The following is a 72089-nucleotide window of genomic DNA, read 5'->3' on the forward strand; positions in this document are numbered from 1 at the left end:
GTTTGGAGGATTTAAAGACAGATTTAAAATGAGAAATGAAGGCTGATTCAATGCTACTAGGATCAGTATGGAAGATTCCATTATAGTTTAGAGATATGATCCTATTTCGGGTTCTTCTTTTCATGGTTGTGTGTAAAAATACATCGTATTTCTATCTCCAGATTGGAGCCATTGAACTCTAGATTTTTGAAACTATTTCTGATCAATTTGATTGAGAGTCAATCAAAGTGCTGCCAACAATTTGTTTTCAGTACATTCCCAATGTAAATCTCTAAGATGAGAAGGACATTTTATAAGGAGATCAATGTCCATTCTAATTTGAGATTCTATTTTATGTAGGTCTCCAATATGAGAGCAATTCCACTTTTTAAGATGCTGTTGGAGGTGGATAAGCTTTGAATGAAGAATATGAGATGGAGACCCCTTGAAATCCACTTTCCAGTGCTCAGAAATGACATTTAAGAATGTAGGTTCAAGGGTCCAAAATTTTTCAAATCTGAAAGGTTTTTTGTTTTTGAGAATTGGAGGATCAACATGAAGAATCAGAGCAGCATGGTCTGATTTTGTGACCGTAAGGTGTTGAGTGTAGGCTTCAGGAAACAAACTAATCCAAGAAGGGTTAGCCATGAATCTATCAAGGATGCCTTCAACTCTGCTTTTCCCTTTTTGTTTGTTGCACCAAGTGTATTTGGGACCATGGGCTTGGAGAGTACAAAGATTTGCTTCAAAAGTTAAAATTTTTGAAAATCAGTAGTTCTATGATTTTTTAAAGTCAAACCTCCCAGCTTATCTTCACTAAATAGATAAGAGTTCCAGTCTCCCCCAAGAATCCATGCATGCTCTACAAATTGTGCTAAATTATGAAGAGTTAGCCATTGATATTTCCTAATGTTAGCATAGGCACTCAAGTAAAGGAAAGTCATGGTCCATTGAATGGAATTATAAGTAGCAACAGTGTAAATACACCACTCAAATGACCACAAAACATCAACATTGATATGAGTAGACCAGCAAAGTAAAAGACCCCCATCACCATGATGAGGTGGGACAGCAAGATGAGAATCAAAACCTAACTTCCTACAAAAGGTTCTAATGCAAACAGAAGAACTTTTAATTTCAGAAAGAAAAGCAAGCGATGGCCTCACATTTCTGATGTTGATTTGATTTCCTTTTGTGTCGAGGATAGGCCAAGTCCTCGACAATTCAAATAATTGCAATCATTGCTTCTTGGATGGCTGTTGTCGGTCTGCCATCACCACCTCATAATCAGATTGCAGAATTTTCTGTTTTTTCAGATCCAAACTAGTAATCTCAAAGCTTTCACCAATCTCTTTGATAGTGCATTTCTTTTGTAGGGAATGAGAGTGTTGTAGCTTTGAATCTGTGTGGAATCAGTATTCAAACATTGAGTGAGCATGTATGCTAGTATTTCTGTTGGTAACAGACTTTGAATCTAGAGCAGTAACTGAAAGATTATGTTGTTGAACCTGTTGGAGCATACAATGAAAGTGCTGAATGATTGGAGTAATATCTGGGGAAGAAGGATTGAGTGGAGTATTAGCTTGATTAGCAGATGGGGGGGGGGGGCTAATGTAAGATTGGTTTGTGGCTGAGTATATGTAGTGGGTCGTGAAATAGAAAACTCCATCTCCTCGAATTCAGGGGTGTTATGAGTGATAGGCTGCTCTTGTGATTTGAAAGGCCGAATGATGTTGATTGGAATTGGATCATTCAAAGTGTGATAATGAGGGATTTCAAGGTTAAAGGTGTGGGTCATCCATAAAAAAGTCTTCAGAATACACAGTTGTCTTTCCTTGGTGTAAGAAGCTTCTATGGGTGGATTAGGAATGCCTTCAAGATCAGTGGGATTGAAAGGGATAGATCCAAGGAAAAGGTCATCATAGATTTTTTGGATTTCTCCCAATAAACTTGATCTTCTAGCAGGAATAGTAGGGTTAGGTAAAAGAAGCCTAAGGTTGTTTGCTTCCCTATTAGAAGAGATGGACTGAATCAACCTATCGGAAGTTTTAAAGGGACAATCACAAGCTTTGTGGCCAATTCTAATGTAGTTTTGGCAAATGTTTGAAGGAAGATACTCGAAGCTGAAGTAAATCACCTGATGCTTGTTTGGAGTAATCTCAAAAATCATTGATTTGACAAGATCAAGGTTCAGTGGGATGGCAATTCTATCTGCTGGAAGATTGTTAGAAGCAACAGGACCATTGGGGTTTTCAATTTCAAAGACATGTCCAACTGTGGAGAATAGATCATGAAGGATCTCATTCTTATGTAAACTCTAGTGCAGGTTTGTGATTTGTACCCACATGATACCGAAAGGAAAGGGGGAAATGTTGGCTGGAATGGATTGATCCCAAGGTTGCCTGAAAACTACATGGTTCTTGTAATACCAAGGTTGAGAAAACAAAACCACATTCATATCTATAGCAGGAGCAAATTTGATGATGAATCTATCAAGGGCTCCTTCAATGAGATGGAAACCATCGACTTTAACAAATTTAGATTTCCATCCTCCATGGACCATTTTCTGCAACTCAGAATAAGTAATGTGAATACCATAAGGAACCCACCCAATGATAGTAATTGAGGTCTTGCTGCACTTCATTGAGTTGTTGTGACGAAAGAGAGACTTTGTGAATATGGTGAACAGGAAGGTCTAATTTCGTAACAAAGTCAGCTGCTAATCTCTCAGCTGAAGGGTCATTTGGGAGAAAATAGGAGAGAATCAAAGTGGAGGCGGGAGGAGGATTGAGCAGGGGATGGGTTTGCCATACTAGCCTTAGCCACAGAGTACTTAAACACAGTTTTACTAACACTAATCGTGTCGAACACCTAATGTAGGTTTCCTAAGGGATAAGGTAAACAAAACCATCTCCGAAGATATATAGACAAAGAGTAGGAGCAATAGCCAATGAATCTGGACGGGAAAAGAATCCATGGAGAGATTAGAAGATGAGAATTGCAGGAAAGTAGACCTAATGAAAGCCTATCGCCGCCAAGGGAAGGTAGAGAGCAGCAAGTAGAGGGGAAGACGAAGAGTTTCCAGGAAGAAAATGAGATAAGGCTAACAGAAGAGGGAGGGTTTCTAGGGTGAATCATGCTCAAACATCATATCGAACTCCGCAAGCAAAAACATGCACAAATCGTCGCAAATAAATCAAGTTTCAAGAAAACATTTTGCATGCAACAAGTAAAAATGATTTGAAATAAATGCAGAAATAAACACAAGTGAAAAGCAGCAACCAACGATCAAAATAATGAAGAGAAATTATGCTGTTAAAATTGGGGAAAACCAGAGGAAAGGAGAGAGAAGCACTAACCTCGAACAAAGTGGATCCATAGCCAGTGGGGAAAAGGTAACAAGATCCCTACCTAGCAGAAGAGTTTCAGGTGAAGAGAAATGTTCTCGATCCGAAAGAGATCAAGGCAAGTCATAACAGAGAGCACTGGAAATGAACAAAAAGGTCTCGATCATAGCTGAAATTGCTACCAGGAGGGAAATCCAACCACCTCAATTAGCCAACTCGCCGACTGCGAAATCCAGATTTTCGAGCTCAGGAAAAGAGGAAAGACATAAGAACATGCAGAATCATACCCATAAAGACCAAAAGATATCTCAAACGATCTCCATGAAGAAGAAAAACATGAACCCAACTCTACGAAACCCTATTTTTCCCTCTCGTTTCCTCCGCTACTATCAACCCATGCATAATCAATGTCATCTATTTGAAAGAAGTTTAGTTCCCAAAAAAAAAAAAAATCATAGTGTGAAGAGTAATATTGTGTTTCCCATAATAGGTTTGTCATTAGATAAAATTCAAACTTGTTGAGCAATTAATTATTTAATGGGCCGGTTATGTGGGTTGATATCCATTACAATTTTAAGAATTATAATCATGGGTTTGAGCTAGTCCATTATCCAATTTGTATGGGCCTACATTAACTGGTATTTATTAGTAAATTTCTATAACTAGTACTTAATGGCTAAGCTACAAAACCTTGGTTTCTTAAATGTATAAGAGTTTTTTTTTTTTTTTTTTTTTTGGGGGGGGGGGGGGGGGGTTGTGTAATCTTAGAGTCCAAATCCTTTGCAACTAGGCAGAGTCTTCGTCTATGTGTCTGCTCACTGGATGCGCTGCCGATGATACCAACCATGGTTGCTTGGTACTACAGCTAGGGCATCCAGCGGGTGGATGCACGGACCCACGCTTTGCCTGGACATAGAGGATTTGTGTTAGTAATGTTGATTGGTGCATCTGGTTTTTTGGACTAGCTAAAAAAATGAATAACATAGAAATATGTAAACCAAAGCTAATGATGCTCTAATTATATGTTAAAAACAAGTCATTTTTGACTTCACAACAAGGAAATTTACTTTGTTGTAATCCGAAGCTCTTTTTTAGGGTTGGAAGTTTGGTCATGATGTAACATTTCCCCTTTTTAGCAATGAAGGGTTAACCTGGGAACCGGTGGGGTCTGACAAGTCAAGAGCGACCTTTAAGTTTAGAATCCATTCCAGGAATAGATCAGGCTTAGAGACCTAGTAAAAGGGAGGAAGGAAACCATGGAATATGGGGGAGAGAGTATTAAATATGATTAGGGTAACAGTAGCCACCAAAGGCCCAGTATGAGATTGTTGGACCAGCCAATTGATGTACTGACCGCCGGACCCAGCTAGTCGATGATAAAATGGTAAAATGAAATTGTAAATTTGAGGCCGTCTACCCTAGAAATAACCCTAATGCAAAGGGAAGTCTTCATTTCATGAAAAAACCCTGTCAAACAGTAGCTTGAGGGAGAAGGGAAAGAAGAGCTATAAGACCAAGGGTTGGCGAGACTTATCGAAGGTTGAAGCTTGTGTATTCTATTGAGAAAACACTAGTACAAGGTGAATCTCATTGTCCCCTACCTATCTATGTAAGTTTCGTGACATTTGGTTAAGTATGGGTTATTTGGTGGAACCACCAATGCAAGGGAATGGGAAAAACAAAGGGGTTTTTCCTATTAATAGTTTATGCATGTTCCAAGGCCTTAGAGTAAACTATAGAAATGGATAAAATGGTGATTTAGTTAGGATGGTGAAAGATTGGGTTTGAAACCCCAAAGTTGGGTGAAATGGAACCCAAGTTGAGGAATAGAATAGGGGGCTAATTTACCAGGAAATTAAAATTAAAAAAAAGGGTCTTTGGGTGAGGGACATTTGCTGGAAGCTTACTAGAACTGGGGGGAGAAGAAGACCCAAATTTCGGTCTGGTTTTCCTCCTGGAGACCCTCCAATCAATACAACAATTGTCCGCTGAGGATGTTGTATTTACCATGGTGTTGACAAGGGGTGGCTTGAGGCTAAATATTAGGAGAAGTTTGGGAGATGGATATTCCTACACAGACACTAACATGTGTATGTCGGAATATAACAACCCAACTAGGAACCACAAATGGATTGAATCGGAAATCCATAAAAGGTGAGGAGAAAATGGATGTTAGACTTAGGATGCTATTTATATAATTGATTGCCATGATTGTTATGTATGATGTGATATGAATGTGTTACTATGTATGACATAATTGCATAAATCCATAATATAACATGTGGGTCCTACACACAAACACACACACTATGCTTGTCTATTAATGTTTTACTTATCCTTATCTTAATGCTATATATCAATGTAGATGATCAAGGGTAAATGGGGAACTGTATCCTTATATATGACGAGGGTGGTGGCTATGGCCATTGCCTCCGAACACTCATGCATACTTGCATATACATCTATGACCCTATAGTTGCACTGGGTTAAGACTCATCCTAGCGTGCAAGCAACCTATCAACAGGGGTATTGAGGTTGGCAAACCCTGGTATGGAGTAGTGATACTTGTGGTCGCCCAATAGACAAGCCATAAGGAGACATTGGGTACCCTAGTATGCCATTCATGTCACTACCAAGATAGCAGGGCTTTAAGTGGTGGCCTAGGTGTTGGGGTGTATGTCCAAGATAGCAGGTTGCTTGAGGATATGCATTCCTAGAATGGTGAGGGGAGCCAGGCCAAGATAGCAGGTTGCTTGAGGGTGGTTTTCCTAAACCATGGAGTGCACCCAGATAAGAGACCTTGTATTTGGCTAGGTAAGTCTCCACATGCGCTAGTCTATGCCATTGTTGTGACGAGTGGATGGTGAGGATAATGAGAGATTGTGAGCCTAGTGTGGACCTAATATCCCTTAATCCCGATCATGGTACTAAACATGGCCCTTACCCTATATCCTCGATCGTGCACTTTCTTTATGGATTGAGAGACCGTCCCTGAGGATTGGTATCCATAAAGTGTGTTACTAAAGTTAGAGATCTGCATTATAAGATGTATGGGAGCATCACATGCATATGATTGTGCTTGTTTTTTCTCCTCACGAGTACACCTCTTGGGGATTTCTTCTTTGAAATGGAACCACAAGTTCGGGACAGCAACAACTAGGGAGATAGGGAGTAGACTAAGGCACAACCAAGCTAAATATTTCGCTTATGTAATTTCAGTAGTACAACTGGACAATTGTAAAATTGAGCATGTTAAAGACAAGGAAATGATGTATCTTCTCTTTCCAAATTTAATAGATTCTACTTGTTATATTTGTTGTGGACAATGTGGACATAAGCTACTTATGCTACCGCATCGACAGATCTAATGGGCCATGTGCAGGAATCCCGTACCATTGAGCTAATCCAAATAGCCTCTAGGTCAGGATGTTACACATGATCTACATTTGGCCTGGTATGATTTGGGCTCAAAATTCTGACCTAGTGGGTGAGTCCAATGGTGCTAGATTAGGGTTAGGACAAGGTCCAGAGTGAGTGTTCAACCATGGATGGGGCCCTACAACCTTATATGATATTTTTGTTGAAAGTAGAGTAATAATATACAATTATGAATTGTTTTATTTTTTTGTAGTTAAGATCTAGGTGTCGGTCTAAGTTGGCTCAACCTGGCATTATTTCTCTTAAAAGACCAGGGTTAGGGTTCTAGTTAGGGATAGGCTAGCATATCCAACGTAAATATTTGAGTTTAAAAGGCGAAGCTCAATCTAACAACCCCCTCCCCTTGCCGATTCCCAAATACGAGCCCATAAATAAATATATAAATCACCTCATGCTGGTGAATGGTGATCACCATTCTTTCTTTTAGTCATTATCAAACCTGCCAAGGAATGGGAAAAGGCGCATGACTTCCTTGATCTTAATGTTTCGATATAGAAGTGTTAGAAGCACATCCACCTAATGATCACCAATTTCCAAGCAATCTACCATGAATTAATTTATGTGGTTACAACCTAGAAGCCGGCTTACAATAGGTTTGAAGCCCAATCATACTAACCAATTATAAACCAAATCAATTTCTGTTCGACCTAAAGCTTGGCATAAGGATGTCAATGAATAACCAGTAGCCAAACTGAATTCCCAAATTCAAAACAAATTGAGACCCTTACAAATCCTTAGGCTTGGAAAAGTAGATGCTTTTTACAAATGCACTTGCTGTGCAATATGGAACAAGATGTGAGTTAATTTCTTTCATTTCATTATCTATGTAATCATTAACAACAACAACAATTCCTTTTGGGAATCATTCTGGTCCACCATTCTCCACTTTTGAGAATGAAGCAACGGAAGACTGGTCATAGGACTTTTCCCAGTTTCTACAATCATAATTCCTGATCTCAATGTGATCCAGCGTACCTGGATCGACACATGTGATAATCACAGAAATCCCATCGGGATTTGATCTTGGTATATAAAAGGAGGTTATACCACAAACCTTGCAGAATGTGTGCTTCGCCGTATGCGTGTCAAAGGTGTATGTTGTGAGAAACTCCTTGGAATCTCCTAACAGTTCAAAAAAGGTGGCAGGAACTACGAAGCTGGTGATGCCTCTCATGCTGCAGTCAGAACAGTTGCACTTCCAAGCAACAACACTTCTTGGTGCTACCACTTTCCATCTCACATGTTTGCAGTGACATCCTCCATTGTGAACCACTTTCTCAAAATCCATTGCTGAACAGTCCCACAGTCCACGTAGAAGCGATGTATGTTTAGTAGCTATAATCAGAGTGAAAGTTCAAACAAAGCTATAAATAAGCATGGGCAAAAACAATTACATAGTTTAAGAATCCATCAGGGGGCTAATTTGAAGATGGGTTTGGTAGTTGATTCATCAGTAGGGTATGTAAATGGTGCTAGTTGTAACATATTGATTCTTTTCATGTCTTTTGGTTTGTTGGGAATTTTCCAAGGTACTAAGAGGTTGTATTTTTGCGGACCTAACTCTTTTCCTCTATCAATGAAACAACAGAATACCATTCACCTTTCTAAGAACACCAAATATGAAATCTCCAACCAGAGTCAAAAGAATATGTGTATGGCTCAAAAAACAAAGGAAGGGAAGTCATGAAAGCTAAATAGCAGTTTTCAGATAGTTTCAGCCTTTCTGGTTAAAAGGAAAATCTTCAAAATAAAACCATTTATGAGCTTTCACCAATTTAATAGATATACACATCCAAATGAGAAATCAAAACGAATGAGATTCAATATTTAAAGATTGAAATTTTGGTGCAAATTAATCCAACTTTCTAGTAGATCAACTTACATCACGGAAGTGGGCTGTTGGATCTTCTCGTACCACTCTGCCGCTCCCCAAGTTGCTTTGCAAGCGATCAGAACCCAGAAGCAGAGTATAAAATCAAGTGTACAACGAACAACTCACAAAAAAGGTGAAGATAAAAGAAATAAAGAGACGTGGTAGGATCATCCAATCAAAACGAAGCGAGCTCATGCAGGGGCATTGTGTAATCTTTCTTAATCAGTTATGATGGAAACCCTATTCCACCGAATGCAATTAATCATTGTTCGCTTGGGAGTGGTGGAGATGCGGGGTATCGAACCCCGTACCTCTCGCATGCAAAGCGAGCGCTCTACCATGTGAGCTACATCCCCATTGATGGTGTTTGTTTCCCTATCCCTACTAATACTCATGTTATGCAAGAAAAAGAACGTATAGAAATAGTTAAACATCCCATAACGAAAGCAAAAATTCCATGCAAAGCAAAATTGCTATTGGTGAATTTCCATTAAGAAATTAAAAGTCATTCCACGTTGTAGAAAACCCACCACCCACTCTATAGAAATCAAGAATCCAAATAGTAAGTAATAACGTAGAGACTACAAGTTCATTCATCAAGCTACACCGGATGGTACACCATACAAATTCTCAAACCAAAAACCCTTTTAAATTACATTTTGTACTATGATTCATTGCCTTAAAATTGGGTTCTTATACCATGAAATTGTAGATTTTTTTTTTCTTCCTTTTATGCAACCGTCTCTTTTTTTGATTGGTGTTTAGTTTGATATGGAAAAGAAATACCTCTGAATTGTTAAGTATTTATCAATTTAAACAAACTTAATACATTCAATTAGACATTCATATGTAATTATTTTGTAGAGAGAGCAATTTTGTAGCTCACTCTCTATCTAGGGAAGGTCTTTTGCCGAAAAGCACGACAAGTTGGCCATCTTCCCACCCCTGGTTGATTTCTCATTGTAATCAACTTGTGCGCTCTTTGCCTTCTTTAAAATAAAGTCCTATTTACAAAGAAAAAAAAAAAGAGAGGAGGTTGAAAGTTGAAACTCTCTCATTCTTAGAGGTTACATTGGATACAAACTCCTCTTTGCTATAATACTACTGCAAAGTCAATTTAAACATTTAAGTTTTATTAATTAATTAAATTGAAATCGATTTTCGCTAAAATGCAAAAGGAAAGAAAACACGTCAGTAGGACAGAATAATGCAACCTCCACAATTCATGCATTTGGATCTGCCATCGAGAGGTTCTTTCTATTACAATAGTATTTTCAGTAATCAATTGATGATCTAAAGAAGACCATCTGAGTGAATTTATAGAATAGAGATTTCATCTTAATAGACACGTGTCTTTACATTTTAACAAAACAGAGTATACATGTATCTTATTTATCTCTAATACCCTCCCTCAAAGTCAAGGGGCCTTCAAGAAGCTTGAGTTTGGAGCGGAGAAGAAGAAACCGAGGAGCGGATAGAGACTTGGTGAGAAGATCAGCCAATTGATCAATAGTGAAAATATATCGAACCAACAAAACCTTCTTTGCCACTTTATCTCTAACAAAATGAAAAACAACTTTGATATGTTTAGTCTAAGCATGAAAGACCGGGTTGGCCGAGAGATAGGTGGCCCCAATATTATCACACCATAATGTAGGAGGCTTTGTTTGAGGAATGCCTAACTCAGCAAGAAGAGACTGAATCCATGTAATTTCTATGGTGGCAAGAGCAAGAGCACGATATTCATTCTCCATACTCGATCGCGCAATAGTAGACTGTTTTCGGGATTGCCAAGAGATTAAATTGGAACCCAAGAATATAAGATACCTTCCCTGAGACTTACGATCATCTGGGCATCCTGCCCAATCAGCCTCAATATAAGCCGTGATAGAAGAGAAGGAGGATGGTGAAATATGTAATCCAAATAGAATAGTTCTTTTGAGATATCTAAGAAGACGCTTGAGCAATCCAATGATCTTCTGTTGGTGCACATAAAAATTGCATTATTTGCTGACCGAAAATGAAAGATTCGGTCTAGTAATTGTAACATATTGTAGACCACCCATAAGACTTCGATACATAGTTGTATCAGTCAAGAGTTTACCACCATCTTTCGATAAATGAATAGAAGATGACATGGGTGTGGTAATAGGCTTGGCATCTTGTAAGGCAGCTATACAAAGCAACCCAGAGATATATTTATGTTGTGAGAGGAGAATTCCTGATGACAGAGGAATCATTTCAACATTAAGAAAGAATCTACCGAGACCCAAATTTTTGAGAGCAAATTTAGAAGACAACAACTTAAGAAGGTCATCAATGGCGAGAGAAGAGGGTCTGGTGATCAAAATATCATCAACATAAACCAATACAAACAGAGAATCGGTGGGATGACGCCGAATAAAGAGAGAAGAATCTGTCTTTGACCCTTCAAAGCCAAGAGTAATCAAGTAAGAACTTAATCGTTGAAACCAGGCACGGGGTGCTTGTTTGAGTCCATACAATGATCTTTGCAATTTGCATACATAAGTTGAAAAGTGTGAATCAACATAGCCCAGCGGTTGGTTCATGTAGACATCCTCAAAAATAGTGCCATTTAAAAAGGCATTATTTACATCTAATTGATGAACCTTCCAAGTTTGGGAAACTGCCAAAGAAAGAATATTAATATGTATGGTAGTTGACTAAACGTTTCTTTGTAATCTAAACCATACTCTTGAGTATAGCCCTTTGCAACGAGATGGGCTTTATGCCTTTCAATTGACCCATCGGATTTTCTTTTAATTCTAAAAAGCCATTTACACCCAATTATCTTTCTATCAGCGGGTGGAGGAGAGAATCCAAGTATTGTTGGCTATTAAAGCATTAAATTCGTTGTCCATGGCTTGTCGCCAAACAACAAATTTAGAAGCTTGAATGTAACTTGAAGGTTCCAAATTAGAAAGTCCATTAGCCATTAGAGCAAGAGGTAGTGGATACTTTGTAGCATAAAAGCTTTTTGGAACTTTAATGATACAGGTTCCATCTTGGGAGGGTGTGACCATTGGATGATGACGAGCAACAAAAAAATTAGTAGAAGACACTGGAACAGCTTCGATCTCAGTACTAGGTGACCCAACAATCTGTGAAGTATTTGTAGCACTTGTTGACACACGTGAGGAGCCATTTTCATTTCCATTATCAGAAAATCCAACATTAAGTGTACGTGGAGGCCCATTACCATCAATACAAGCTGACCAAAATTAGGTATAGTTGCCTCAGTGTGTTGATTATTGACATTCCCATTGGAAAGAGAACAGGGCAGTGGCTCATTAGCAATAGGTAATGCATTTGTATTTGACAAATTAACAACCTCTGTTCTAATATGTGTAGGAGCAACAGCAGGGACAGCATTCCCATTAGAAAGAGAACAGGGTAGTGGCTCATTAGCAACAGGCAATGCATTTATATGTAACAAATTAACAACCTTTGTTCTAATATGTGTAGGAGCAACAACAGGGACAGCATTTTGTGGCTGATCATTAAGTAAAAATCCAGTAGAGTGTAATCCAGGTTTGTCATGAAAAGAACCATTAAGCTGTAACCTAGAGTCATGTATAACATGCCGTCCAGATTCACCATTATTAAGAACAACATAGGAAGGAAGTAGTAAAGGAAATGAGGGGGAGACTGAAGGAGTAGAAAATAAAGAAGTGTGAGACTGAGAAGGAAACAATGATTCATCAAAGGCAACATGCCTAGAAACAAAAATTTTACCAGTAGCTAGATGAAAACACTTATAGCCATGATGTTTGGGGCTATAGCCAATAAAAACACATGAAGCAGATCTATAGTCCAGTTTATGCTTGTTAAAGGGTCTTAAGAATGGGTAGCAACAACAACGAAAAACACGAAGAAAGGGGTAATCTTGGATTCTATGAAACAAACGAAAGAATGGAGAGTCAAAGTGTAATGCAGCAGAGGGCAATCTATTTAAAATAAAAATTGCAAGAGAAAAGGTATCAACCCAAAATTTCATAGGTAAACCTGACAGAGCAAGTAAAGATAGTCCTATTTCTACAATTTTCTATGCTTACGCTCAACTCTACCATTTTGTTCTGAGGTATATGGACATGATAGACGATGTTGAATACCACATTGAACAAGAAACTTGGAAAAACTTTGAAATTCCCCACCCCAGTCAGATGGAAAAGCTTTAATAGTTGCAAAGAACTGTTTTTCAGCAAGAAGTTTAAAGACTTGAAACACATTAAATGCTTCAGACTTATGAGATATTGTATATAACCAGGTAAAGCGAGTAAAATCATCAACAAAACTCACATAAAATCTGTGTCCATCTCTAGAGGCCTCATGAGCAAGACCCCACAAGTCCGAATACACAAGTTGAAGTGGTGTTGTAGTATGTGTAATACAAGAATGAAAAGGTAGCTTGTGGGATTTACCAAGCTGACAAGAACTACACAAATTTAAAGAACGAGCACCAGAACATGGAAGATCAAATTGAGAAACAACCCTATAAACAGTAGCATAACTTGCATGTCCTAAACGTAAGTGCCATACATTAGTAGAAGCTCTTACAGCTGAAAAAGCAACAATGGAATTAGAAGAAAACTGCTCCACAGGAAGATGATAAACTCCATCTTTAAGAGGCCCTGTTACCAGGATACAACCCGAGAAGCTATCCTTTAATATGGAAGGAAGAATCATGAAATTCAAAGAAAACAAAATTATCAAAGGTAAACTTGCTAATAGACAAAAGATTATGAGAAGCTGATGGAACATGAAAACAGAATTATCATTGTCAATTTCTTCATCACCTAAAAGCTGCCTCCCAAATTGAGTCGAACTTATGTGTGCCTGATCCCAAAGGTGAAAATCCTTGAATTGCCTGAACACTTCAGACCAATTAGTCTTGGAGGAGTGATCATCAAGGCCATTGGAAAGATTATGGTAGAAAGATTAAAGTTGGCTCTTTCAGGTATTATCTCACCTACCCAAGCTACTTTTGTGCCTGAAAGATTGATATCTGATAATATATTTATTTCTCATGAAATCTTCCATTATGTGAGGCATATTAAAAAGGCAAAATGAAATTTGTAACCCTTAAGTTAGATATGCAGAAGGCCTATGATAGACTTAATTGGTCTTTCATTAGAGCTACTCTCTTAAAGATGGGTTTTTGTACTACTTGGATTGATTTGGTGATGGAAAGTATTACATCAGTGTCTTACACACTCTTGTTGAATGGGGTGGAGAAAGATTAGTTTTTCCCTTCTAGGGGTATCCGACAAGGGGACGTCTTTCGCCCTTTATTTCATTTTGTGTGCTCAGGTTCTCAGCAAAATCTTTGAAGTGGCTGAACATGGAAAGCAGGTGAAAGGTATTAAGGTAAGGGGTAGGGCCCCTCCTATATCCCAACTCCTCTTTGCAGATGACTACTTAGTTTTCTCAGAAATGAAGCTTCAAGAGGTGACCAGTTTGAAAAATTATATGGACCTGTTTTGTGCAACCAGTGGACAAGCAATGAATCTAAAGAAGTCATCCATTACATTTAGTCCAAATACCCCTCAAAGATTTTGTAGATGGTTCTCCAGAATCCTGGGGAACAAACAAGGGGAGGGACCCTCAAAATACTTAGGTCTCCCTACCGAATTTGGGGTTTCAAAAAAGGATATATTTATGGAGTTGTCTTTGAGAACAAGGGCTAAGATTCAAGGGTGGAAGAACATGTATTTATCTCATGCAAGTCGAGAAGTGTTAATCAAATCAGTGGCTTCATCTATGGCCACCTACACAGGTTTTCACTTTTCTATCCCAACCTTAGTCCATGATGCTATAAGGAAAGACATTTGTAATTTCTATTGGGGGCACAAGGAGGGTGAGAAAAAGGTTCACTGGATTTCATGGACTAGGCTATGTAAGTCTAAGGATGGAGGTTTCAGCTTTCGGGAACCCCTACTTCATAATCGTGCTTTGTTGGGAAAGGTAGCATGGAGGCTGATACAAAACCCTGGGTCCTTATGGGCAAGATTTATGAAGGCAATTTACTTCCCATCAATGGATTTTAAGCAAGCAAAATCCGGAAATAGACCCTCTTGGGCATGGAAGAGTATTCTAGTGGGTCGAGAAGTACTTGAGGCTGGTCTTTTATGGGAGGTGGGCGATGGACAGAAGATTAATATTTTGGACAACAAGTGGCTTCCTTCACATGAGGATTATAGGGTGACAACAGTGAAACCAGTTGACTGTCAAGTTAATTTGGTGGCTGACTTGATACATGAAAACAATAGAGAGTGGGATTTCTAGAAAACCAGTCAAATATTGAATGAGAGAGATCGGACTGCTTTGAGAAAAATCAAGTTGAGCATAAACCACAGGGAAGACAAGTTAATTTTAGGACCTTCGAGAAATGGGTTTTATTCAACTAAATCTGCATACCATATGTTAGTTAACAATAGAGACAAAGCTCAAGCTATGGGAGCTTCCTCCTCTAGAGTACATAAGTGGGATGCAATTCCCAAATGTGTGTGGAAGTTAATTTGGAGTGCGGCTTCAGTCCCAAAAATGAAATCCTTTTTATGGAGATTATGTGCGGAAGGTACGGCAACGTGTGAAAATCTATTGAAGAGGCAAGTCCAAATTGACCCTTCTTGTAGAGAGTGTGGAGCAACCATAGAAACCTCATACCATATCATATTGGGCTGCAACTTTGACTTTCATTTTCTTTCTCTTGCCACCATCAAACCCTTGTCAAGTGATATACAACGAACAACTCACAAATCACTTCAATCAATCTAGGGAAACCTGCTTGCGCCATTAGATTTGAGAAATCGATTATTGTTCTTACCGTTCAATCTCTTTGAAACTTGTTATGCACAGAAAATGTGAAAATGAAAGAAATAAAGAGACGTGGTAGGATCATCCACCTCCCTGAGCCAATTTTGCGCGATAATAGTAAAAGTCCAAAGCGATGGAAACCCAGTCCACCGAATGCAATTAATCATTGCTCGCTTGGGAGTGGTGGAGATGCGGGGTATCGAACCCCGTACCTCTCGCATGCAAAGCGAGCGCTCTACCATGTGAGCTACATCCCCATTGTTGGTGTTTGTTTCCCTATCCCTACTAATACTCATGGTATGCAAGAAAAAGAACATATAGAAATAGTTAAACATCCTATAACGAAAGCAAAAATTCCATGCAAAGCAAAATTGCTATTTTTCAATTTCCATTAAGAAATTAAAAGTCATTCCACGTTGTAGAAAACCCACCCACCCACTCTATAGAAATCAAGAACCCAAATAGTAAATAATAACATAGAGACTACAAGCTCAACCGGATGCTAAACCATAAACAAATTCTCAAACTAAAAACCCTTTCAAATTACATCTTGTACTATGATTCATTGCGTTATACTTGGGTTCCTATACTATGAAATTGTAGATTTTTTTTTCCCCTTTTATGAAACCCTCTCTTTTTCTGGTTGGTGTTTAGTTTGGTATGGAAAAGAAATACCTCTGAAATTAATATGTATTTATCTATTTAAACAAACTTAATACATTCAATTAAACATTCATATGTAATTATTTTGTAGAGAGAGCAATTTTCTAGCTCACTCTCTAGCTAGGGAAAGTCTTTTGTTGAAAGGCACGACAAGTTGGCCTTCTTCCCACCCCTGGTTGATTTCTCTTTGTAATCAAGTTGTGCGCTCTTTGCCTTCTTTAAAATTGTTAAAGAAATGGAAAAAGGATCACATTATTTGAGCTGGAACTTCTAGGCGCGTTACAACGTCGCTTTCCTTAAGACGTAATTCGCCCTCACATCAAGGTGCTATGAGGTATTGCAAACCGTCTCCCAGGATACAAAGAAGCCCAACTTCGAGTTGAATCTCTTGAGTTTTGCTAAGCACTCGCAAAACTCAAGAACAGAGAAGACTTCGGGATTTTCTCTCTTGTACTGCTGTTGTGAAGCTAGACGTATATATAGGCATTGAGGTGCCTCTACTGAACAGTTCATGACTCTGTTAGTATGGGTGCACCTCTCTATAGGGATACGAATGCTGACGTTCAGATATAAGCCGTCGGATCGTTCGGCCGCACGATCTAACGGTCCATATTGAACCATCAAAACAATAATTATGGATCTACTTCCATCGCCCTAGATCTACCATTGATCATAACACATGATTTAGATCTGATCTCGCTCGAAGCGATGCAAGCGTATCAAAATAATCTATGCCCTCCTTTTGTGTGAAACCTTTTGCCACTAACCTTGCCTTAAATTTATCAATGGTTCCATCAACCCTTAATTTCCTTTTGAAAATCCACTTACACCCTATTGTTTTAGATCCAGGGGGTAAATCAACTAGTTTCCAAGTATTATTTCCTATGATGGAGTCCATTTCATCATTTATGGCATCTTTCCAGAAAGCAGTATCCTGTGACTTCATAGCTTCCTCATATGTTTTAGGATCTATCTCTACATTTAAAGACAATAAGGTTTGATTACTCTGAGTTTCTCTAGTACCTTCAACTAGATACATAAAGAAATCTGGGCCAAAAGATTTTTCAGTCCTTTGCCTTTTGCTTCTCCTTGGTTCTACACTAGGTGTTTGAGACTCTTCATTTATATCTCTCACAGTTAAAGAACTAGTGGTCCTAGGGATAGAAGAGAATCTGGTTTCATCAAAAATGGCATCTCTTGACTCAATAGAGTTGAAGACTCAATAATAGTGTTCAACTCTATTGAGTCATTAGGTTCAATAACCATGAACCTATATGCTTTGCTATGCAAAGCATATCCTAAGAAAATGCACTCAACACCTCTTTCACCTAGTTTCTTCCTTTTTGGTTATGGTATTTTCACAATAGCTCTACAGCCCCAAATCCTAAGGTACACCAAATTTGGTTTTCGCTTCTTCCAAAGTTCATATGGGGTCTTTGGGCTCTTCTTGAAAGGAACTCTGTTTAGTATATGACAGGCTGTTAATAATGCTTCACCCCAGAAACCACTATTTAAACCAGAATAGGACATCATAGAATTCACCATTTCCATTAAAGTCCTATTTTTCCTTTTTGCCACGCCATTTTGCTGAGGAGAATAAGGTGCTGTAATCTCATGTACTATGCCCACAGTTTCAAAGTATACAAGGTCATAGTATTCCCCACCCCTATCACTTCTAAGACATTTGATTGTTGTCTTACAAAAATTCTCAGACTCACTTTTAAATATTTTAAAATATTTCAAAACTTCATCTTTGGTATTCAAGAGATATACATAACAGAACTTGGAACAATCATCAATAAATGTTACAAAATATTTCTTTCCTCCTCGAGTAGGGTACTGTGAAGATCACAAACGTCACTATGTACCAAATCTAGAATGTTAGAATCTCTATTCACATTAGGAAAAGGCTTCCTAGTAATCTTAGTCAGCATGCACGTTTTGCAATTATCTGAATCATGAATAACTTTAGGAAGCAAGTCTAGTTTAACCATATCATTCATTTTACGAAAATTCACATGTCCTAAACGACCATGCCATAAAGAAAACGAACCAAGCATGTAAGCAGAATTATTCACTTTATTCATTGAAATAGGAACAACATTTAACTTAAACATACCCTCATACATATATCCTTTCCCCACAAAGAAACCACCCTTGGTCAGAATAAATTTATCTGACTCAAATACAAGTTTGAACCCAAATTTACTTAAAAGACTTGCAGACACAAGATTCTTCCTAACTTCTGGGACATGATAAACATCTGTCAGAGTGAGGGTTTTTCCAGAAGTGAACTCAAGTTTCACTTTCCCTTTTCCTTTCACTGTAGTAGTGAATGCGTTTCCCATGTAGAGAATACTCCCATCTTCTTCTAACTTATACTCAGAAAAGAAACTTCTGTCATTACAGACATGTCTGGTAGCACCAGAGTCGACCCACCAGGAAGTATCAACACCAAGAACATTGGCTTCAGAAATCATAGCCACTAGGTTCTCCTTATGGTTGTTCTTGTCATCTGATTTATCTGACTTCTTTTTCAGAAGCCAACATTCCTTCTTGATATGACCCATTTTGCCACAGTGATAATAGGGACCCTTTTTCTTTGGATCAAACTTCTACTTCTTGTTGGAATTAGAACTTGAGCTCCCCTTCCTCTTCATTTTACCTTTGTCAGAATCTTTCTTCTCTTTAGGGTCTTTGCCTTCCTCCACTACAAGAACTTTAGAGGTATCAGTTCCATCACGGATTCTGTCCTCTTCTTCAATTTGCATATCACTCTCTAGTTCTGCAAGAGTGACATCTTCCTTCTTGTGCTTCAGACTTTTCCTATAGTCTTTCCAGGCGGGAGGCAGCTTGTCTAAAATGGCTGAGACAACAATGCTTTCATCCATTTTCATACCATGTTGGGAAAATTGATTGAGGATTTGTTTTATTTCAAAAAATTGTTCCATCACTTTTCTATTATCTACCACAGTGTATCGAAAGAACTTACTTGCAAGGAACTTCTTGCTTGTTGCATCTTCCACTAGATAGGTGTTCTGCAAAGCATCCCATATTTCTTTTGCAGACTGCTTCTCATGGTGCATGTCGAATAGAGTGTCAGACAGTGAATTGCAAATATGACCTTTGCAACAGTAGTCATCAGTCTCCCACTTCTGCCTGTTTCGCGTCTCTGCGACCGTTTCATTCTCCTTCTCTTCTGGTTTGGGTGTCGTCAGTACATACACCACACTTAATTGACTCAATAGGAAATGCATCTTCTTCTGCCAGCACTTGAAGTTAGTTCCATCAAAACGATCCAACTTGATGATATCCATCGCAAGTTGCTTCAGTGACTGTGCCATCTCAAAAAAGGAATTACGTCTTAAGATTGTTAAAGAAATGGAAAAAGGATCATAGTATTTAAGCTGGAACATCTAGGCGCATTACAACGTCGCTTTCCTTAAGACGTAATTCGCCCTCACATCAAGGTGCTATGAGGTATTGCGAACCGTCTCCAAGGATACAAAGAAGCCCAACTTCGAGTTGAATCTCTTGAGTTTTGCTAAGCACTCGCAAAACTCAAGAACAGAGAAGACTTCGGGATTTTCTCTCTTGTATTGCTATTGTGAAGCTAGATGTATATATAGGCATTGAGGTGCCTCTACTGAAAAGTTCATGACTCTGTTCGTATCGGTGCACCTCTCTGTAGGGATATGAATGCTGACGTTCATATATGAGCCGTTGGATCGTTCGGCCGCACGATCTAACGGTCCATATTGAACCATGAAAACAATATTTATGGATCTACTTCCATCGCCCTAGATCTACCGTTGATCATAACACATGGTTTAGATCTGATCTCGCTCAAAGCGATGCAAGCGTGCTAAGTGCGTGCGCCACAAACGCCCACAGCCCACGCCGCGCGTGCGCTCGGACGGTATACCGTCCTCACTCATACACTGCACACACACTGGCGTATCTCATTATTATAAGTTAGAGTTAATAGGTGGTACCTATTAATTAAACTGGATTCCGACACCTCGGTTTCCAATGTGGGACTATATAATAATACACTTTCCTAAAATAAATAAAGGAAAGTTTTCCGCACTTACAGATCCAATAAAATGAAACATATTTTATTATATTAGAAATAATACAACAAAAACAAAGTCCTATTTACAAAGAGAAAAAAAAAAAAGAGAGGAGGTTGAAACTCTCTCGTTCTTAGAGGTTACATTGGATACAAACTCCTCTTTGCTATAATACTATTGCAAAGTCAATTTATACATTTAATAGATAAGTGTTATTAATTAATTGAACTGAATTGGATATTCGGTAAAATGCAAAAGGAAAGAAAACATGTCAGTAGGACAGAATAATGCAACCTCCACAATTCATGCATTTGGATCTGCCATCGAGAGGTTCTTTCTATTACAATAGTATTTTCAGTAATCAATTGATGATCTAAAGAAGACCATTTGATGTGAATTTATAGAATAGAGATTTCAACTTAATAGACACGTGTCTTTACATTTTAACAAAACAGAATATACATGTATCTTATTTATCTCTAATACCCTCCCTCAAAGTCAAGCGGCCTTCAAGAAGCTTGAGTTTGGAGCGGAGAAGAAGAAACCGAGGAGCGGATAGAGACTTGGTGAGAAGATCAGCCAATTGATCAATAGTGAAAATATATCGAACCAACAAAACCTTCTTTGCCACTTATCTCTAACAAAATGAAAATCAACTTAGATATGTTTAGTTCGAGCATGAAAGACCGGGTTGGCGGAGAGATAGGTGGCCCCAATATTATCACACCATAATGTAAGAGGCTTTGTTTGAAGAATGCCTAACTCATCAAGAAGAGACTGAATTCATGTAATTTCTGTGGTGGCAAGAGCAAGAGCACGATATTCACTCTCCGTACTCGATTGTGCAATAGTAGATTGTTTTCGGGATTGCCAAGAGATTAAATTGGAACCCAAGAATATAAGATACCCTCCCTGAGACTTACGATCATCTGGGCATCCTGCCCAATCAGCATCAGTAAAAGCCATGATAGAAGAGGAGGATGGTGAAATATGTAATCCAAATAGAATAGTTCCTTTGAGATATCTAAGAAGACGCTTGAGAGCAATCCAATGATCTTCAGTTGGTGCAGATAAAAATTGGCATAATTTGCTGACCAAAAATGCAAGATCTGGTCTAGTAATTGTAACATATTGTAGACCACCCATAAGACTTCGATACATAGTTGGATCAGTCAAGAGCATACCACCATCTTTCGATAAATGAATAGAAGATGACATGGGTGTGGTAATAGGCTTGGCATCTTGTAAGGCAGCTCCACAAAGCAACCCAGAGATACATTTATGTTGTGAGGACAATTCCTGATGATGGAGGAATCATTTCAACATTAAGAAAGAATCTACCAAGACCCAAATCTTTGAGAGCAAATTCAGAAGACAGCAGCTTAAGAAGGTCATCAATGGCGAGAGAAGAGGGTTCGGTGATCAAAATATCATCAACATAAACCAATACAAACAGAGAATCGGTGGGATGATGCCGAATAAAGAGAGAAGAATCTGTCTTGGACCCTTCAAAGCCAAGAGTAATCAAGTAATAACTTAATCGTTGAAACCAAGCACAGGGTGCTTGTTTGAGTCCATACAATGATCTTTGCAATTTGCATACATAAGTTGGAAAGTGTGAATCAACATAGCCCGGCAGTTGCTTCATGTAGACATCCTCAGAATAGTGCCATTTAAAAAGGCATTATTTACATCTAATTGACGAACCTTCCAAGTTTGGGAAACAACCAAAGAAAGAATATTAATCCGAATGGTAGTTGGTTTTACGACAGGACTAAACGTTTCTTTGTAATCTAAACATACTCTTGAGTATAGCCCTTTGCAACGAGACGGGCTTTATGCCTTTCAATTGACCCATCGGATTTCCTTTTAATTCTAAAAAACCATTTACACCCAATTATCTTTCTATCAGTGGGTGGAGGAGCGAGAATCCAAGTATTGTTGGCTATTAAAGCATTAAATTCGTTGTCCATGGCTTGTCGCCAAACAGCAGATTTAGAAGCTTGAATGTAACTTGAAGGTTCCAAATTAGAAGTCCATTAGCCATTAGAGAAAGAGGTAGTGGATACTTTGTAGCATAAAATCTTTTTGGAACTTTAATGATACAGGTCCCATCTTGGGAGCGTGTGACCATTGGATGATGACAAGCAACAGAAAAATTCGTAGAAGACACTGGAACAGCTTCGATCTCAATACTAGGGGACCCAACAATCTGTGAAGTATTTGTAGCACTTGTTGACACATGTGAGGATCCATTTTCATTTCCATTATCAGAAAATCCAACATTAAGTGTACGTGGAGGCCCATTACCATCAATACAAGCTGACCCAAAATTAGGTATAGTTGCCTCAGTGTGTTGATTAATGACATTCCCATTGGAAAGAGAACAGGGCAGTGGCTCATTAGCAATAGGTAATGCATTTGTATGTGATAGATTAACAACCTCTGTTCTAATATGTGTAGGAGCAACAGCAGGGACAGCATTCCCATTAGAAAGAGAACAGGGTAGTGGCTCATTAGCAACAGGCAATGCATTTGTATGTGACAAATTAACAACCTCTGGTTCTAATATGTGTAGGAGCAACAACAGGGACAGCATTTTGTGGCTGATCATGAAGTAAAAATCCAGTAGAGTGTAATCCAGGTTTGTCATGAAAAGAACCATTAAGTTGTAACCCAGGGTCATGTATAACATGCTGTCCAGATTCACCACTATTAAGAACAACAGAGGAAGGAAATAATATAGGAAATGAGGGGGAGACTGAAGGAGTAGAAAATGAAGAAGTGTGAGACTGAAAAGGAAACAATGATTCATCAAAGGCAACATGCCTAGAAACAAAAATTTTACCAGTAGCAAGATGAAAACTCTAATAGCCATGATGTTTTGGGCTATAGCCAATAAAAACACATGAAGCAGATCTATAGTCCAGATTATGCTTGTGAAAGGGTCTTAAGAATGGGTAGCAACAACAACTAAAAACACGAAGAAAAGTGTAATTTGGGATTCTATGAAACAAACGAAAGAATGGAGAGTCAAAGTGTAATGAAATAGAGGGCAATCTATTTAAAATAAAAACTGCAGAAGAAAAGGTATCAGCCCAAAATTTCATAGGTAAACCTGACTAAGCAAATAAAAATAGTCCTATTTCTACAATTTGTCTATGCTTACGCTCAACTCTACCATTTTGTTCCGAGGTATATGGACATGATAGACGATGTTGAATACCACATTGAACAAGAAACTTGGAAAAACATTGAAATTCCCCACCTTAGTCAGATTGAAAAGCTTTAATAGTTGTAGAGAACTGTTTTTCAGCAAGATGTTTAAAGACTTGAAACACATTAAATGCTTCAGACTTATTAGATATTGTATATAACCAGGTAAAGCGAGTAAAATCATCAACAAAACTCACATAAATCTGTTTTCATCTCTAGAGGCCTCATGAGCAGGACCCCACAAGTTCGAATACACAAGTTGAAGAGGTGTTGTAGTATGTATAATACAAGAATGAAAAGGTAGCTTGTGGGATTTACGAAGCTGTCCCAGAGATATATTTATGTTGTGAGAGGAGAATTCCTGATGATAGAGGAATCATTTCAACATTAAGAAAGAATCTACTAAGACCCAAATCTTTGAGAGCAAATTCAGAAGACAGCAGCTTAAGAAGGTCATCAATGGCGAGAGAAGAGCGTCAGGTGATCAAAATATCATCAACATAAACCAATACAAACAGAGAATCGGTGGGATGACACCGAATAGAGAGAGAAGAATCCGTCTTGGACCCTTCAAAGCCAAGAGTAATCAAGTAAGAACTTAATCGTTGAAACCAGGCACGGGGTGCTTGTTTGAGTCCATACAATGATCTTTGCAATTTGCGCACATAAGTTGAAGAGTGTGAATCAACATAGCCTGGCGGTTGCTTCATGTAGACATCCTCAGAAATAATGCCATTTAAAAAGGCATTATTTACATCTAATTGACGAACCTTCCAAGTTTGGGAAACAACCAAAGAAAGAATATTAATCCGTATGGTAGTTGGTTTTACGACAGGACTAAATGTTTCTTTGTAATCTAAACCATACTCTTGAGTATAGCCCTTTGCAATGAGACGGGCTTTATGCATTTCAATTGACCCATCGGATTTCCTTTTAATTCTAAAAAGCCCATTTACACCCAATTATCTTTCTATCAACAGGTGGAGGAGCGAGAATCCAAGTATTGTTGGCTATTAAAGCATTAAATTCGTTGTCCATGGCTTGCCGCCAAACAACAGATTTAGAAGCTTGAATGTAACTTGAAGGTTCCAAATTAGAAGTCCATTAGCCATTAGAGGAAGAGGTAGTGGATACTTTGTAGCATAAAAGCTTTTTGGAACTTTAATGATACGGGTCCCATCTTGGGAGCGTGTGACCATTGGATGATGATGAGCAACAGAAAAATTAGTAGAAGACACTGGAACAGCTTCGATCTCAGTACTAGGTGACCCAACAATCTGTGAAGTATTTGTAGCACTTGTTGACACACGTCAGGATCCATTTTCATTTCCATTATCAGAAAATCCAACATTAAGTGTACATGGAGGCCCATTACCATCAATACAAGCTGACCCAAAATTAGGTATAGTTGCCTCAGTGTGTTGATTAATGACATTCCCATTGGAAAGAGAATAGGGCAGTGGCTCATTAGCTACAGGTAATGCATTTGTATGTGACAAATTAACAACCTCTGTTCTAATATGTGTAGGAGCAACAGTAGGGACAGCATTCCCATTAGAAAGAGAACAGGGTAGTGGCTCATTAGCAACAGGCAATGCATTTGTATGTGACAAATTAACAACCTCTGTTCTAATATTTGTAGGAGCAACAACAAGGACAACATTTCGTGGCTGATCATTAAGTAAAAATTCAGTAGAGTGTAATCCAGGTTTGTCATGAAAAAGAACCATTAAGCTGTAACCCAGAGTCATGTATAACATGCTGTCCAGATTCACTATTATTAAGAACAACAGAGGAAGGAAGTAATAAAGGAAATGAGGGGGAGACGGAAGGAGTAGAAAATGAAGAAGAAGCGTGAGACTGAAAAGGAAACAATGATTCATCAAAGGCAACATGCCTAGAAACAAATTTTACCAGTAGCTAGATGAAAACACTTATAGCCATGAAGTTTTGGGCTATAGCCAATAAAAACACATGAAGCAGATCTATAGTCCAGTTTATGCTTGTTAAAGGGTCTTAAGAATGGGTAGCAATAGCAACCAAAAACACGAAGAAAAGTGTAATCTGGGATTCTATGAAACAAACGAAAGAACGGAGAGTCAAAGTGTAATGCAGCAGAGGGCAATCTATTTAAAATAAAAACTGCAGAAGAAAAGGCATCAGCCAAAAATTTCATAGGTAAACCTGACTGAGCAAGTAAAGATAGTCTCATTTCAACAATTTGTCTATGCTTACGCTCAACTCTACCATTTTGTTCCGAGGTATATGGACATGATAGACGATGTTGAATAACACATTGAACAAGAAACTTGGAAAAAATTTGAAATTCCCAACCCCAGTCAGATTGAAAAGCTTAATAGTTGCAGAGAACTGTTTTTCAGCAAGAAGTTTAAAGACTTGAAACACATTAAATGCTTCAGACTTATGAGATATTGTATATAACCAGGTAAAGCAAGTAAAATCATCAACAAAACTCACATAAAATCTCTGTCCATCTCTAGAGGCCTCATGAGCAGGACCCCACAAGTCTGAATACACAAGTTGATGAGGTGTTGTAGTATGTGTAATACAAGAATGAAAAGGCAGCTTGTGGGATTTACTTAGCTGATAAGAACTACACAAATTTAAAGATCGATCACCAGAACATGGAAGATCAAATTGAGAAACAACCCTATTAACAGTAGCATAACTGGCATGTCCTAAACGTAAGTGCCATACATCAGTAGAAGCTCTTACAGCTGAGAAAGCAACAATGGAATTAGAAGAAAACTGCTCCACAGGAAGATCATAAACTCCATCTTTAAGAGGCCCTGTTACCAGGATACGACCTGAGAAGCTATCCTTAATATGGAAGCAAGAATCATGAAATTCAAAGAATACAGAATTATTAGAGGTAAACTTGCTAATAGACAAAAGATTATAAGAAGTTGATGGAACATGAAGAATCTAAGATAATTGAAAAGATTTTCCAGAACAGATATGTTTGAATTACCAACATGCTTTATAGACAAACCTGTGCCATCACCGATATGAACAGAGTCATGCCAAAGATACTCTGAAGGTGAACTAATGGAAGATAAATCAGCTATTATGTGATGAGAAGCACCCGAATCTGGAAGCCATGATGTTACACCTTTCGAGCTCAAATTTTCCAGATTAACTTGCGGTGTTGAGGAAACAGCATAGTGTGCCTGAGGCAGAGAATTACCCAAAATTTTTTGAAAACAATTCTTAGTTGTATGCCCTTGTCGATCACAGAGTTGACACGAAACGAGAGGACGATAATTCCTTCCAGTTGCCCTACCAAAACCCCGACCAGGAGCTCTTCCATGAAATCGTTGAGGATAATATTGGCAAAAATTTGCAGGGGATCGTGAATTTACTGATGTCCGAGAATCAGAGGCTTGAACTACCTGAACAGTAACAGTGTTGGTCAAATCTTGAAGGACAGAAGCATGTATGATTTCTTCACAATACAAAAGACCCTGTAAATCTTGAAAACCAATTGAATTTTCCCGAGTGGTCACAGACGTTACAAAAAATTGGTACTTAGAACCTAATCCTCCAAGAACAAATAAGACCAATTCAGAATCTGATACAGGAACAGACACCAGAGCAAGAGCATCAACTAATTTCTTGATTTTGAGAAGGTAATCGGCCATGGAATTCCCGCCTTTCTTGATACTATGCAACTGTAGACGAAGTTGCATCAAATGAGCTTGAGACGATGAAGCAAAGATGGTGGCTAACGCCGCCCAAACAGCCGCAGAGGTCTCCAAACCAACAACATGAGAATGCACCGGAGTTGGAGAAGATGATCTTGTTTATACCAAAGAAAAAACGATGGATTTGCAACCGGAGTTGGAGAAGAAGAATCAAGAAATGGCACCGGTCGTGGATGCGTTCCATCAACAAAACTCATCAAACCTGAAGTATTTAGTAGAGGTAGGAACTGCGATCTCCATACCAGATAGTTATCACCAGTGAGCTTGATGGAGAGATAATGGAGGATATTCGCAAAAGAGAGAGAGGGAGATGATTATTGAGATTGCATATCTGAGGGCGATGAAGTTGACGGCATCGAGAAACAGAGAAACAAAAACCCTAACAGAAGAAACAGAGACGCGATGGAGAAGAAGCCTTTCAAGAACTAAACAGAACAGAAATTTACTAGATCTGAAAACACAGTTTTGAGGAAGATAACTATTTAAAAAAATGAATTGAATTTAGGATCGAACGAGAAACCTGATACCATATTACAATAGTATTTTCGGTAATCATTTGATGATTTAAAGAAGACCATCTGATGTGATTTATAGAATAGAGATTACATCTTAATAGACACGTGTCTTTACATTTTAATAAAACAGAATATACACCTATCTTATTTATCTCGAATACTTTCAACAGCTTTGTGCCTTCACCACCGCCATTTTCTTGATCCTCAATAGTTCAAAACATATATTGAATTGCAAGCGGTACAAACAAGAACACATCTAGTTCAATTTGAACCAATCTTTCTCCATTATATCATCGACTTTACACGTAGCTCTTCACTAATCATTGTCAAGACTTCCAAAAAAAAAATGGGGTGGTTTGCATACTGCACAGATGGTTTTTAGCAAAATGACTGAGAGCATGTAGTTAAGTGGTGCTTGGTGTTTTTGGTTGTCATTTTTCATTCTATGGACAATGTACAAAAGGTGTTTGATAAAATGACTGAGAGAAGGTAGTTTTGCGATGTTAAAGTTATATGTATGGCTCTCTATTTGATATAGAATACGGTTTATAGTAATGTTTGTAGGTTTATTCATTTCAACTTTCAGCTTTCAACCATCCCCTACCTCAAAAGCCATTGTACCAATTGACATAAAAGATAATTTTGCCATAATTTATATTTATTCTATGGTGTCAACCCGTGCATAATCCATGTCATCTATTTGAAAAAAGTTTAATTCCAAAAAAATAAATAAAAAATCATAGTGTGAAGAGTAATATTGTGTTTCCCATAATAGGTTTGTCATTAGATAAAATTCAAACTTGTTAAGCAATTAATTATTTAATGGGCCGGTTATGTGGGTTGATATCTATTACAATTTTAAGAATTAGAATCATGGGTTTGGGCTAGTCCATTATCCAATTTCTATGGGCCTACATTAACCGGTATGTATTAGTAAATTTCTGTAACTAGTACTTATGGGCTAATCTCAAAGCCTTGGTTGCAAAAATGTATAAGAGTTAGGGGGGGGGGTGTAATCTTAGAGTCCAAATCCTTTGTGACCAGGTAGAGTCTTTGTCCGTGTGTCTGCCCGTTGGATGCTCTGCCGGTGATACCAACATGGTTGCTTGATACTACGGCCAGGGCATCCAGCGGGTGGATGCACGGACCCACGCCTTGCCCGAACATAAGGGATCTATGTTAGTGATCTTGATTGATGCATCATATTTTTTGGACTAGCTAAAAGCATGAATAACATAAAAATATGTAAACCCAAGCTAACAATCCTCTAATTATATGTTAAAAACAAGTCATATTTTACTTCACAAGAAGGAAATTTACTTTGTTGTAATCCGAAGCTGTTTTTTAGGGTTGGAAGTTTGGTCATCATGTAACATTTCCCCCTTTTAACGATGAAGGGTTAACTTGGGAACCGGTGGGGACTGACAAATCAAGAGGGACCTTTAAGTTTTGAAATCCTTTCCAGGAATAGTGTCAGACTTAAAGATCTAGTAAAAGGGAGGAAGGAAACCATGGAATATGGGGGAGAGAGTATTAAATATGATTAGGGTAGCAGTGGAGCCACCAGAGGCCCAAGATGAGATTGTTGGACTAGCCGATTGATGTATCGACCGCCGGACCTAGTTGGTCGATGATAAAATGGTAAAATGAAATCGTAAATTTGAGGTTGTCTACCCTAGAAATAACTCTAATGCGAAGCGAAGTCATCATTTCATGAAAAACCCTATCAAACAGTAGCTTGAGGGAGAAGGGAAAGGAGAGCTCAAGGCCAAGGGTTGGCGAGACTTATCGAAGGTTGAAGCTTTTGTATTATGCTGAGAAAACACTAGTAAAAGGTGAATCTCACAGTCCCCTACCTATCTATATAAGTTTCGTAACATTTGGTTAAGTACGAATTATTTGGTGGAACCACCAAAGTAAGGGAATGGGGAAAACAAAGGGCTTTTTCCTTTTATAATTTTTGCATGTTCCAAGGCCTTAGAGTAGACTACTGAAATGGATAAAATGGTGATTTGGTTAGGATGGTGAAAGGTTGGGTTTGAAACCCCAAAGTTGGGTGAAATGGAACCCAAGTTGAGGAATAGAATAGGGGGCTAATTTACCAAGAAATTATAACAGAAAAAGGGTCTTTGGGCGAGGAACATATTCTGGAAAGCTTAGAATTGGGGGAGAAGAAGTCCCAAATTTCAGTGTGGTTTTCCCCTTGGAGTCCCTTCGGTCAATACAACAATTGTCTGCTGAGGATGTGGTATTTACCATGGTGTTGACAGGGGGTGGTTTGGGGCTAAATAGAAGGAGAACTTTGGGAGATGGATATTCCTACACAAGCACTAACATGTGTATGTCAAAATATAACAACCCAACTCGGAACCGCAAATGGATTGAATCGGAAACCATACAAGGTGAGGAGGAAATGGATGTTAGACTTAGGATGTTATTCATATAATTGAAATGTGTTACTATGTATGACATAATTGCATAAATCTATAATATAACGTGTGGGTCCTACACACAACACACACTATGCTTATCTATTAATGTTTTTACTTACATTATCTTAATGCTATATGTCAATGTAGATGATCAAGGGTAAATGGGGAGCCATATCCTTATAAATGACGAGGGTGGTGGCTATGGCCATTGCCTCCGAACACTCATGCATACTTGCATATACATCTATGACCATATAGTTGCATTGGGTTAAGACTCATCCTAGCATGCAACCAACCTATCAACAGGGGTATTGAGGTTGGCAACCCTTGATATGAAGTAGTGATACTAGTGGTCGCCCAATAGACCGAATGAGAGCCATGAGGAGACACTGGGTACCCTAGTATGCCATTCATGTCGCTACCAAGATAGTAGGGCTTTAGGTGGTGGCTTAGGTGTTGGGGTGTATGTCCAAGATAGCAGGTTGCTTGAGGATATGCATTCCTAGAATGGTGAGGGGAGCCAGGCCAAGATAGCGGGTTGTTCATGGAGTGCACCCAGATAAGAGACCATGTATTTGGCTAGGTAAGTCTCCACATGCGCTAGTCTATGCCAATTGTTGTGATGAGTGGATGGAGTGGATGGTGAGGGATTGTGAGCCTAGTGTGGACCTAATATCCCTTAATCCCGGTCGTGGTACGGAATGCGACCCTTACCCTATACCCTCGATCATGCACTTTCTTTTATGGACTAAGAGACCGTTCCTGAGGACTGGTATCTATAAAGCATGTTACTAAAGTTAAAGATCTGCATTATGAGATGTAGGGGAGCATCACATGCATATGATTGTGCTTGTTTTCTCCTCACAAGTACACCTCTTGGGGATTTCTTCTTTGAGATGGAACCACAAGTTGGAGATAGCAACAACTAGGGAGATAGGGAGTAGACTAAGGCATACCCAAGCTAAATATTTCGCTTATGTAATTTCAGTAGTATAACTGGACAATTGTAAAATTGAGCACCTTAAAGACAAGGAAACGATGTGTCTTCTCTTTCCAAATTTTATAGTTTCTACTTGTTATCTTTGTTGTGGACAATGTGGACATATGCTACTTATGGTACCTCATTGAAAAATCTAAGGGGGGCATGTGCAGGAATCCCGTACCAATGAGCTAATTCAAAAAGCCTCTAGGTCAGAATGTTACACATAATCTACATTTGGCCTTGTATGATTTGGGCTCAAAATTCCGACCAACTGGGTGATCAGATGGTGCTAGATTAGTGTAAGGACAAGGTCAAGAGTGAGTGTTTAACCTTGGATGGGCCAAGCCCAACAACCTTATATGATATTTTTGGTGAAAGTAGAGTAATAATATAGAATTATGAATTGTTTATTCTCTTGTAGTTTTTTTTTTTAATAACCTTATTCTTTTGTAGTAAATATCAAGGTATCTGTCTAAGTTGGCTCAACATGGCACTATTTAGCTTATAAGGCCAGGGTCATGGTTCTAGTTAGGGTTAGGCTGGCATATCCATCATAAATATCTAAGTTTAAAAGGCGAAGCCCAACTTGACAATCCCCTCCCCCTGCCAATCCCCAAATAAAAGCCCATAAATAAATAAATAAATAAATCACCTCATGCTGGTGATCACCATTCTTTCATTTAGTCATCATCAAACCAGTCAAGGAATGCGAAAAGGCAGGGGCGATTGGGGGAGAAGGTGTGAATGAACAAATATTCAAATCCATGATTTCCTTGATCTTAATGTCTCGATATAGAAGGCTAACCCACTTTGCTAAAAACACATCCACCGGATGATCACCATTCTCCAAGCAATCTACCATGAATTAATTTCTATGGTTACAACCTAGAAGCCGACTTACAATAGGTTTGAAGCCCAATCATGCTAACCAATTATAAACCAAATCAATTTCTGTTCGACCTAAAGCTTGGCATAAGGATGTCAATGAATAACCAGTAGCCAAACTGAATTCCCAAATTCAAAACAAATTGACACCCTTACAAATCCTTATGCTTGAAAAAGTAGATGCTTTTTACAAATGCACTTGTTGTGCAATATGGAACAAGATGTGAGTTTCTTTCATTTCATTATGAATGTAATCATTAACAACAACAACAATAACAACAATAACAACAACAATTCCTTTTGGGAATCATTTTGGTCCACCACTCTCCACTTTTGAGAATGAAGAAATGGAATAAAGGTCTTAGGATCTTTCCCAGTTTCTACCATCATAGTTCCTGATCTCAATGTGATCCAGCGTACCTGGATCAACACACGCGATAGACACAGAAATCCCGTCGGGATTTGATCTTGGTATATAAAAGGAGGTTATGTCACAAACCTTGCAGAAGGTGTGCTTCGCGGTATGCGTGCCAAAGGTGTATGTTGTGAGAAACTCCTTGGAATCTCTTAACAGTTCAACAAAGGTGGCAGGAACTACGAAGCTGGTGAAGCCTCTCATGCTGCAGTCAGAACAGTTGCACTTCCAAGCAACAACACTTCTTAGTGCTACCACTTTCCATCTCAAACTAAAACCAGTTATGAGCTTTCACCAATTCAATAGATAATCACATCCAGATGAGAAATCAAAAAGAATGAGATTCAAGGTTTAAAGATTGAAATTTTGCTGCAAATTAATCCATCTTCCAAGTAGATCAACTTACATCTCGGAAGTGGGCTGTTGGATCTTATCGTACCACTCTGCCGCTCCCCAAGTTGCTTTGCAAGCGATCAGAACCCAGAAGCAGAGTATAAAATCAATATCTTGATTAATAAATTAAACAGTCAAAAAAGAAAGAAAAATAGTCAAAAGTATCTCCCACGTGTTTCCAAATTCAAATCTCAGAAATGAACTTCTTATATCTTAATTGGCTCTCATTTTCTTCTTCTTGCCTCCATCAAACCCTTTTCAAGTGTACAACGAACAACTCACAAAGCAAGGGAAACCTGCTTGCGCCATTAGATTTGAGAAATCGATTATTGTTCTTACCGTTCAATCTCTTTGAAACTTGTTATGCACAGAAAATGTGAAAATGAAAGAAATAAAGAGACGTGGTAGGAACATCCACCTCCCTGAGCCAATTTTGCGCGATAATAGTAAAAGTCCAAAACGAAGCAAGCTCATACAGGGGCATTGTGTCATCTTTCTTAGTCAGATATGATGGAAACCCTATTCCACCGAATGCAATTAATCATTGCTCGCTTGGGAGTGGTGGAGATGCGGGGTATCGAACCCCGTACCTCTCGCATGCAAAGCGAGCGCTCTACCATGTGAGCTACATCCCCATTGATGGTGTTTGTTTCCCTATCCCTACTAATACTTATGGTATGCAAGAAAAAGAACATATAGAAATAGTTAAACATCCTATAAGGAAAGCAAAAATTCTATGCAAAGCAAAATTGCTACTGGTCAATTTACATTAAGAAATTAAAAGTCATTCCACGTTGTAGAAAACCCACCCACCCACTCTATAGAAATCAAGAACCCAAATAGTAAGTAATAACATAGAGACTACAAGCTCATTCATCAAGCTCCACCGGATGGTAAACCATAAACAAATTCTGAAACCAAAAACACTTTTAAATTAAATCTTGTACTATGATTCATTGCCTTAAAATTGTGTTCTTATACTATGAAATTGTAGATTTTTTTTTTCTTCCCTTTTATGAAAACCGTCTCTTTTTTTGGTTGGTGTTTAGTTTGATATGGAAAAGAAATACCTCTGAATTGATAAGTATTTATCAATTTAAACAAACTTATACATTCAATTAGACATTCATATGTAATTATTTTGTAGAGAGAGCAATTTTGTAGCTCACTCTCTAGCTAGGGAAGGTCTTTTGTCGAAAGGAACGACAAGTTGGCCATCTTCCCACCCCTGGTTGATTTCTCTTTGTAATCAAGCTGTGTGCTCTTTGCCTTATTTAAAATAAAGTCCTATTTACAAAGAAGAAAAAAAAGAGAGGAGGTTGAAACTCTCTCGTTCTTAGAGGTTACATTGGATACAAACTCCTCTTTGCTATAATACTACTACAAAGTCAATTTAAACATTTAATAGATAAGTTTTATTAATTAATTGAATTGAAATCGATTTTCGCTAAAACGCAAAAGGAAAGAAAACACGTCAGTAGGACAGAATAATGCAACCTCCACAATTCATGCATTTGGATCTGCCATCGAGAGGTTCTTTCAACAGCTTTGTGCCTTCACCACCACCATTTTCTTGATCCTCAATAGTTCAAAACATATATTGAATTGCAGGCGGTACAAACAAGAACACATCTAGTTCAATTTGAACCAATCTTTCTCCATCATATCATTGACTTTACACGCAGCTCTTCACTCATCATTTGTCAATACTTCCAAGAAAATGGGGTGGTTTGCAGACTGCACAGAAAGTTTTTAGTGAAATGACTGAGAGCATGTAGTTGAGTGGTGCTTGGTGTTTTTGGTTGTCATTTTTCATTCTATGGACAATGTACAAAAGGTGTTTGATAAAATGACTGAGAGGAAGGTAGTTTCACGATGTTAAAGTTATATGTACGACTCTGTATTTGATATAGAATACGGTTTGTAGTAATGTTTGTAGGGTTATTCATTTCAACTTCCAGCTTTCAACCATCCCCTACCTCAAAAGCCATTGTACCAACTGACATAAAAGATAATTTTGCCATAATTTATATTTATTCTATGGTGTCAACCCATGCATAATCTCTCTCTCTCTCTCTCTCTCTCTCTCTCTCTTTTTTTTTTTTTTTTATTTTTTGTGCCAAAAGACATTTATTTGAAAGAAAAACCCCTAGGGAAGTTACAACCTGCATAGTCAAAATACAAAAGCCAATGTATCAAGGGGGGGGAACAAAAGACAATAAAGAGAACTGTGATTTGGCAACAAAGGAAGCCAGCCGATCAGCTACATTGTTTCCTTCTCTAAGGGTATGTACAAAAGCTATGGATTCAAATTGATTCTTCAATATAAGGATGTCTTCAATGATATGTGAGATACTCCATGGCTTTGGGGATTCTTGTTGATTAATGATATTGATAATAACTTCATTATCACCCTCAAGGATCACTCTCTTCAAATTTCTGGAAAGAGCCACTAGTAAAGCCGTCTTTAAGGCTTCAACTTGAAGAGCTTTGAGGCAGCCTTTCGGGAATGCGAAACTGAGAATGAAATGCCCAAGATGATTTCCGGCAACTCCACCAATACCAGCTGCAAAGAGATTGCCCGCAAGTCTAATGGATGATCCATCAATATTGAATTTAATGTGATCCTTGGGAGGAGCAGTCCACTAAATATTCATGGTTTTGGATCTAACTGCCTTAAAATGGTAGTTATGAAGGTACTCAGCATGTAGAGATTGAGCAAGCCACCATACTTGCCTTGGACTTTTGAAGGAATCACCATAACTTGCTTTGTTGAAAGAAGACCAGATAATCCACAGAGTAGTAATATGTAGTGTAACAGCAATCCAGTTGATTAGCTGATCAACGATGTTAGTTGAATGATTCCACCAGCAGATTCTAAATTGTTTCCATATCTATCTTGCATATTGACATTTCAATAAAATATGATCCATATCAGCCATATCAAATGAGCATAGGTAACAAATATTTGGAATATCACATCCTCTATTCTTGAGCAAGTTTGGTGTGGGAAGTTTCTGATGGAGTAACTTTCAGGTAAAGTGAATGATTCTTGGGGCTAAGGGGAGATGCTGCAACTTTAACCAAGGAATGGACTTCTGGTGGGTATTACTGTTGCAAAATACTTTATAAGCTGAGGCAATCGTGAAGTTACCAGATGAGGTTTGATCCCAAATAATGCTGTCTTGCTTCTTAGAAAGTGGGAGATGTATGTTGAATATTAGCTTGGCTATCTCTGGGCTCCACCAAATCAAGAACTAAATCATGTTTCCAGGTATTTGAATCATGATCAATGAAAGAAGATACCTTACTAGGAGCATTCTACGAGAGAGGATGAAGTTGTTGTAGCATAAGAGATGGATGTATCTATCTATTAACCCATGGATCAATGTCATTGCCATTACCCACTTGATGAAAGATGTAACCCTTCAATAAATCTCTCACTTTAATGAGAGATTCCAGCTCCAGGAAGAGGATTGGTTGGCAGTTGGTTGAAGAAAACTGTAGTTATGGAAATACTTCCCTTTCATAACTTTGAACCATAGAGAATCCTTACCTGAAATGAGGTCCCAAATTTTCTTAGCAAAAAGTGCAAGATTAAATGCTTCCAGATTTTTGATGTTGAGACCTCCAACTCTTTTAGGTTGACAGATGGTATTCCATCCAATGGTATGCATGTGTTTGATCTCACCACTAGACCAGAAAAAGTTTTTGTTGGCTGATTCGAGAGAGGTGATTACATTGTTAGGAAGGATGAAGCATGACATGTAATGGCTTGGCATGGCTTGAGTAACTTATTGGATCGAACTGATTTTCCAAAGATAGCTTAGAAGCTTTGCCTTCCATCCTTGTAGTCTCTTATTGACTCTCTCTATAACCCCAAACAGTATTGTTGCTTGAGCTTACCACTGAATAACGAGATACCCAAGTATAGATCAAGTTCAGAAGTGGGAGTCATATTGAACTTTTCAACTAATTATTTTTTGATTATGTTGGGAGTGCTCTTGTTGTAGTGTGCTCTTGTTTTTTGTGCATTGAGAACTTGACCTGAAGCCATACAATACTTCTTGATGATCTTTTGGAAGTTTGGTACTTCCCTATAATTAGCTTGGCCAAACAAGATGAGTTCATTAGCAAAAGCCAGGTGAGATAAACTTTCTCCCCCCTTACAAAGTTTAATTCCTTTTATTTTATTTTTTAATCTAGCTTCTTCCAAATGACTGGATAGCACTTCAGCACATAAAACAAACACATAAGAAGATAGAGGGTCCCCCTGCCTTAGACCCCTTTCGGGCTTGAAGAAATCAGATGGATTTCCATTGATAAGGATCGAGAATTGTGGAGTAGTAATGCAACACATAATCCATTGATCCAGTTTGATGGAAAACCATAAGCTTGAAGGACTTGTTCAATGAAAATCCACTCAAGCCTATTATATGCCTTACTCACATCAAGTTTGACAGCCATTATGCCTCTTTTCCCTTTCTTTCTTTGATTGATCTTATGCATGACTTCATGACCAATCTGGATGTTATCCTGAATATGTCTCCCCTTGATGAATCCATTTTGATTGAAAGATATGATTTTTGGAAGGATATGTTTGATCCTATTGACCATAATCTTGGTGATGACCTTATAGCTTACATTGCATAAGCTAATAGGTCTATAATCATTCATCGAGGAAGGGACATCAACTTTGGAGATAAGAGATATGAAAGTTTGATTGATAGTAGATGTGAAGGTGGCTGTACTAAAGAAGTTCTTGACATGATCAATGATATCTTTTTTGTAGATGTTCCAAGTAGCATGATAGAAACCACTAGAAAATCCATCAGGTCCTGGAGCTTTTTGACTTGGAATACTGAATATGGTGGATTGAATTTATTCATCAGTGACATGGGAATTAAGAAAGCTGATGTGTTCTTTAGAGATCCTTCCTCTAATAGGGTCAAGATAAGATTCAACAAAGGTGGGTTTGGAGGATTTAAAGACAGATTTAAAATGAGAAATGAAGGCTGATTCAATGCTATTAGGATCAGTATGGCAGATTCCATTATAGTTTAGAGATATGATCCTATTTCGGGTTCTTCTTTTCATGGTTGTGTGTAAAAATACATCGTATTTTTATCTCCAGATTGGAGCCATTGAACTCTAGATTTTTGAAACCATTTCTGATCAATTTGATTGAGAGTCAATCTAAGTGCTGCCAACAATTTGTTTTCAGTACATTCCCAATGTAAATCTCTAAGATGAAAAGGACATTTCATAAGGAGATCAATGTCCATTCTAATTTGAGATTCTCTTTTATGTAGGTCTCCAATATGAGAGCAATTCCACTTTTTAAGATGCTGTTGGAGGTGGATAAGCTTTGAATGAAGAATATGAGATGGAGACCCCTTGAAATCAACTTTCCAGTGCTCAGAAATGACATTTAAGAATGTTGGTTCAAGGGTCCAAAATTTTTCAAATCTGAAAGGTTTTTTGTTTTTGAGAATTGGAGGATCAACATGAAGAATCAGAGCAGCATGGTCTGATTTTGTGACCGTAAGGTGTTGAGTGTAGGCTTCAGGAAACAAACTAATCCAAGAAGGGTTAGCCATGAATCTATCAAGGATGCCTTCAACTCTGCTTTTCCCTTTTTGTTTGTTGCACCAAGTGTATTTGGGACCATGGGCTTGGAGAGTACAAAGATTTGCTTCAAAAGAAATTTTTTGAAAATCAGTAGTTCTATGATTTTTTAAAGTCAAACCTCCCAGCTTATCTTCACTAAATAGATAAGAGTTCCAGTCTCCCCCAAGAATCCATGCATGCTCCACAAATTGTGCTAAATTATGAAGAGTTAGCCATTGATATTTCCTAATGTTAGCATAGGCACTCAAGTAAAGGAAAGTCATGGTCCATTGAATGGAATTATAAGTAGCAACAGTGTGAATACACCACTCAAATGACCACAAAACATCAACATTGATATTAGTAGACCAGCAAAGTAAAAGACCCCCATCACCATGATGAGGTGGGACAGCAAGATGAGAATCAAAACCTAACTTCCTACAAAAGGTTCTAATGCAAACAGAAGAACTTTTAATTCCAGAAAGAAAAGCAAGTGATGGCCTCACATTTTTTATGTTGATTTTGATTTCCTTTTGTGTCGAGGATAGGCCAAATCCTCGACAATTCAAATAAATGCAATCATTGCTTCTTGGATGGCAGTTGTCGGTCTGCCATCACCACCTCAGAATCAGATTGCAGAATTTTCTATTTTTTCAGATCCAAACCAGTAATCTCAGAGCTTTCACCAATCTCTTTGATAGTGCATTTCTTTTGTTGGGAATGAGAGTGTTGTAGCTTTGAATCTGTGTGGAATCAGTATTCAAACATTGAGCCTATATGCTAGTATTTCTGTTGGTAACGGAGTTTGAATCTAGTGTACTAACTGAAAGATTATGTTGTTGAACCTGTTGGAGCATCTAATGAAAGTGCTGAATGGTTGGAGTAATATTTGGGGAAGAAGGATTGAGTGGAGTATTAGCTTGATTAGCAGATGGGGGGGGGGGGGGCTAATGTAAGATTGGTTTGTGGCTGAGTATATGCAATGGGTTGTGAAATAGAAAACTCCATCGCCTCGAATTCAGGGTTGTTATGAGTGATAGGTTGCTCTTGTGATTTGAAAGGCCAAATGATGTTGATTGGAATTGGATCATTCAAAGTGTGATAACGAGGGATTTCAAGGTTAACGGTGTGGGTCATCCATAAGAAAGTCTTCAGAATACACAGTTGCCTTTCCTTGGTGTAAGAAGCTTTTATGGGTGGATTAGGATTGCCTTCAAGATCAGTGGGATTGAAAGGGATAGATCCAAGGAAAAGGTCATCATAGATTTTATGAATTTCTCCCAATAAACTTGATCTTCTAGCACGAATAGCAGGTTCAGGTAAAAGAAGCCTAAGGTTATCTGCTTCCCTATTAGAAGAGATGGACTGAATCAACCTATCGAAAGTTTTAAAGGGACAATCACAAGCTTTGTGACCAATTCTAATGTAGTTTTGGCAAATGTTTGAAGGAAGATACTCGAAGCTAAAGTAAATTACCTGATGCTTGTTTGGAGTAATCTCAAAAATCACTGGTGTGACAAGATCATGGTTCAGTGGGATGGCAATTCTAGCTGCTGGAAGATTGTTAGAAGCAACAGGACCATTTGGGTTTTCAGTTTCAAAGACATGTCCAACTGTGGATAATAGATCATGAAGGATCTCATTCTTATGTAAACTCCAGTGTAGGTTTGTGATTTGTACCCACATGATACCGAAAGGAAAGGGCGAAATGTTGGCTGGAATGGATTGATCCCAAGGTTGCATGAAAACTACATGGTTCTTGTAATACCAAGGTTGAGAAAACAAAACCACTTTCATATCTCTGGCATGAGCAAATTTGATGATGAATCTATCAAGGGCTCCTTCAATGAGATGGAAACCATCGACTTTAACAGATTTAGAAGATGGTGCATTCCGTAATTGATAGACTAAGGGATCCATAAAGCTACATTCACCAATCTGTTGTCTATGACACAACTTAAAGAAAACCAAAACTTCTCAAAAAATGTTCGCGCCATAATAGACACCACCAAAGGTTGTTTCCAAAAGATATATCTTTTCCCTTAAGACATGTCTGGCAGCTATCAAACTAGCCTTCCAAATTTTTATTTTATTTTATTTTTGAATCCAATACAACTATGAAAATTACAACAGTTCATGGCCATTATGTGTTGTCTTCATCGGGCCACGCAGCTTGGCTGTGCCAAACTTGATTAACTCGGATTCTCAACGGGCAATTCAAACTATTCAGGGTATTTATCAGCTTTAATGGGGGATTTTACATCTCTTTGAGGAGATCCTTACCTTGAGGAGGCTCTTTGAGGAGTACATCTTTCACCATGGGGTTAGGGAGACTAGCAAAACTGCAGATTTTCTTGCTGGATTGATTATTGTTGATCAGAGAGGTTGCTTTGGATTCTCGTCTTTACTAGATCAGCTCTCTCAATTTATTGTGAAGGAGCCATTGGGTCATATATAGGTTATTTAGAACCTAATTTTGTATTATGTATATTTTATCCTTTCCTTAATATTAAAGTCTCCCTTGCTGCAAAAAAAAAAAAAAATCAAGGTTAAATATGTTAATATGTTAGGGTTAATTAGGGCCTTAAGTATCTAAATATACTTCCATAAATCTCACATTCCTAAATATACTAGGGTTAATCAGTGGGCTGGGTTGGCTCAGGCCCCATCATGGTCGGGTTACACTTAGGGATTTTTAAACCTTAATACGGTTGGTTAAGGCTTGAGAATCAATTTCAATCTCTAAGATAGAGTTAGGGTTCAAGGTTGGCCCGACCCAACTGTTCTGTTGACACCCTTAACTAGGATATATGAGAAGGTGACTTATTTTTTGGTAGAATGAGAAGGTGAATTGGGTTTTAATATGACAAATCTTTGTAAAATATATATATATATAAATATAAAATTGGTGTGTATATACATATAGTATGTTATCTAAAATTATATATTTTCAAATATTTCACTTAATGTCATCTTAAGATTGAACAGTTGGAGTTGATATTACAATTCGAGTGAATCCCATATCAGATTCTTTCACCTTACCTTTCTTGAGTTGTAATTTATGGTTCTAGATTTTCACACTTAAATGTTTACCAAAAATAAGATTTTCAAACTTAAATGACTAGCTTGCTCCTTACACCTATAAGAAGGGAACATGAAACAAATACTCCACATGAGCATTCCACCAGGATCTATATTGTTTCTATAATAATTAAAGCATAGTTATGAATATAATCACGGAAGTGTAGAAATAAATACATGTAGTGTGTTCTTGTTATAAATCCTCATTTTGCTCTCCTTGAATCTTCTGTAGCCTTTCACTCTTTGGAATCTTTCGTTTGAATGCATGTGGAAACAACCTCAAACCCAAATATATTGTGTGACAACTACAAGGACCCAAGAAGTTATTTATAATATAAAACCCTAACCTTTAACCACTCCCACAATAGTAAAGGTCAATAATACCCCTGAATGAATATGGGCCCAGATAAAGGGACTAGTGTTAGTTAAGCCCACAAAACCCAACAATCTCTCACTTGGGCTACACTAACACAAGTACCTTTACCTAAATATTTGGCCATAATGCCCATAATCCTTCATCACTCAGAAAACTTGATTCAACTAACAAACAATTAATGTGAACGACAGTAGCAGATGCTCCTCAATATACGGAACACAACTATCTGTCATTAGAGTCATTAACAACTTGTTGATATGAATCCTTGGGGTGCATACAAGAGGTAAAGAATGCAAAACCTTATGTGATCACAAAAGCATTCCCTTTTGTGGGTCATTTCGATCAATGATCGCCTCCTGAATTCCTCATTGGTAGTCTCGTATTTTTTGGCACCGCCATTGATCGATCTAACATTAATATCTGACTTTAGCAAAAACCACCCATTGGCATAACCGCCTGTGGCAAAACCGCCTATTGGCAAAACCGCTTGTGGCAAAATTGCTTACCAGGATTTAGGCTAAATACTGCCATAAATCAGAACCTTGGCTAAATACCGCCATTGTCATTAGAACATCAAATGTAGAAAATATAAATCTACATTAGTTACCTTAATCATTAACACAAGATGAAAACGAAAGAACTATCTTATTAATGAATAAATTTCATAATGAAGTCAAAGAATGTTGAATAAAAATAAACAACAACTCCCACTATAATGAAAGTATCAAAAGATTCTAAGACACCCATACTAAAAACATGATTCTTAAAAACTCCCACTGAAAGAGCCTTAGTAAGTGGATTTGCCAGCATCTTATCAATAGTGATATGTTGAATATCAATTTCCTCAGCAATGACCTTTTCTCTCACAAGTAAATATTTGATATCAATGTGCTTGGAGTTCCCAGACCTCTTATTATTCTTTGAGAAGAACACAGTAGAATTGTTGTCACACCACTTTTTTAAAGGCTTTGAAATCGAATCAACTACCTTGAGTTCAATAATCAAATTTCTGAGCCACATAGCCTGTTTGGTTGCCTTATAAAGTGCCACAAACTCTGCTTGCATGGTGGAAGATGCTAGTATAGTTTGTTTTGCACTCCTCCATGAAACAGCTCCACCTTCTATCATAAAAATATATCCTGAAGTGGACCACCAAAATCTGAGTCAAAAAATCTTGTTATCTCTAGATTTTCACTAGCACTATAAATAAGGTTGAAGTCTTTCGTTCGCTGTAAATATCGCATAACCTTTTTTGTTGCAGTCCAGTGAGCCTCACCAGTATTTGACTGAAACCTTCCAAGTACGCTAACTACAAAAGCAATATCTAGATGAGTACATACTTGTGCATACATCAAGCTCCCTATAGCAGAAGCATATGGTTTATCATTCATCTGTGTTTGTTCCAAGTCATTCTTTGGACATTGATCCTTGTTTAGTTTATCCACTTTGCTAATGGGTGCATCACCTCCTGAGCACTTCGACATACTAAACCTCTTAAGAGCTCTGTCAATATAAGCCTGTTGAGACAATCCAAGAAGTCCTCGACTCCTAACCCGACTGATCTCAATACCAAGGACATACTTTGCTTCACCCATGTCTTTCATTTCAAAATTCTCTAAGAGAAATTTCTTGGTTTCATAAAGTAAGTTTGTGCTATTACTTGCCAAAAGGATATCATCCACATATAGCACCAAAATAATGAAACTACTCCTATTGATTTTTAGGTAGATATCTATGGGGTTCTCTATGAAACCAAAGAAGTAATTACTTGATCAAACTTTAGATACCAATGTCTAGAAGCTTGTTTTAAGCCATAGAGAGACTTCCTCAACTTGTAGATTAGATGTTCTTTACCCTTCTCCTTAAAACCTACTGATTGCTTCATAAAAACTTGTTCTGTAAGGTCACCATTCAAAAAAACTGTTTTCACATCCATTTGGTGCAACTCCAAATTGTAATGGGCGATAATGGCCATAATGACTCTAAATGAATCTTTTGAAGAGACTGGTGAAAAAGTTTCATTGTAGTCAACTCCTTCTCGCTGTGTAAAACCTTTAGCAACTAACCTCGCCTTGTAACACTCCACCCTGCCTTGTGAGTCTGACTTGGTCTTAAACACCCATTTGCATACAATAGCTTTATAATTTTGAGGTAGTTCTACAAGATCCCATACACCATTATGACTAATGGACTTTAGTTCCTCTTTCATTGCTTCCAACCATTTGTCTGCTTTACAGTGATTAATTGCCTGTTGAAAATTGATTGGGTCCTCTTCTCCACCTATATCATATATTCGCATTCATTCAGATAGACTAGATAATCTGAACTCAATGGAGTTTTGCGAGTCCTAGAGGACCTTCTAAGTGGTTGAGCTGTAGGAACTTCTGCATTCACTTCCACTTCTTTAGTAGGAACTTTTGTATCAAGAGGATTATCTTCCATGGTTGAAGGGGATTCACTAGGTATGTCTTCAAGAGGTGGTGGTCTGTAGGCAGTTGGGGTTGAAGCAAGGGCGATGACATGCTCATCAAACACGAGGTTCCGAGGATTAGAAGAATCTCCACAAGACTCGAAAAATTCAGCATGGATGGTTTCAATAATATTCCTTCCAGAACCAGGGCAATAGAATCTGTAAACTTTCGATCTTTCCGGGTACCCTACAAAATGGCAGCTCACTGTCCTTGGATCCTAGACCTTCTGATGAGCATTATAAATTTTGGCTTCAGCTTGATAGCCCCAAATTCGCAAGTGTCGAAGGCTTGGCTTTCTTCCAACCCAAAGTTCATATGGAGTCTTGCATACTGTTTTACTTGGCACCCTATTCAAAACATAAGTAGCAGTCTTGAGTGCCTCACCCCATAATGAGTCTGGTAGAGCAGAGTTGCTCATCATAGATCTAACCATGTCCTTCAGAGTTCTATTTCTCCTTTCTACAACACCATTTTGTTGAGGAAAGCCTGGCATAGAATATTGACAAATTATTCCATGTTCTTGAAGGAAAAGGGCAAAAGGTCCTAGTTGTTGTTCAGTGTCTCCACTCCTTCCATAATATTCTCCACCCCTATCAGATCTGATAGTTTATATTTTCTTCAAATGGAAGAGCTCAACCTCAGCCTTGAAAATTTTAAAGCAGTCCAAAACAGTAGACTTTTCATAAATGAGGTAAATGAATCAATATCCCGACCAATCATCTATAAAAGTTAAGAAGTATCGATTGCCACTTAGAGTGGGTACAGGAAAAGGACCACAAATGTCAGTATGGATTAAATCCAACATTGATGTGCTACGAGTGGCTTCTTTCTTTCTACTAATGGTCATTTTGCCCTTGGTGCAGTCAATACGGGTTCCCAATTCTTGTCAGGAATTTCTAGTATCCCTTGTTTCACTAATTTGTCAATCCTCTTCTTTGCAATGGGGCCTAACCTTCTATGCCAAATAGTTGTTGAATTCCCATTGTCAAGCCTTCTCTTTATCCCAACATTTACCCAAGACTCTTCGCAGTTAAGTCTATACATATTATCAATTATATGGCCAGAACCATAGACTACTGAATCTTTCAAAATAGAAAAACCATTGCCATTAAAATTGATGGAAAAACCATCTTGGGCCAACTTGGCTACAGAAATAAGATTTCTTCTCATGGTGGGAATGCAAACTACATTTTTCAATATAATAGAAGTTTAAAAATTCAAAACTAGCCTAATATCTCCAATGGTTTTTACTGCTACCTGTTCTCCATTTCCCATGAACACGTTCACTTCATCCTTGCTGGGTCTCTATTTTCTTAGCAACCCCTGCAAGGAATGAGTGATGTGAATTGAAGAACCGAAATCCAACCACCATGAGTTTATGGGAACATCTATTAAACAAGATTCAAAACAGACTAGTGAAAAATCCATACAAGATTTCCCCTTCTCTAGAAAAGCCTTCCTTTTGTAACATTCTTTCTTGAAATGGCTTGGTTTCTTACACCAGTGATAGATGAACTCAATATCCTTGTTCTGGAAATTTTCTCCTTTGAAATCCTTCCCTTTATTGAAATCATTTCCTTTCTTGAAATCCTTTTTTTGTGGGTTGATGAACTTCTTGTTGGACTTAGAGGAGAGACCCTCTTATAAACAAGATTGGCAGTCTCTACCTTGTTTCTTTTAAGGTTATTTTGCTCTTGAGTTACTATAGGAACTACTTGATCCAAGCTCCATTTTTTATCAAACAAGACATTATAGGTGGACTTCAGATGACTATAAGGTTGAGGGAGTGAATCCAAGATAATGTTTACCAAAAAATCATCATCAAAATTTATACCTAGGCCATTGATCTGATTTCCCAAAAGTATCAAACTTAGTATATCGTCTCTAACATTACCTTCCCCAGTGAACTTGGTAGTGGTAAGAGTAGAAATCAAATTTCCCAACTGAATTTTCTTAAAAGAGCCAAACTTGGCCTTGATGGCATCTAGGTATTCTTTTATAGTTTCCTTTTGCCCTACACTATTCCTAGTGCTTTATGGGATAGCTGACTTCATTACTACTAGGGCCTTTTTGTTTGTCTTATTCCAAAGGATCAGTTCGTTTTTCTGTGCAGGAGTGGGATTTGTAGTTTCAACTGGCTTAGGTTCTGTGAGGCATATGTCCCATTCTCTTAAACACAAGTAGACTTCTAAATCTTCTTCCCACCTTTTGAAATTATCTCCGGTGAGTTTTGGAATATCCTAGAAAATGGAAAACATCTTGATGGAACTGTAGATGACATATATAATTATCAAAAATCAATTTTAGGCATGCATTTAATAATAATGACAAAATATACATTGTCAAATAGAAAAAATTACCATCATACTAGTAAAAGTTACTAATTGTTACTACATTTCAACCTTTGGGTTGAGAATACATTAGTCCCCTTACAACTTGCAATTACTATGAAATATTCGACTTTGAAGGTGCCATCACCTTTGGGTTAATGATACTTCTACATCATCATATTCCTTTAAAACATGTGCATAATCATACTTTGATGATGACACCTTTGGGTGAACATCATCAATCTACTACAATAATTATATATACCTTGGATCACAAAATATCATGATAAAAACTATATTTTACCACTTTGGTGGGTTTTATATAATTTATCATAACATTATGTAATCCCATTTGCAGTAATTTATAATGGGATTCTTTCAAAGAAAAAAAAAATGCACATCCAATGTAAATTGTTTCCATATTCTAGAAACTCTTTTATAACAAAAAAGATAAATAGAAATATTTGGCATTTTTTTTTTAATGCCAAAGGGGGTTGGGCCGGTGGCTTCAAGCACCCGCCCACATGCCCGGTAGGTCTCTGGGAATCAGAGATCTGCCAAAACATAATTTTATTTATTTATTTTTTTTTTGTGAAGAAACCTTTCTGCGCGCACTGGTGCAGCCGTCTGCACGCGCACGCTTGCTGCGTTCGTGCTCCACGCGCAGTGCGCCCACATAGCTTCAAAAATCGCTTTTTTTTTTTTTTCTTTCTTTCCTCTTGCCCTCTCTCAACAAAAACTATATCATTATGATCCTTTTATTTTTTAATCCCAAAAATAAAATCAAATTAACAAATGATCTAAGGTTTCAATTAAACCTGGATTTCCCATTAGATCCAATCCAAAATAAAATCAAATTAACAGATGATCTAGGGTTTCAATTAAACCCTGGATTTCCCATTGGATCCTATTCAAACTAAAATCAACATAACACCCATCTAATCGCACAATAGAAATCAAGAATTCATAACCTCTATAATTATTATAGAAAATAGCTCTAATACCAATTGTTGGATCTATATTGTTCCTATAATAATTAAAGCATAGTTATTATTATGAATATAATCATGGAAGCGTAAAAATAAATACATGTAGTGAGTTCTTGTTATAGATCTTCCTTTTGCTCTCCTTGAATCTTCCGTAGTCTTTCACTCATTGGAATCATTCGTTTGAGTGTATCTGGAAACAACCTCAAACCCAAATATATCATGTGATAGCTATGGGGACTTAAGAAGTTATTTATAATATAAAACTCTAACATTTAACCACTCCCACAATAGTAAAGATCAATAATACCCTGAATGAATATGGGCCCAGATAAAGGGACTAGTGTTAGTTAAGCCCACAAAACCCAACAGATATTATAATTGGAGTGAATCCCATATCAGATTCTTTCACCTTACCTTTCTTGAGTTGAAATTTATGGTTCTAGATTTTCACACTTAAATGTTTACCAAAAATTAGATTTTCAAACTTAAATGATTAGCTTGCTCCTTACACCTATAAGAAGGGAACATGAAACAAATACTCCACATGAGCATTCCAAGATTTGCTAGTTGGCTATCATATTTTTGACAAGCTAGTTGTTGAAGGTTCAGTAATGGAGAAGGTTTCTTTCATCTCCTTTGTAATCATTGCTATCTTTGTCTTCTCAGGTTTGTTCTATGATTTTATTAGTTTTCGAATTTGTCTCTGTGGTTTTGCAATTGTAGAGTGACGTTTCAATTCATTTTATTTGGATGTTGTTGTTTTGTTACAGATCCATCGATGATAATGATGACAGATGCGCAATGCCCAAAAATTCCATTGGACCCTTCGAATTGCAACCTCGCAAAATGTCGAGCAGATTGCGAAAAGCAATTTCCGGGTAGTTTTGGAGTTTGTGTGGTGGATGGAGGAAATTATCTTCAACCCAAATATAAATGTCAGTGCAACTGCTAAGACTTTTATTGTAGGTTGCAAGTCAACCATAAAATCAGTAAATAAATTGTTCATTTTACGAACAAATAAATAAAGTATTTGGGAACAAGATTTTAGTACAAATTATGTGCCAAATTTGCCCAATTCGGCATAGAAGCATAAAAAATGCATTCTATGCCGAATTGGAAAATTTACATAAAACCCCTTATGCTCTCTCATTCCTGTTTTCATTTTTTTTTTTTCAATTTTTTCTCAAAAATCTTGAGTATGATATTTTTTTTTCAATTTTTTCTCAAAAATCTTGAGTATGATGGTTTTCCTAGGGATGTAAATGGATCGAATTTGGCAATATCCGAATTTGAATCTGATTTTTTTTTTTTTTAATTTTTGGATCTGAGGTTCATCGAGCTAGCCACGATTACATCCTCAAGGTAGCTTTTTATATTAATGCAGAAATTAAATGTTTACTTATATATGCCGCCGAGCGGGTCTTTTATAGCTAGACTAATCCCTCATTGGCATTATTTGAATTTTTGAATCCGATATCCGTTGGATGGGTAAATTTATGTTCAAATTCAAATTTGTTTAGTTCATTAGATTTTTGAATAATATCCGATCCGAATTCAAAGTAGTTTGATGCATAAAAATATCGGAATCCGAATAGGGTTTTAAACTCATTCTTGAGTGTGGGGTCTAATTAATGTAATGCTTTATTGGTAGTTACATGTAATTAGTTTATATTAATGAATATTAATGAAGAGTATCCATTGGATACAGATATCGGATATTGATAGTATTTGTCAAATATATAATAAAATTGGATAATATCTGACTTAAAATTGTCATGTTTGAATTAGAATATGATTATTAATCAGATCATCAAATTCGAATCCAAATTAGAAAAAAATCAAATTCGGATGCTCTTAAACGAATTCTAATTAAATTCGTATTTTTGACTCTCCGTTTACATCCCTAAGTTTTCCCTTATAAGTAGAGATTTAGAAGGAAAATTTTCCCAAAAGTCCAAGAATTTATTTGGTTGAACTAATTAACCAATATATTTGTGTTCCTATAAACTCTAGTTTTATGCTGCTTTTGAAACACTGTAGTATTTCATTAGATGGATTTTGGAGCTAGCAATAATGAAAGAGAAAAAGGGAGAACAATCAAAAGACTCTTAGACTAGTTTCTTACTCTAATTTTATGCCGCTTTTGAAACACTTTGTAGTGTTTCATAAGATGGATTTTGGAGCTAGCAATAATGAAAGAAAAAGGGACAACAATCAAAGACTCTTAGACTAGTTACATATATATATATATATATATATATATCCATGCTATTATATAAAAGCATGTACTCTTCTTTCGTGTTAAAGCATTTCTAGGTAATTTTCATATGGACCCCCTAAGGTTTTACCTATATCATTTTTAATACAAATAAATAAACACTTTGCATCTGCCTCCCATGAGGTATCCAATAAGACCAATTAAGGACAAATTGTGATTTTAATGACCAAAAGACCCTTACATCTATTCTACCGTAATATTTGCATCATGTCTTCTCAATTAAATCCAACGGTGAAAATCAAAAGAGTGGGGTATTTTCATAGGGTTTTAATTTGCGGTAGTGGCTGCCGCCAACCACCGAGTGTTGGATTTTTGCCACATCATCTATATTGGATTGGACGGTTGAGATTTCAAAATGATGGGGTTAAATGTAAATATACTTATTTTTTAAGTTTCTAAATTTACAAAATTGTACCCTCTGAATCACAAACTCATGAAGTCCGCCATTGGAACTAGACAACCAAAACTTTGATTTAAGGATTCCTTTATTAGGATTTGCAATTATTATAATCTACATTAATTATGACCTACGTTAACCCAGGAATCACAACCATCAATTTAATGCTCTTTACATCTGAATCTTCTTTACATGGAGAGAGAAGGTAGCGAAACTGAGGAGATTCATGCCCTTTCTGTTTCAGTTTTCATTGGGTTTCTGGCGTAAATTTTAAGCAATAAGAGCCAAGAGAGTGAAGAAGGGTAGAACGGAGATGGAATCTGGTGTTCATCAACTCAAAGCAAGGAACCTTGACATGGACGACGATGGGAAGCTCACAAGAACAGGTATGTTTGCTTGTTCCTCATCTTGGCTTACTTCCTTAATTTCTCTTTTCTACATATCGTTCGACCAAATGAGTTCGAATCAATTTAAAAACTTTAAAATAAGTTTTGTAAAATAAAAATTTTATATTTACATTTAATCCCATCGTTTTGAAATCTCAACCGTCCAATCCATATAGATGATGTGGCAAAAATCCAACACTCGGTGGTTGGCGGCAGCCACTGCCGCAAATTAAAATCCTATGAAAATACCCTACTCTTTTGATTTTCACCGTTGGATTTAATTGAGAAGACATGATGCAAATCTTACGGTAGAATAGATGTAAGGGTCTTTTGATCATTAAAATCACAATTTGTCCTTAATTGGTCTTATTGGATACCTCAGGGGAGGCAGATGCAAAATGTCTATTTATTTAGACTAAAAATGACATAGGTCATACCTTAGGGGATCCATATGAAAATTATACTTTTCTATTGTCAATTTTTTTTTACCTTTTTTTTTTTTTTTTGATAACCCTTTTTTTTTATTATATTTTTTGAAAATTATATTATTTTTTACCTATTTTATATTGGATATTTTTGACATTTTGACTACTAATAACAAAACATAGTCTTAAAAGGAAAATCTTCTCCTAAATTCTTATCCTCTCTCAACGAATTTTATTTCCATTTTTCCCATTAGAATCTAATCATCTCCCAAAAATTTTCCCATCGTTTGCCAAAAATCTTCATTTCTTATATTATATTTTATTAAGTAACAATGGAATTTGGTGTGAGATAAAGGAAAGCTTTTGTAGATTTCTTAAATTATGAGACAAAATTCATAGGTTTCTTTAAAAAAAAGTGCACTCTTCTGCGAAAGTTTTTTTCTCGACTATTTTATTTATTTAGTTTTTGGAATAGAATCTTTCTATATAAGGGGATGAAAATGAGAATATTAATGCCAACAAATGAGTGCAAACCCAAGACCTTCTTGTACTAACCCACCATTGGCATTTTTTTCTTGATTATTGAATTCTTATTTATATTTAAATGCCATATCATCGACTTTACACGCAGCTCTTCACTCAACATTTGTCAATACTTCCAAAAAAATAGGGTGGTTTGCAAACTGCACAGAAAGTTTTTAGTGAAATGACTGAGAGCCATGTAGTTGAGTGGTGCTTGGTGTTTTTGGTTGTCATTTTTCATTCTATGGACAATGTACAAAAGGTGTTTGATAAAATGACTGAGAGGAAGGTAGTTTTGCGATGTTGAAGTTATATGTACAACTCTGTATTTGATATAGAATACGTTTATAAGTAATGTTTGTAGGGTTATTCATTTCAACTTTCAGCTTTCAACCATCCCCTACCTCAACATTGTACCAACTGACATAAAAGATAATTTTGCCATAATTTATATTTATTCTATGGTGTCAACCCATGCATAATCTTCTTCTTTTCTTTTCTTTTCTTTCTTTCTTTCTTTCTTTCTCTTTTTTTTTTTTTTTTTTTTTTTTTTTTTTTTTTTTTTTTGCCAAAAGACATTTATTTGAAAGAAAAACCCCTAGGGAAGTTACAACATGCATAGTCAAAATACAAAGGCCAATGTATCAAGGGGAGGGGGGGGGGAAGAAAAGACAATAAAGAGGAATGTGAATTGGCAGCAAAGGAAGCCAGCCGATCAGCTACATTGTTTCCTTCTCTAAGGGTATGTACAAAAGCTATGGATTCAAACTGATTCTTCAATATAAGGATGTCTTCAATGATATGTGAGATACTCCATGGCTTTGGGGATTCTTGTTGATTAATGTTATTGATAATAACTTCATTATCACCCTCAAAGATCACTATCTTCAAATTTCTGGAAAGAGCCACTAGTAAAGCCGTCTTTAAGGCTTCAGCTTCAGCTTGAAGAGCTTTGAGGCAGCCTTTCGATAAATGTGAAATTAAGAATGAAATGCCCAAGATGATTTCTGGCAACTCCACCAATACCAGCTGCAAAGAGATTGTCTGCAAGTCTGATATATGATCCATCAATATTGAATTTAATGTGATCCTTGGGAGGAGCAGTCCATTGAATATTCATTGTTTTGGATCTAACTACCTTAAAATGGTAGTTATGAAGGTACTCAGCATGTAGAGATTGAGCAAGCCACCATACTTGCCTTGGACTTTTGAAGGAATCACCATGACTTTCTTTGTTGAAAGAAGACCAGATAATCCACATAGTAGTAATATGTAGTGTAAGAGCAATACCTGATGGAGAATTTGATTTAGTAGCCGCAATCCAGTTGATTAGCTGATCAACGATGTTAGTTGAATGATTCCACCAGCAAATTCTAAATTGTTTCCATATCTGTCTTGCATATTGATATTTCAAGAAAATATGATCCATATCAGCCATATCGAATGAGCATAGGTAACAAATATTTGGAATATCACATCCTCTGTTCTTGAGCAAGTTTGGTGTGGGAAGTTTCTGATGGAGTAACTTCCAGGTAAAGTGAATGATTCTTGGGGCTAAGGGGAGATGCCACAACTTTAACCAAGGAATGGACTTCTATTGGATATTACTGTGAAATGCAACCCAAACCTAGCCCGGGGCACCGTATTTGTTTTGGGTGAAGAAAGGCTTGTTTGATGTTAGACCCTGAAGTTGGACCTTGATTTCAGTGTTATTACCTTGAGAGCCTTAGGAAATCATGTCCGATCTTTCCCTTAGTGTAGATCCATGTCCCGAAATGATGGAAGTTGTCCTTGTGGATCCTTTTGATTAATGATTTTGTGTCGGAGCCCAAGCCCTTGGACATTGTTGATGATGCCCCTCACTTGAGAGCATTGTCAGTGTTAGTTTTGAATCTGCAGCCTAAAGAAGGTGAGATTATTTAGTAGACCTAATGAACTCCCGTGCTCGATCCGAAGGTATTTCCCAAAACTAGACTTCTTGATGGACTTGTAGAAGGAAACCCCACTCAATTTGACCTTGTATAGCCTTCCGAATCCCTATCCGAAGTTGCTGAACTATGTCTGGCCAATCCTGTCTGTGCATCAAAGAAGATTAAATTAGTTGAAGCACCTAATGAACTCTCGTGCTCAATCCGAAAGTATTTCTGGAAACTAGACTTCTTGATTGACTTGTAGGTGAAAATCCCACTAAATTTGACCCAGTTTAGCCCTCCGAATACTTGTCCGAAGTTTCTGTTCATGTCTTGGTCGACTGGCCAGTCAACCGGCCAATCGACCAACAGTAATGGAATTCGAAAAGCACAAAAATCTTTACCATTTTGACCCTACCTTTTTGGAACTCGTGAATGAGGGTCTACCTTGATCATTGGCACTCCAAAGACCGAAAAGTGACACTCTCTTGGGCTCCCCTTGGTGTTTGTGTAGATCCTTGACTCCAATCATTAGTTTTCCACCTCAATCTTCGACTCAAGGTATGATTCCTCTAATTCTTCTTCTAATCTACTCAATCTTCTATTAATTACTACTCTTGGGACTATGGCTGAAGTGCTGCAACCTTGCAAACACTTGGCCATGAGCTTCCCCTTTCATTTCCATCAATCTCACTTCATTCTTGCTATGATATACTTCCATTATGATTACTTACATTGCAATTCCATGATTCCTTTCATTTCAATCTATTCTTTGACTCAAAACTGATGTGTAGATGTATGCTAGGTCTGATTTACTATGAATTCATGATTCTAAATTAGTTCTTATCACTCCCTTAATTGATTCCCCATCATTCCTTGCAAATACAATCAATTCCAATTCAATTCTTGATATTTAACATATAGAACATAGGGTTTCAAATTGGGGTTTTTCAATTGGACCTTTGGATCGTCATGAAATTTGGTGTGTAGTGTCCTCATATTGTTCTAATCATGCTCTCCAAATTTCATGTCGATCAGAGCACCGGAAGGTTAGTTTCGGACCAAATCTTCAATTCTGCCCATTGTTAACAAGTCTTGGTCGACTACCTTGGTCGACTAACCCAGTCAACCAAGAGATGGTAACATCCCTGTACTTGGTCGAATTGCTTCGTTTGACCTCCGATTCGATTGTTTTCTTCTCTGATGTTACTTGTATGTTGTCAAGGGTACTAACACTGACTTTTGGGCTATTCTAAGTGATCTTTGGGATTAGTTTTGACTCGATTAAGGTAAGGATGGTTATCTCCATAAACACATAGGCTATGAACTTATTTTTTTGTGTTTATACTTAGTGAACATGGTCTCTTTATTACTTTTGAACATCATAGGACTGTTATACATGTTTTAGAACAGTAGTATTGTGATTTCATATATTCTTGTTATAATGATTAATTGTTGTCACTTATACTTATGATGAATCATTTCAATATTATGACTGAACTTTTGTTATGATGATGTATCAAATGTATGTGAGATGTTGGACTTGAGTATGTGGTTGCTTAGGTATAACTTGGGATTGGGGAGTGTTCTATTGACACTTCTGTCCTTGGGCATCGGAGGGAATAGTATGGGATGTTCTCCGAAGGTGCCCATCGACACTTTCCTGGGTTATTGGATGACATACATAGGATTGTCTAGGTGTATGGCTAGGACTAATCCTTGTTGTATCATACCTGAATTGGAAGGGTATTGAGACCGAATGACCCGTGGTAGAGTATGGTTGATGGGCGCTCAAGACTGGTAACCACTTCGTGAGAGGACTTAAACCATACTGGATACCCGAAAGGGGCCATTTATTGGTAGGGTTGCAAATGGATAGACCTGAGCTCACGGGTGCTCAAGACCGGTAACCAACCTGTGAGAGGACGTGAGAGCTTCCCGTTTACCATTTGTGGATGACCAATAGGGTTGATAAGTTCGTGGTCCGAGTTGGTCGATGCCATAGGATACACTGACTTTAGTGTGAAGGATACGGAACCGAGTTGGTCAGTGCCATAGGGAAAGTATCCGGATCTGACATGATACGACTGAGTAGATGACTTGCATTGGGCTAGGCTTTGCCGTGACATGCGCCAATACTTATATCAATGGTGATGTGAGAGAGTGGTGACTTAATCCCCAACCATGGTTTGATGAGGACTTTACCCAATTGCCTCGACAGACCCAAGATATCTTGTATGATTGAGGGGGAGTGACAAACGACCCAAAGAAGTATGGGCTATGGCTTAAAGCATGTTTACCTTAGAGACCAGCATTCGTAGAGTTAGAACCATACTTGCATCATGTGTTTCATATCATATTGCATCATGTTATGGTTTGTATCATATGGCTTGTGTTTTATGGAATGACTACCTTGCTGAGTTCTTTTGAACTCACTCCTTTTTGCAACATATTTTGTTAGACTTTTCTGCAGGTACTACTACTGTTGACTGTGACAGTCAATACTCTGAAGACCAAGTTCGTGACTCGTACCACACTGGTGGTGGTGAATACGTTGATAAAGATTAGCAATTTGAGACTGATATTTGTCAGGAGCAGATGCGGCCTAGCCTAGTTTCTTATAATTTTGTTATTTAGAAAATATTGTATTAGTTAGAAGAAACTGTAATTTAGTTGTTTACCTTTCCTTTCCCTTCTTTTAAGAACTGGTTGTAACCTGCACCTTATCTTGATCTACCTTCCGTTGTTATTGTAGAATGGGTTTCCACGTCATTTCACATTTTGATTAATTATTTTATTAGTATCTTTCCGCACTTTGATGCTCTTTGTGATTCTTCTGAGATTCTTCCTTGACTTTTATTATTAAGTTATTTGAAAATTTTGATTTGTTCCTGCTTTTGATTAAATTATTGTGCTAAATGGATATGATTGTTCCTAAACTTGATCTTTTGGGCTGTGGATCACTCCACCGGGTAATCCAGATAGGGTACCCTTAGGGTGGATGTGACAATTATTGTTGCAAAATACTTTATAAGCTGAAGCAACCGTGAAGTTACCAGATGAGGTTTGATCCCAAATAATGCTGTCTTGCTTCTTAGAAAGTGGGAGATGTATGTTGAATATTAGCTTGGCTATCTCCGGGCTCCACCAAATCAAGAACTAAATCATGTTTCTAGGTATTTGAATCATGATCAATGAAAGAAGATACCTTACTAGGAGCATTCTACGAGAGAGGATGAAGTTGATGTAGCATAAGCGATGGATGTATCGATCTATTAACCCATGGATCAATGTCATTGCCATCACCCACTTGATGAAAGATGTAACCCTTCAATAAATCTCTCACTTTAATGAGAGATTTCCAGCTCTAGGAAGAGGATTGGTTGGCAGTTGCTTGAAGAAAATCGTAGTTATGGAAATACTTCCCCTTCATAACTCTAAACCATGGAGAATCCTTACCTAAAATGAGGTCCCAAACTTTCTTAGCAATAAGTGCAAGATTAAATGCTTCCATATTTTTGATGTTGAGACCTCCAACTCTTTTAGGCTAACAGATGGTATTCCATCCAATGGTATGCATGTGTTTGATCTCACCACTAGACCAGAAAAAGTTTCTGTTGGCTGATTCGAGAGAGGTGATTACTTTCTTAGGAAGGATGAAGCATGACATGTAATGGCTTAGCATGGCTTGAGTAACTGATTGGATCAAAACTGATTTTCCAGCAGAGCTTAGAAGCTTTGCCTTCCATCCGTGTATTCTCTTATTGACTCTCTCTATAAGCCCCAAACAGTATTGTTGCTTGAGCTTACCATTGAATAATGGGATACCCAAGTATAGATCAAGTTCAAAATTGGGAGTCATATTGAACTTTTCAGCTATTTGTTTTTTGATTATGTTGGGAGTGCTCTTGCTGTAGTGTGCTCTTGTTTTTTGTATATTGAGAACTTGACCTGAAGCCATACAATACTTCTTGATGATCTTTTGGAAGTTTGATACTTCCCCATAATTAGCTTGGCCAAACAAGATGAGGTCATCAGCAAAAGCTAGGTGAGATAGACTTTCTCCCCCCTTACAAAGTTTAATTCCTTTAATTTTCTTTCTTAATCTAGCTTCTTCCAAATGACTGGATAGCACTTCAGCACATAATACAAACACATATATAAGAAGATAGAGGGTCCCCCTGCCTTAGACCCCTTTCGGGCTTGAAGAAATCAAATGGATTTCCATTGATAAGGATCAAAAATTGTGGAGTAGTAATGCAAAACATAATCCATTGATCCAGTTTGATGGAAAACCATAACTTGAAGGACTTGTTCGATGAAAATCCACTCAAGCCTATCATATGCCTTACTCATATCAAGTTTGACAGCCATTATGCCTCTTTTCCCTTTCTTTCTTTGATTGATCTTATGCATGACTTCATGACCAATCAGGATGTTATCCTGAATATGTCTCCCCTTGATGAATCCATTTTGATTGAAGTATATTATTTTTGGAAGGATATGTTTGATCCTATTGACCATGATCTTGGTGATGACCTTATAGCTTACATTGCATAAGCTAATAGGTCTTTAATCATTCACCGAGGAAGGGACATCAACTTTGGGGATAAGAGATATGAAAGTTTGATTGATAGTAGATGTGAAGGTGGCTGTACTAAAAAAGTTCTTGACATGATCAATGATCATTTTTTTTTTGCAGATGTTCCAAGTAGCATGATAGAAACCAGTAGAAAATCCATTAGGTCTTGGAGCTTTTTGACTTGGAATACTGAATATGGTGTATTGAATTTCTCCATCAGTGACAGGGGAATTAAGAAAGTTGATGTGTTCTTTAGAGATCCTTCCTCTAATAGGGTCAAGATAAGAATCAACAACGGTGGGTTTGGAGGATTTAAAGACAGATTTAAAATAAGAAATGAAGGCTGATTCAATGCTACTAGGATCAATATGGAAGATTCCATTATAGTTTAGAGATATGATCCTATTTCGGGTTCTTCTTTTCATGGTTGTGTGTAAAAATACATCGTATTTCTATCTCCAGATTGGAGCCATTGAACTCTAGATTTTTGAAACCATTTCTGATCAATTTGATTGAGAGTCAATCTAAGTGCTGCCAACAATTTGTTTTCAGTACATTCCCAATGTAAATCTCTAAGATGAGAAGGACATTTTATAAGGAGATCAATGTCCATTCTAATTTGAGATTCTATTTTATGTAGGTCTCCAATATGAGAGCAATTCCACTTTTTAAGATGCTATTGGAGGTGGATAAGCTTTGAATGAAGAATATGAGATGGAGACCCCTTGAAATCAACTTTCCAGTGCTTAGAAATGACATTTAAGAATGTAGGTTCAAGGGTCCAAAATTTTTCAAATCTGAAAGGTTTTTTGTTTTTGAGAATGGGAGGATCAACATGAAGAATCAGAGCAGCATGGTCTGATTTTGTGACCGTAAGGTGTTGAGTGTAGGCTTCAGGAAACAAACTAATCCAAGAAGGGTTAGCCATGAATCTATCAAGGATGCCTTCAACTCTGCTTTTCCCTTTTTGTTTGTTGCACCAAGTGTATTTGGGACCATGGGCTTGGAGAGTACAAAGATTTGCTTCAAAAGAAATTTTTTGAAAATCAGTAGTTCTATGATTTTTTAAAGTCAAACCTCCCAGCTTATCTTCACTAAATAGATAAGAGTTCCAGTCTCCCCCAAGAATCCATGCATGCTCCACAAATTGTGCTAAATTATGAAGAGTTAGCCATTGATATTTCCTAATGTTAGCATAGGCACTCAAGTAAAGGAAAGTCATGGTCCATTGAATGGAATTATAAGTAGCAACAGTGTGAATACACCACTCAGATGACCACAAAACATCAACATTGATATCAGTAGACCAGCAAAGTAAAAGACCCCCATCACCATGATGAGGTGGGACAGCAAGATGAGAATCAAAACCTAACTTCCTACAAAAGGTTCTAATGCAAACAGAAGAACTTTTAATTTCAGAAAGAAAAGCAAGTGATGGCCTCACATTTTTTATGTTGATTTTGATTTCCTTTTGTGTCGAGGATAGGCCAAGTCCTCGACAATTCAAATAAATGCAATCATTGCTTCTTGGATGGCAGTTGTCGGTCTGCCATCACCACCTCAGAATCAGATTGCAGAATTTTCTGTTTTTTCAAATCCAAACCAGTAATCTCAGAGCTTTCACCAATCTCTTTGATAGTGCATTCTTTTGTAGGGAATGAGAGTGTTGTAGCTTTGAATCTGTGTGGAATCAATATTCAAACATTGAGCGAGCATGTATGCTAGTATTTCTGTTGGTAACAGAGTTTGAATCTAGAGCAGTAATTGAAAGATTATGTTGTTGAACCTGTTGGAGCATCCAATGAAAGTGCTGAATGATTGGAGTAATATCTGGGGAAGAAGGATTGAGTGGAGTATTAGCTTGATTAGCAGATGGGGGGGGGGGGGCTAATGTAAGATTGGTTTGTGGCTGAGTATATGCAGTGGGTCATGAAATAGAAAACTCCATCTCCTCGAATTCAGGGGTGTTATGAGTGATAGGCTGCTCTTGTGATTTGAAAGGCCGAATGATGTTGATTGGAATTGGATCATTCAAAGTGTGATAATGAGGGATTTCAAGGTTAAAGGTGTGGGTCATCCATAAAAAAGTCTTCAGAATACACAGTTGTCTTTCCTTGGTGTAAGAAGCTTCTATGGGTGGATTAGGAATGCCTTCAAGATCAGTGGGATTGAAAGGGATAGATCCAAGGAAAAGGTCATCATAGATTTTTTAGATTTCTCCCAATAAACTTGATCTTCTAGCCGGAATAGTAGGTTTTGGTAAAAGAAGCCTAAGGTTGTCTGCTTCCCTATTAGAAGAGATGGACTGAATCAACCTATCGGAAGTTTTAAAGGGACAATCACAAGCTTTGTGGCCAATTCTAATGCAGTTTTGGCAAATGTTTGAAGGAAGATACTCGAAGCTGAAGTAAATCACCTGATGCTTGTTTGGAGTAATCTCAAAAATCACTGATTTGACAAGATCAAGGTTCAGTGGGATGGCAATTCTAGCTGCTGGAAGATTGTTAGAAGCAACAGGACCATCGGGGTTTTCAATTTCAAAGACATGTCCAACTGTGGAGAATAGATCATGAAGGATCTCATTCTTATGTAAACTCTAGTGCAGGTTTGTGATTTGTACCCACATGATACCGAAAGGAAAGGGGGAAATGTTGGCTGGAATGGATTGATCCCAAGGTTGCCTGAAAACTACATGGTTCTAGTAATACCAAGGTTGAGAAAACAAAACCACATTCATATCTATAGCACGAGCAAATTTGATGATGAATCTATCAAGGGCTCCTTCAATGAGATGGAAACCATCAACTTTAATAGATTTAGATTTCCATCCTCCATGGACCATTTTCTGCAACTCAGAATAAATAATGTGAATACCATAAGGAACCCACCCAATGATAGTATATTGAGGTCATGCTGCACTTCATTGAGTTGTTGTGACGAAAGAGAGACTTTGTGAATATGGTGAACAGGAAGGTCTAATTTCGTAACAAAGTCAGCTGCTAATTCCTCAGCTGAAGGGTCATTTGGGAGAAAATGGAGAGAATCAGAGTGGAGGTGGGAGGAGGATTGAGCAGGGGATGGGTTTGCCATACTAGCCTCAGCCACAGAGTACTTAAACACAGTTTTACTAACACTAATCTTGTCGAACACCTAATGTAGGTTTCCTAAGGGATAAGGTAAACAAAACCATCTCCGAAGATATATAGACAAAGAGTAGAAGCAATAGCCAATGAATCTAGACGGGAAAAGAATCCATGGAGAGATTAGAAGATGAGAATTGCAGGAAAGTAGACCTAATGAAAGCCTATCGCCGCCAAGGGAAGGTAGAGAGCAGCAAGTAGAGGGGAAGACGAAGAGTTTCCAGGAAGAAAATGAGATAAGGCTAACAGAAGAGGGAGGGTTTCTAGGGTAAATCATGCTCAAACATCATATCGAACCCCGCAAGCAAAAACATGCACAGATCGTCGCAAATAAATCAAGTTTTAAGAAAACATTTTGCATGCAACAAGTAAAAATGATTTGAAATAAATGCATAAATAAACACAAGTGAAAAGCAGCAACCAGTGATCAAAATAATGAAGAGAAATTATGCTGTTAAAATTGGGGAAAACCAGAGGAAAGGAGAGAGAAGCACTAACCTCGAACAAAGTGGATCCATAGCCAGTGGGGAAAAGGTAACAAGATCCGTACCTAGCAGAAGAGTTTCAGGTGAAGAGAAATGTTCTCGATCCGAAAGAGATCAAGGCAAGTCATAACAGAGAGCACTGGAAATGAAAAAAAGGTCTCGATCATAGCTGAAATTGCTATCAGGAGGGAAATCCAACCACCTCAATTAGCCAACTCGCCGACTGCGAAATCCAGATTTTCAAGCTCAGGAAAAGAGGAAAGACATAAGAACATGCAGAATCATACCCATAAAGACCAAAAATATCTCAAACGATCTCCATGAAGAAGAAAAACATGAACCCAACTCTACGAAATCCTATTTTCCCCTCTCGTTTCCTCCGCTACTATCAACCCATGCATAATCAATGTCATCTATTTGAAAGAAGTTTAGTTCCCAAAAAAAAAAAAAAATCATAGTGTGAAGAGTAATATTGTGTTTCCCATAATAGGTTTGTCATTAGATAAAATTCAAACTTGTTGAGCAATTAATTATTTAATGGGCCGGTTATGTGGGTTGATATCCATTACAATTTTAAGAATTATAATCATGGGTTTGAGCTAGTCCATTATCCAATTTGTATGGGCCTACATTAACTGGTATCTATTAGTAAAATTCTATAACTAGTACTTATGGCTAAGCTACAAAACCTTGGTTTCTTAAATGTATAAGATGTTTTTTTTTTTTTTTTTTTTTTGGGGGGGGGGGGGGGGGGGTTGTGTAATCTTAGAGTCCAAATCCTTTGCAACTAGGCAAAGTCTTCGTCTGTGTGTCTGCCCACTGGATGTGCTGCCGATGATACCAACCATGGTTGCTTGGTACTACAGCTAGGGCATCCAGCGGGTGGATGCACGGACCCACGCTTTGCCTGGACATAGAGGATTTGTGTTAGTAATGTTGATTGGTGCATCTGGTTTTTTGGACTAGCTAAAAAAATGAATAACATAGAAATATGTAAACCAAAGCTAATGATGCTCTAATTATATGTTAAAAACAAGTCATTTTTGACTTTACAACAAGGAAATTTACTTTGTTGTAATCCGAAGTAAAAACAAGTCATTGTTGATTGGTGCATCTGGTTTGGTCATGAAGTAACATTTCCCCTTTTTAGCGATGAAGGGTTAACCTGGGAACCGGTGGGGTCTGACAAGTCAAGAGCGACCTTTAAGTTTAGAATCCATTCCAGGAATAGATCAGACTTAGAGACCTAGTAAAAGGGAGGAAGGAAACCATGGAATATGGGGGAGAGAGTATTAAATATGATTAGGGTAACAGTAGCCACCAAAGGCCCAGTATGAGATTGTTGGACCAGCCAATTGATGTACTGACCGCCGGACCCAGCTAGTCGATGATAAAATGGTAAAATGAAATTGTAAATTTGAGGCCGTCTACCCTAGAAATAACCCTAATGCAAAGGGAAGTCTTCATTTCATGAAAAACCCTGTCAAACAGTAGCTTGAGGGAGAAGGGAAAGAAGAGCTATAAGACCAAGGGTTGGCAAGACTTATCGAAGGTTGAAGCTTGTGTATTCCATTGAGAAAACACTAGTACAAGGTGAATCTCATTGTCCCCTACCTATCTATGTAAGTTTCGTGACATTTGGTTAAGTATGGGTTATTTGGTGGAACCACCAATGCAAGGGAATGGGAAAAACAAAGGGGTTTTTCCTATTAATAGTTTATGCATGTTCCAAGGCCTTAGAGTAAACTATAGAAATGGATAAAATGGTGATTTAGTTAGGATGGTGAAAGATTGGGTTTGAAACCCCAAAGTTGGATGAAATGGAACCCAAGTTGAGGAATAGAATAGGGGGCTAATTTACCAGGAAATTAAAATAAAAAAAAAGGGTCTTTGGGTGAGGGACATTTGCTGGAAGCTTACTAGAATTGGGGGGAGAAGAAGACCCAAATTTCGGTCTGGTTTTCCTCCTGGAGACCCTCCAATCAATACAACAATTGTCCGCTGAGGATGTTGTATTTACCATGGTGTTGACAAGGGGTGGCTTGAGGCTAAATATTAGGAGAACTTTGGGAGATGGATATTCCTACACAGACACTAACATGTGTATGTCGGAATATAACAACCCAACTAGGAACCGCAAATGGATTGAATCGGAAATCCATACAAGGTGAGGAGAAAATGGATGTTAGACTTAGGATGCTATTTATATAATTGATTGCCATGATTGTTATGTATGATGTGATATGAATGTGTTACTATGTATGACATAATTGCATAAATCCATAATATAACATGTGGGTCCTACACACAAACACACACACTATACTTGTCTATTAATGTTTTACTTATCCTTATCTTAATGCTATATATCAATGTAGATGATCAAGGGTAAATGGGGAACCGTATCCTTATATATGACGAGGGTGGTGGCTATGGCCATTGCCTCCGAACACTCATGCATACTTGCATATACATCTATGACCCTATAGTTGCACTGGGTTAAGACTCATCCTAGCGTGCAAGCAACCTATCAACAGGGGTATTGAGGTTGGCAAACCTTGGTATGGAGTAGTGATACTTGTGGTCGCCCAATAGACAAGCCATAAGGAGACATTGGGTACCCTAGTATGCCATTCATGTCACTACCAAGATAGCAGGGCTTTAAGTGGTGGCCTAGGTGTTGGGGTGTATGTCCAAGATAGCAGGTTGCTTGAGGGTGGTTTTCCTAAACCATGGAGTGCACCCAGATAAGAGACCTTGTATTTGGCTAGGTAAGTCTCCACATGCGCTAGTCTATTGTTGTGACGAGTGGATGGTGAGGATAATGAGAGATTGTGAGAGTGTGGACCTAATATCCCTTAATCCCGATCGTGGTACGAAACGTGGCCCTTACCCTATATCCTCGATCGTGCACTTTCTTTTTGGATTGAGAGACCGTCCCTGAGGACTGGTATCCATAAAGTGTGTTACTAAAGTTAGAGATATGCATTATAAGATGTATGGGAGCATCACATGCATATGATTGTGCTTGTTTTTTCTCCTCACGAGTACACCTCTTGGGGATTTCTTCTTTGAGATGGAACCACAAGTTCGGGACAGCAACATCTAGGGAGATAGGGAGTAGACTAAGGCACAACCAAGCTAAATATTTCGCTTATGTAATTTCAGTAGTACAACTGGACAATTGTAAAATTGAGCATGTTAAAGACAAGGAAATGATGTATCTTCTCTTTCCAAATTTAATAGATTCTACTTGTTATATTTGTTGTGGACAATGTGGACATAAGCTACTTATGCTATCGCATCGACAGATCTAATGGGCCTTGTGCAGGAATCCCGTACCATTGAGCTAATCCAAATAGCCTCTAGGTCAGGATGTTACACATGATCTACATTTGGCCTGGTATGATTTGGGCTCAAAATTCTGACCTAGTGGGTGAGTCCAATGGTGCTAGATTAGGGTTAGGACAAGGTCCAGAGTGAGTGTTCAACCATGGATGGGGCCCTACAACCTTATATGATATTTTTGTTGAAAGTAGAGTAATAATATACAATTATAAATTGTTTTATTTTTTTGTAGTTAAGATCTAGGTGTCGGTCTAAGTTGGCTCAACCTGGCATTATTTCTCTTAAAAGACCAGGGTTAGGGTTCTAGTTAGGGATAGGCTAGCATATCCAACGTAAATATTTGAGTTTAAAAGGCGAAGCTCAATCTAACAACCCCCTCCCCTTGCCAATTCCCAAATACGAGCCCATAAATAAATATATAAATCACCTCATGCTGGTGAATGGTGATCACCATTCTTTCTTTTAGTCATTATCAAACCTACCAAGGAATGGGAAAAGGCGCGGGGGGGGGGATTGGGGGAGAAGGTATGTATGAACAAAGCTTCAAATCCATGACTTCCTTGATCTTAATGTTTCGATATAGAAGTGTTAGAAGCACATCCACCTAATGATCACCAATTTCCAAGCAATCTACCATGAATTAATTTATGTGGTTACAACCTAGAAGCCGGCTTACAATAGGTTTGAAGCCCAATCATATTAACCAATTATAAACCAAATCAATTTCTGTTCGACCTAAAGCTTGGCATAAGGATGTCAATGAATAACCAGTAGCCAAACTGAATTCCCAAATTCAAAACAAATTGAGACCCTTACAAATCCTTAGGCTTGGAAAAGTAGATGCTTTTTACAAATGCACTTGCTGTGCAATATGGAACAAGATGTGAGTTAATTTCTTTCATTTCATTATCTATGTAATCATTAACAACAACAACAATTCCTTTTGGGAATCATTCTGGTCCACCATTCTCCACTTTTGAGAATGAAGCAACGGAAGACTGGTCATAGGACTTTTCCCAGTTTCTACAATCATAATTCCTGATCTCAATGTGATCCAGCGTACCTGGATCGACACATGTGATAATCACAGAAATCCCATCGGGATTTGATCTTGGTATATAAAAGGAGGTTATGCCACAAACCTTGCAGAATGTGTGCTTCGCCGTATGCGTGTCAAAGGTGTATGTTGTGAGAAACTCCTTGGAATCTCCTAACAGTTCAAAAAAGGTGGCAGGAACTACGAAGCTGGTGATGCCTCTCATGCTGCAGTCAGAACAGTTGCACTTCCAAGCAACAACAATTCTTGGTGCTACCACTTTCCATCTCACATGTTTGCAGTGACATCCTCCATTGTGAACCACTTTCTCAAAATCCATTGCTGAACAGTCCCACAGTCCACGTAGAAGCGATGTATGTTTAGTAGCTATAATCAGACTGAAAGTTCAAACAAAGCTATAAATAAGCATTGGCAAAAACAATTACATAGTTTAAGAATCCATCAGGGGGCTAATTTGAAGATGGGTTTTGTTACATATCCCACACCTCCAGCTGTCCATGATGCACATACTACACCCCCAGCTGTCCAACTTAGCCCAGCTGGCAGACCACGACAGATCAAACAACTTCCCGCCTTTCTGAAAGATTATTTGCACTAACAAACTTCAGGTTGTGAGAACAGATCTGGAGTAACCGACTCAAATTACTCTTGTCTTCTTTATTATAAATGTAATAGCTCAGCCATAGAGAAAGGATATGAAAGAAGTTATTCTCCAAAGTCCTCAAATTCCTCTACTCCTCTTCTATTTCTTCTTTTGCAACTCCCCTGTTCTTCTGTGACTGCATCAATTTGGTCCGACCTGCCGGATCTATGGCCGACGGAACCAGAGCTCGAATGGCTGAAGAATTGCTACGACAACTTAGCACAGCATCAACGGATCACACTACTCAAATTGGAGTCCTTCAGGAATCCATGAAGGAGCAGAAGACCGCATTAGCAGAACAACGACACACTTTGGCTGAGATTATGTCCAAATTAAGTGCTATGGAAGGAAGAAGAATTACTGAGACACCAATTTCAGATAATCGTGGAATACTCGGATCACCACCGGGATCCACAAATTCATTTGTGCCCAGTTCGATCCAAATGCGACCTGCGAGAGTAGATTTTCCGAAATTTGACAGAAATGATCCTGTCGGCTGGATTTTCCGAGCGGAGAAATTCTTTGGGTTTCATGGAATACCTGATGAGCAGCGACTCGATCTCGCATCGATCCACATGGAAGGTCTTGCTCTTCATTGGTTCCAATGGGTGAGCAAGGCAAAACTCTTCAATTCTTGGACCACCCTTGCTCGAGCAATGGAGATGCGATTTGGTCCTACAGATTATGAAGATCCATGAGCAGCTTTATCTAAATTGGTACAAACTTCTACCGTCGTTGATTACCAAGCTCAATTTGAAGCTTTGGCTAATCGAGTAGATGGGCTACCAACAGATTTCCTGGTAAGCTATTTCGTTTCTGGTCTTCGATCTGAAATCCGACACGAGGTAAAAGCATTTCGACCAGTAGAATTAATGGATGCAGTGATGCTGGCGCGAATTCAAGAGCAAAAACAAACAGAGGCCAAACGTTCTTTCACGCGTACAACATCTGTACCAGTAAGATCTTCTACTCCTGCACCTCTTGCTTATATCAAAGGAACACCGCCACCAGTGCAGAATTCTAGAATACCCATCAAACGCATAACCTCAACAGAGATGCAATCCCGTAGAGAAAGAGGGCTCTGCTATAATTGCGATGAGAAGTTTATTCCGGGACACCGCTGTAAGCAACGACAACTTTATCTATTAGAGTTTGATGCAGAAGATGAACCAGAATATTCAAAAAGAACGAACATACCTGATGACGAGTTAACCCATGCTATGGGCCCGGTTCGAGAGATGTTTTCACTCATGGGAGTTCATTCACCAACTACATTACGGTTCACGGGTTCATCTCAGGCCGTCCGGTTCAAGTACTAATTGATGGGGGGAGTACCCATAATTTCATCCGCAACGAAATGGCCAGATATTTGGATCTAATGGTTGAAAAGGCACAAAACATATCAGTACTAATCGGTGATGGAAATAAGCTCACATGTGAAGGACTAGTGCAAGGTATGCCTATAACTCTTCAAAATTACTCTACTACCCTTGAAGCATATGTACTACCCATTTTTGGAGCGGATGTGATCTTAGGGGTCCAATGGATGGCAACCTTAGGACCCATTATCTTTGACTATCAATAGATGACCCTGCAATTCACAAAGGCTGACCGAACATTTATCCTTAATGGAGCTACAGAACACACTCCTACCCAATTACAACACCATGCTTTACGCAAGGCCTATGAGGCCCGGGATTTAGTGGTCCTCCTACGTCTTGAATTATCTCCACCTAATGAGCCCATCACTGAGATAGCCCAACAAGAACTCCATCTCCTATTGGACCGCTATTCCCATATTTTTAATGAACCCACTGGGCTTCCTCCACAAAGAGCCCATAATCACATAATCCATTTACACAAGGATGCCCAACCCGTAAACATCAACCCTACCACTACCCTCACTTTCAGAAAACAGAGATTGAACGGCAGGTCACGGCGATGCTGAGCAGCGGTGTAATACGGCCGAGCATCAATCCCTTCTCATCGCCGGTGCTCCTTGTCAAGAAGAGAGATGGAACGTGGAGATTCTGCGTAGATTATCGCGGTCTTAACGCTATTACAATCCGAGACAGGTTTCCAATCCCTACTGCGGATGAACTGTTCGATGAACTCCACGGTGCTACCTTCTTCTCCAAGATTGATCTTAGAGCAGGATACCATCAAATTAGGGTGAGACCTGCAGATGTGGAGAAAACCGCGTTTCGAACACACGAAGGACACTACGAATTTCTTGTAATGCCCTTCGGTCTGTCAAATGCACCTTCGACCTTTCAAGCAGCCATGAATCACATTTTTCGGCAATACCTTCGCAAATTTGTCTTAATCTTCTTCGATGATCTCCTCATCTACAACAAAACTTGGCTAGAACACCTGCACCATCTGGAAACCGTGTTAGGTACCTTACAGCAACATCAATTATATGCTAAATTGAACAAGTGTTCCTTTGGAAGAAAAAAAGTGGAATACCTGGGACATATCGTATCTGGAGATGGTTTGTCTGTTGATCAAGCTAAAGTTGCAGCTGTACTCGATTGGCCTCTTCCACAGAATATAAAGGGCGTTCGCGGTTTTCTAGGCCTCACCAGCTATTACCGCCGCTTCATCAAAGGGTATGCTCAGATTGCAACACCACTCACTCATCTGTTACGCAAAGGAAAATTCGAATGGAACAACGTTGCAGAACAAGCTTTTCGAACATTACAACAACGGCTTGTTCACGCTCCCTTACTAGCCCTTCCAGATTTTACACAGCCCTTCGTCGTCGAAACTGATGCTTCCGAAGAAGGAATCGGTGCCATTCTATCTCAGCAAGGGCATCCCATCTCTTACCACAGCCGGAAATTCTCTTCTCGACTACAGGCAGCTTCCGCTTATGTTCGCGAGATATTTGCTATTACTCAAGCCATCTCCAAATGGCGGCAATATTTTCTGGGCAGTAAGTTCATCATCCGCACTGATCACCGTAGCCTTTGTGAACTGACAGCTCAAATAATTCAAACACCAGAGCAGCAGTTTTGGTTGAGCAAATTAATGGGATTTGAATTTGAGATACAAATCAAACCAGGAAGAGATAATCAGGGTGCAGATGCCCTGTCTCGCATGCCTGAATTACAAAATCTCACAACCACCACTCCCTCACCGCTTTTCTTGGATCAGTTGTGTCATGAAACAGCCACTTCTTCTGAATTGCAGAATATATACAACAAAATACATACTGGGGATGAGGCATATCAACAGTATGAAGATCGTAATGGAGTCCTGCTCTACAAAGGACGCATCCTGCTTCCCTCTTCATCATCACTATGCACCGAATTCCTACGCGAATGTCATGATTCCCCAACGGGAGGCCACGCTGGCTATATGCGAACCCTCAAGAGACTCACGGCTAATGTCTGGTGGAAGGGCATCGCCAAAGAAGTTCGCCGCTACGTTGCTGCCTGCCACATTTGTCAACAAATTAAGATTCCCCCACAAACTCCCGCCGGCTTACTCCAACCATTACCCATCCCTGCACAGGTTTGGGAAGAAATCTCCATGGATTTCATTACGGGACTCCCTGCTTCTCAAGGTAAAACGGCTGTCTTGGTAGTGATTGACCGACTCACTAAGTATGGTCATTTTAGCCCCCTGCCGACAGGTTTTAACAGTCTTCAAGTTGCAGAGGCTTTCTTCTCAGATGTAGTAAGACACCATGGAATCCCACGCTCCATCGTAAGCGACAGAGATCCTCTGTTCCTCAGTCACTTTTGGAAGGAGCTCCACCGATTGCAGGGCACCACCTTGGCCTATAGCACCGCCTATCACCCACAGACCGACGGGCAAACCGAGGTGCTAAATCGAACCCTCGAAATGTATCTTCGCAGTTTTGTTGCTGATGCTCCTCAACGATGGACTCGCTACTTGGGGTGGGCAGAACTGTGGTATAACACTGCACATCACCATGCCATCAACACATTGCCATATCAGGCCCTGTATGGCAGGCATCCACCAGTCTTGAGCCGATATCTTCCCCAATCTACCCTTAATGCTTTTGTGGCTGCAACTCTCCAAACCAGGAACGAGCTCCTCACTACCCTGAAATCTAATTTAGTTCGTGCACAAGCTCGCATGAAGTTCCAGGCTGATAAGCACCGCCGAGATATGGAATTCCAAGTTGGGCAGTGGGTTTATGTTCGCCTCCAGCCGTATCGCCAGTCCTCTGTTGCTAAACGCCTCAACGCCAAGCTTGGAAGACGCTACTTTGGACCTTATCAGGTGCTTGAACGCATAGGAAAGGTCGCTTACAGACTTGACCTTCCTGAAGGTTCGCAGGTGCACTCTGTTTTTCATATTTCAATCCTCAAGCCTTGCGTTGGAACTCCTCCTCCATTTGCCACATCGCCACATCTTCCACCACCCGAAATTCTGCCTGCAGCTATTCTACAAAAACGACAGGTTTTCATCCAAGGTGATCCCAAAATCCAGGTGTTAGTTCAGTGGGAGGGGATGTCTCTAGACGATGCAACGTGGGTTCTTTACACAGACTTTCAGCAGCAATTTCCTTTTTTTAACCTTGAGGACAAGGTTGTCAAACATGGGGGAGATAATGTTACATATCCCATACCTCCAGCTGTCCATGATGCACATACTACACCCCCAGCTGTCCAACTTAGCCCAGCTGGCAGACCACGACGGATCAAACAACTTCCCGCCTTTCTGAAAGATTATTTGCACTAACAAACTTCAGGTTGTGAGAACAGATCTGGAGTAACCGACTCAAATTACTCTTGTCTTCTTTATTATAAATGTAATAGCTCAGCCATAGAGAAAGGATATGAAAGAAGTTATTCTCCAAAGTCCTCAAATTCCTCTACTCCTCTTCTAATTCTTCTTCTGCAACTCCCCTGTTCTTCTGTGACTGCATCAGGTTTGGTAGTTGATTCATCAGTAGGGTATGTAAATGGTGCTAGTTGGAACATATTGATTCTTTTCATGTCTTTTGGTTTGTTGGGAATTTTCCAAGGTACTAAGAGGTTGTATTTTTGCAGACCTAACTCTTTTCCTCTGTCAATGAAACAACAGAATACCATTCACCTTTCTAAGAACACCAAATAAGAAATCTCCAACCAGAGTCAAAAGAATATGTGTATGGCTCAAAAAACAAAGGAAGGGAAGTCATGAAAGCTAAATAGCAGTTTTCAGATAGTTTCAGCCTTTCTGGTTAAAGGGAAAATCTTCAAACTAAAACCATTTATGAGCTTTCACCAATTCAATAGATATACACATCCAAATGAGAAATCAAAA

At 38.3% G+C, this 72089-nt stretch overlaps 3 non-coding genes and 2 pseudogenes across 3 annotated transcripts; all 5 read right to left on the reverse strand.

The window, feature by feature from the left end:
• Nucleotides 1–7626: 7626 nt before the first annotated feature.
• On the reverse strand, nucleotides 7627–8052 carry LOC149002641 (uncharacterized; annotated as a pseudogene).
• An 868-nt stretch (nucleotides 8053–8920) lies between these two features.
• On the reverse strand, nucleotides 8921–8993 carry TRNAA-UGC (transfer RNA alanine (anticodon UGC)). The gene has a single exon. It is a non-coding gene; the product is annotated as a tRNA-Ala (tRNA).
• Nucleotides 8994–15658: 6665 nt separating this feature from the next.
• On the reverse strand, nucleotides 15659–15731 carry TRNAA-UGC (transfer RNA alanine (anticodon UGC)). The gene has a single exon. It is a non-coding gene; the product is annotated as a tRNA-Ala (tRNA).
• Nucleotides 15732–33335: 17604 nt separating this feature from the next.
• Nucleotides 33336–33408, reverse strand: TRNAA-UGC (transfer RNA alanine (anticodon UGC)). The gene has a single exon. It is a non-coding gene; the product is annotated as a tRNA-Ala (tRNA).
• A 32645-nt stretch (nucleotides 33409–66053) lies between these two features.
• On the reverse strand, nucleotides 66054–66479 carry LOC149002645 (uncharacterized; annotated as a pseudogene).
• Nucleotides 66480–72089: the final 5610 nt, after the last annotated feature.

The sequence above is a fragment of the Hakea prostrata genome, chromosome 10, assembly GCF_041222555.1.
Source record: "Hakea prostrata isolate BN-2017 chromosome 10, UWA_Hpros_2, whole genome shotgun sequence".
Taxonomy (NCBI): Eukaryota; Viridiplantae; Streptophyta; class Magnoliopsida; order Proteales; family Proteaceae; genus Hakea; species Hakea prostrata.